At 38.9% G+C, this 72,089-nt stretch overlaps 1 protein-coding gene across 1 annotated transcript; it reads left to right on the top strand.

The window, feature by feature from the left end:
• The first annotated feature begins 17,903 nt into the window (after positions 1-17,903).
• Positions 17,904-48,991, top strand: LOC126076941 (alcohol dehydrogenase S chain). The gene is made up of 9 exons (XM_049885659.1): positions 17,904-17,981; positions 29,241-29,342; positions 30,865-31,003; positions 32,958-33,045; positions 33,138-33,357; positions 43,842-44,102; positions 46,202-46,337; positions 47,388-47,526; positions 48,712-48,991. Exons 1-9 carry the CDS (start codon positions 17,955-17,957, stop codon positions 48,734-48,736), a joined length of 1,137 nt encoding a protein of 378 aa, XP_049741616.1. The 5' UTR covers positions 17,904-17,954; the 3' UTR covers positions 48,737-48,991.
• Positions 48,992-72,089: the final 23,098 nt, after the last annotated feature.

Raw genomic sequence — 72,089 nt, forward strand, 5'->3', positions numbered from 1 at the left:
GGCATGAATCAGTAAAGCAGGAAATAGGGGGGCAGTGTCAAGATGGCAGAGTAGTCAGACACTTCCAGAATGGACTCTGTGGCACCTACGAACAACAAATTTTGAATATTAAGCAGCGATTAAATGTGAATTTCTTCTATCAGGTTCATAAATAGAATTGTATTTCAATGTAACTGGTTTCTTTTGTAATCATTTTCATTTTCATTTTGTTTTTAATGACAGTATTCTGAGAAGGGGTCGAGGGGCTTTCTCGAGACAGCTATTGCTCATGAAAACTTAACAAGCCTGATCTGGAGACAGAAATATAAGTATTAATAAGCATATGTAAGAAAAGTATATTACATTGCATGTAGTAGGCCCCATTTTTGTAAAACACAAAACAAATACAAAAACTTTTGAATGTGTATATAAAAAATTTGCATGAGCAGGAAAGAATATCTAGGAAGATACAAAACAGGCTGTTAACCTTTACTACTTCCAGCGGTGGCATTGGAGAGAGTTTGATGCTATCAACTCCTTTTAACTACGACTATTTTGTTTTGTTTTTCATTTGTTCAATGGTCATTGTCATCAAAATAATATTATAAAGAAAAATTATTTAAGTTCCTAACATTCTCATGTAATTATAATATAACTTAGAGATATTATCATTCTCACTTTCGTAAAAAAAGAAAGTCTCTGGGGAAATGATTGTCAAATTAAGATAAATTAATCTCAGCTGTCTCTAAAGCCTTGAGAAGTTTCTCAATGACTATGCGTAAGATGCACATTAGACATAGAAATGTAAAAATGCTACTTTCTTAGTGGATCATTTAAGATCTTAAGAGTATGAAACCTAGGATTATCTAAAGCAAAGAGTGTGACAAAAACAGCTGAATATTTTCACAAACTTTTTTTGAAAACTGTGACAGAGGGTAGGGTCAAGATGGCTGACTAGGTAGAACCTTCCACCAATCCCTCTTGCAACAAAGACTCGAAAAAACAAGTGAATTGGTTACATAAATGATAATCTACAAACCCTGACAATCAAACACAGAACTAAGGAGTTGACCTGAGTGACAGGAGAGAGAAAAGCCTCACACTGAAGCAGCAACCGCTTCCGGAGCCAGTATGCTGCGCCACAGCCTTAAGCTCTCGTGGTTCCCTGGAGCCAGAGCAGTGGGGCTGATCATGGCTTACTGAGATGGGGCAAGCACGGGATGCAGCCCTAACCCCCTGGAGTAACTTCGGCGGGGACCCAGCCAGCATATGCAGGCTGCACAACGACGCAGCTGACAGGAGAAAGAGAAACCACGGGGAAGCAGCGACTGGTTTTGGAGCCTGGAGCACAGCATCCCAGCCAGAAAACCTTGGTGCCGGGCTTTGGTCTAAGTGCAGAGGAGCTGATCATGGCTTCCTGAGATGCCGCAAACACAGGACACAGCCCTAACCTTCAGAGGCAATCTCGACTCAATCAGCACACACAGGCTACATGCCCCTCTGGAATCTCAGATAAAACAGTCCTCACCTAACAAGATAAGTAACTTTGTCTATCTTGCCTCGATACTCTCTCCTATTTATCTGATTTCTCCCCTCCCTGCCCCAGCCAGTTTCATTAACATTGGAATCACCTGGGCCAGGAAGTGAAGTGCTCTGCAGGGGTTGTTTGTTTTTCTAACCCATTCTCCTGGCCTGAGAGAAGCAGCAATTAAAAATCAGGGGTAAAAATCCTTCCCTAAACTGTAATAATAATACAGAACCAAATCCAGCCAAGCATAAGAGATCTACAGTCTTTGGTTTTCATCTCTACAGGGAGCCAGGTGGCTATTTTAATGCAAAGGCAATTCTGATAGAGATCTGACTACAATTGTTTTAGCTGAGCAGTGGAAAGGCAAGTTTTGGAGGTCTGATACCTCTGTACTTATTAAACAGAGCCCTCACTGATCCACAGCAGGGAACTGAGGGCTAAAGGTCCACCCACACCACCTAGCCACCTGCTAAAGAAGTCTGAGGATACTGACACCTACCAATCTTTAGAGATACGAGCATTGAGTGCCTAAGGTACAGCTGCAGAGACCACCCACCAGAGTGCTCTAGAGAATAGAGACACTCTACCTGACTTGCACGTGGGGGAAGGCTTTCAGCATCCTGCCCTCCTCAGAGTGTGACCTCCTGCCGCAACTAGAATCTGGTGCATACAACCATCATCACTACTCCTCAAAGTTAATAGGTGACAGCCTACACCATACGCTAGGTGAACCACTATCAGGCACCTAAGCTGATTCTATTCAAGAATAATAATGGACTCATAGGCTTATATATCTGGTAACAGCTCAAACCAGATGGTAACAGGACATAAGTGATTGAAAGGATACAACAATCAAGATAGCACAATCTAGTAGCCCATCTGGATGTATTGAAACAAAACAAAACAAGAAGATAAGACACAGTGAGCAAATATAAAATAAATCATTACAATATCTTACAGATAGCTCGGTGACAGCAGTCGATATCAAATCACATAAAGCAGCAGACTATGATTGCCTCTACAAACTCCCAAATGAAAGAATCAAAATCTTTCCCAAATGAAGATACATTCCTGGAATTGCCAGATGTAGAATATAAAAAAACTAATATACAGAATGCTTCAAGACATCAGGGATGACCTTAGAAATGAAATAAGGCAATCTACAGAAAAAGCCAAGGAATACATCAATAAAACAGTTGAAGAAATCAAAAAGACTATTCAAGAACATAGTGAAAAACTTAATAAGCTGCAAGAATCCATAGAGAGACAGCATTCAGAAATCCAAAAAATTAACAATAAAATCACAGAATTAGACAACTCAATAGGAAGTCAGAGGAGCAGAATCGAGCAATTGGAATGCAGGGTGGGAGAGATGGAGAATATAGCAATTAACACCAATGTAGTTGAAGAAAAATCAGATAAAAGAATTTTAAAAAAATGAAGAAACCCTAAGAATCATGTGGGACTCTATCAAGAAGAATAACTTGAGTGTGATTGGAGATCCAGAACAGAGACGGATAACAGAAAATACAGAGAGAATAGTTGAAGATCTGCTGGCAGAAAACTTCCCTGGCATCGTGAAAGATGCAAGGATATCTATCCAAGATGCTCATCAAACCCCATACAAGATAGATCCCAAAAGAAAATCACCAAGACATATTATCATCAAACTTGCCAAAACCAAAGATAAAGAGAAAATTTTAAAAGCAGCTAGGGATAAACAAAAAGTCATCTACAAAGGAGAATCAATAAGTACAGACTACTCAGCAGAAACCATGGAGCAAGAAGGCAATGGGATGACATATATAGAGCAGGAGAAAAACTGCCAGCCAAGAATCATATATCCAGCAAAACTCTCTCTCAAACATGAAGGTGAAATTAAGACATTTAAAGACAAGCACAAGCTTAGAGAATTTGCAAAAACCAAACCAAAGCTACAAGAATTACCAAAGGAAATTCTTTGGTCAGAAAAATCAATAATATCAGATACCAACACAACACAAGGTCACAGAACAGAACATTCTGATATCAACTCAGATAGGAAAATCACAAAAACCAAAATGAGATTACTTTTAAAAAAAAACTTCTCAAAACAGGGAATCATTGATGTCATTATGTAAAAGATTAAAATAATCAAAAAAGAAAGACTAAACAGGAGGCATAGATCTTCCATATGGAGAAGAAACCAAGGCGATATAGGATGATACAAGTTAGGTTTTTACTTAGAAGAATAAGGGTGAATATTAAGGTAACCACAAAGAGGTCTAACAATTCCATACATCAAAATAAAAACCAAGATAAACACAATGACTCAGTAAAAATAAATTCAACTACTATGAAAATGAGGAACACACAATTTAGAAAGAATAACTTCTCAGCACAAAAAAGTAAGTGAGAAAAATGAAATTTTCAACAACACACGCAAAAAGGCATCAAAATGACAGCACTAAACTCATACTTATCTATAATTACGCTGAATGTAAATGGACTAAATGCACCAATAAAGAGACAGAGAGTGGCAAAATGAATACAAAAACACTATCCATCTATATACTGCCTACAGGAGACACACCTTAGAATTAGAGACACAAATAAAATAAAACTCAAAGGATGGAAAAAATACATCAAGCAAAAACAATCAAAAAAGAGCAGGAGTGGCAATATTAATTTCTGAAAAAATAGGCTTTAAAGTTAAATCCACCAAAAAAGATAAAGAAGGACACTACATAATGATTAAAGAGACAATTTACCAGGAAGATATAACCATATTAAATATTTATGCACCCAATGAGAGGGCTGCAATATTCATAAAACAAACTTTAAAAGAATTGAAAAGTAAGATAGACACCTCCACAATTATAGTAGGAGACTTCAATGCACCACTTTTGGTGAAGGATAGGACTTCCAGTAAGAAGCTCAATAGAGACACGGAAGATCTAATTGCTACAATCAACCAACTTGACCTCATAGACTTACACAGAACACTCCATCCAACAGCTGCAAAGTACTTTTTTTCTAGTGCACATGGAACATTCCCTAGAATAAATCACATATTAGGTCATAAAACAAACCTTTGCAGAATCAAAAACATCAAAACATTACAAAGCATCTTCTCAGACCATAAGGCCATAAAAGTAGAAATCGATAACAGAAAAACCAGGGAAAAGAAATCAAATACTTGGAAACTGAACAATACCCTGCTCAAAAAAGACTGGGTTATAAAAGACATTAAGGATGGAATAAAGAAATTCACAGAATGTAATGAGGCTTAAAACACTTTCTATCAAAACCTTTGGGACACAGCAAAAGCAGTGCTCAGAGGTCAATTTATAACAATAAATGCACCCATACATGAAGAAGAAAGAGCCAAAATTAGAGAACTGTTCCTACAACTTGAATAAACAGAAAGAGAGCAACAAAAGAATCCATTTCAGGCACCAGAAGAAAACAAATAATAAAAATTAGAGCAGAATTAAATGAATTACAGAACAGAAAACCAATTGAAAGAATTAACAAAGCCAAAAGCTGGTTCTTTGAAAAAATTAACAAAATTGGTAAACCATTGGCCAGACTCACTAAAGAAATACAGGAAAGGAAACAAATAACCTGAATAAGAAATGAGATGGGCCATATCACAACAAACACAAATGAAATTAAAACAATCATATCAGATTACTATAAACAATTGTACTCTAACAAATTTGAAAACCTAGAAGAAATGGATGAATTCCTAGAAACACACTACCTAAACTAACAAGCAGAACAACTGAATAGACCCATAACAAAAAAAGAGATTGAAAAGGTAATAAAAAAAACTCCCAACAACAACAAAAAAGCCCTGACCCAGATGGCTTCACTGCAGAGGTCTACCAACCTTTCAGAGAAGAGTTAACACCACTATTACTAAAGGTATTTCAAAGCATAGAAAAGGATGGAATACTCCCTAACTCATTCTATGAAGTCAGCGTATCCCTGATACGAAAACCAGGTAAAGACACCACAAAAAAAAGAATTACAGACCTATATCCCTCATGAACATAGATGCAAAAATCCTCAACAAAATTCTAGCCAACAGAATTCAACAACATATCAAAAAAATAATCCACCATGACCAAGTAGAATTTATACCAGGTATGCAAGATTGGTTCAATATTAGAAAAACAATTAATGTAATCCACCACTTAAATAAAACAAAAGATGAAAACCACATGATCTTATCAATTGATGCAGAAAAGGCATTTGACAAAGTTCAACACTCATTCATGATAAAAACTCTCAGCAAAATAGGAATAGAAGGAAAATTCTTCAACGTAATAAAGGGCATTTATACAAAGCCAACAGCCAACATCATCCTAAACGGAGAGAGCCTGAAAGCATTTCCCTTGAGAATGGGAACCAGACAAGGATGCCCCTTATCACCACTCTTATTCAACATTGAGCTGGAAGTCCTAGTCAGAGCAATTAGGCTAGACAGAGAAATAAAGGGCATCCAGATTGGCAAGGAAGAAGTAAAGTTATCTCTATTTGCAGACAAAGTGATCTTAAACACAGAAAACCCTAAGGAATCCTCCAGAAAACTGCTAAAACTAACAGAAGAGTTCAGCAGAGTATCAGGTTACAAAATAAACATACAAAAATCAGTTGGATTCCTCTACACCAACAAAAAGAACATGAAAGAGGAAATCACCAAATCAATACCATTCACAGTAGTCCCCAAGAAGATAAAATACTTAGGAATAAATCTTACCAAAGATGTAAAAAACCTATTCAAAGAAAACTACAAGGTACTACTGCAAGAAACCAAAAAGGGGCTACACAAGTGGAAAAACATACCTTGCTCATGCACAGAAAGACTTAACATTGTAAAAATGACTATTCTACCAAAAGACATCTATAGATACAATGCAATTCCAATTCAAATTCCAATGACATTTTTTAATGAGATGGAGAAACAAATCACCAACTTCATATGGAAGGGAAAGAAGCCCCAGATAAGTAAAGCATTACTGAAAAAGAAGAAGAAAGTGGGAGGCCACACTCTACCTGATTTTAGAACCTATTATATAGCCACAGTAGTCAAAACAGCCTGGTACTGGGACAACAACAGACACATAGACCAATGGAACAGAATTGAGAATCCATATATAAATCCATCCACAAATGAGCAGCTGATATTTGACAAAGGCCCAGTGTCCGTTAATCGGGGAAAAGATAGTCTTTTTGACAAATGGTGCTGGCATAACAGGATATCTATCTGCAAAAAAATGAAACAAGACCCATACCTCACACCATGCACAAAAACTACTCCAAATGGATCAAAGACCTAAAAATATAAAAGTCTAAAATGATAAAGATCATGGAAGAAAAAATGGAGACTACATTAGGATACAAGGCATAAACAGAATACAAAACATTACTAAAAATGCAGAAAAGAAACCAGATAACTGGGAGCTCCTAAAAATCAAACAGCTATGCTCATCTAAAGACTCCACCAAAAAAGTAAAAAGACCACCTACAGACCAGGAAAAAAATTCAGCTACGACATCTCCAACCAGCGCCAGAGCTCTAAAACCTATATGATTTTGCTAAAACTCAACCATAAAAAGACAAGCCAATTAAAAAATGGGCAAAAGATATGAACAGGCACTTCACTAAAGAAGACATTCAGGCTGCTAACAGATACATGAGGAAATGCTCTTGATCATTAGCCATTAGAGAAATGCAAAATTAAAACTACAATGAGATTCCATCTCACTTCAACAAGGCTGGCATTAATCCAAAAAACACAAAATAATAAATGTTGGAGATGCTGTGGAGAGACTGAAACACGTATACACTGCTGGTGGGAATGTAAAATGGTACAGCCACTTTGGAAATCGATTTGGTGCTTCCTTCAAAAGCTAGAAATAGAACTACCATACGATCCAGCAACCCCATTCCTCGGAATGTATCCTAGAGAAATAAGAGGCTTTACATGAACAGATATATGCACACCCATGTTTATTGCAGCACTGTTTACAATGGCAAAAAGATGTAAGCAACCTTTTTGATTTTTTCCATTTCTCGGTTTCTCACCTCTCCACTCCAGCAGCAAGCTCCCTTAGCACTTTTTTTTTGGCTCCTGTTTCTCTCTCCTCTTTCTAATATCCATATTAGCTCAACTCATCACAACTTCCCCCCTCCCTCCTGCCTACCTGCAAGGTGCACTGAACATAACACCCCCAAGCAGCACAGGCATGGCCTATTGGAACCTGCCTAGCACTGATTCCAGGCCCACCCTGTTGGCCCTAGTATGTGCCACAAACAGCCCATCCCAGGCCCTCTCCTTCAGCTGGACCAGCCCTACTGCAAAATAGTTGAGCAACTGGCCCTGCCCATTGGAAAAGGAGGTGAAAAGTATTGTGAACACAGTTGAGCAAACAATAAAGAATGCACAGCCCTCCTGCTCAGATGTTACCAAATAAAACAAAAAAGCAGGATGAAACAATCAGATCTACAATCCATAAACACAGAAAATAACTATTGAATGTCCTGAAGACAGCAGACAATATCAAAACATATTTTAAAAAAAACAGGACAGGATGGTTCCAGTAGGTTTCCAAAATGAATCATGAGATGACTTTCCAGAAGAAGAAAAGGCACTAGAACTACCTGACAGGGAGTTCAATCTCTAATATTCAGAGGTATCCAAGAGTTGAAGCAAAAACCATACAAAAATGAAGAAAAAAATAGACAAATTTATGGAAAAGGCAGACAAATTCATGGAAAATATAGGCTAAAAAGATGGAATAATTCAGGAAAATAATACAGGAACAAAATGCTGAAATAAATTCACAACTAGAAATCATACAAAAACAATTAGAAATCCAAAAAGATAAACACCAAGATTTCAGTATTGGATAGTGTCTGGCTGAGGACCAGGTTTGAAATGATGGGAGACAGGATAGGCAAATTGAAGACAACACTTGTATACAACTGTTTGAGGAAAAACCAGAAAAAAGAACAGGAGAAAAATTTAAAAACCCTGAGAATTATGTGGGATACAATCAAAAGCAAAAAAAATGGTGAGTGATCAGAGTTTCAGAACAGGGGGAGAAAATGGAAAATGCAGAGAAGATCGCTGAATAATTGCTGACAGAAAACTCCCCTAATATGAAAGATGAAAGCTGACCACCCAAGAAGCTCCATGAACCCCATATATGACACACCCCCCCAAAAAATCAACAGGAATATCATAATCACACTCACTAAAACCAAAGACAAAGAAAAAAATCCTAAGAACAGCTCGAGAGAAACAAAAAGTCATATACAGGGGAGAAAAACTAAGACTAAGCTCTGATTATTCAGCTGAAACCATGCAGGCAAGAAGGCAATGGAAGGATATATGTAAAACCATAAAAGAAAAAAATTACCAACCAAGAATAATATATCCTGCAAAACACTCATTCAAATATGGTGGTGAAATTAGGATGTTTCCAGGTAAATAGAAATTAAGGGAATATGTAAAAACCAAACTTACAAGAATTATTAAAAGGAGTCCTTCAGTCTGAGAACAAACAACATCAGACCACAGCCTGAATCTAGGACACAAGATTTTACCAGCCAGGTACCAATCTAGGAAATGAACTCTCAAGGACTATCCAAAACCAAAAGAATTATAACAGGGAACCAGAGAAGTTAATCTGCAAGTGACAACAACAGCAGAAAAATAAGACAGGGAATAAACAGTGCAGGTATGGAACTTCCTAGTGGAGAGAAAGGCAAGGTGATACCAAGTAATAATAGACTGGTTCAAAACTAGGAAGATAAGGGTAAATTTCAAGGTAACCACAAAGAAAGTTAACAAACCTACTCATTGCAATAAAGAAGAAAATATAAAGTCTCAATAAAAGCAAAACATACAAAAACAAAAGAAATGAAGAAGAAATCAACAAACAAAAGGAATTCAGCACAGGAGAGTAACTGGAACAAAGAAAATGTCAGCACCACTAAACAAAAAACACTTTAAAATGACAGCAATAAGCTCACACTTAATCAATAATCTCACTGAATGTAAGTGGCCTAAATGCACCCGTAAACAGACAAAGAGTGACAGAATGGATTAAAAAAAAAAAACAGGATCCATCAATATGCTGTCTACAAGAGACACACCTTAGAAAGAAGTAAATTTATTAAAACTCAAAGGATGGAAAAAATATATCAAGCAAATAACTACCAAAAAAAGTGGGCGTGGCAATACTAATCTCAGATAAAATAGACTTTAAAACAAAATCCACTAAAAAAGACAAAGAAGAGCACTATATAATGATTAAATGGACTACCCATCATGAAGACTTGACTATAATAAACATCTATGCACCCAATGACTGGACACCAAAATACATAAAACAAACTCTAACAGCACGGAAAGGAGAAATTGACAATTCCACAATGGAAGGAGACTTCAACACACCACTCTCAGGAAAGGGCAGAACATCTAGAAAGAAACTCAACAAAGATACAGCCAGCTTGACCTCATAGACATTTAGAGAACACTCCACCCAACAGCTCCAAAGAAAACATTCTTTCCAATGCACATGGAATGATCACTAGAATAGACCACATCTTAGGACACAGAGCAACCCCCAACAAAATCCAAAACACTAAGACAATACAAAGTATCTTCTGTGACCACAACTCCATAAAAGTAGAAATTAACAAGGAGAATAAAGAAAAAAAAATCAAATACATGGAAACCAAATAACACCCTACTTAAGAATTACTGGGTAATAGGAGAAATCAGAGATGGAATCAAAAAATTCCTAGAATCAAATGAGAATGAAAACACATCATACCAAAACTTTTGGGACACAGCAAAGGCAGTGCTCAGAGGTTAATTTATAGAAATAGATGCACACATCAAAAAAGAAAGGCACAAAATCAAAACATTAGCTTGACAACTCAAACAAATAGAAATAGTAAAAGTAGCCCACAACCACCAGAAGAAAGGAAATAATAAAGATTAGAGCAGAAATAAATGAAATAGAGAATAGAAAAACAAAAGGAAAGATCAACAAAACCAAAAGTTGGTTCTTTGAAAGGATCAGCAAAATTGACACACCACTGGTCGAAGTGACAAAAGAAAAACAGGAGAGGATGCAAATAACCCAAATAGGATATGAAATGGGGGACATTATTACAGACCCAACCGAAATAAAAAGGATCATAACAGTATTATGAAAACTATACTCCAACAAATTTGAAAACCTAGAAGAAATGGACAAATTTCTACAAACACACTACCCACCCAAACTAACACAAAATGATGTTGAAAATCTGAACCCACTCATAACAAGAGAAAAGATTGAAAAGGTGATTAAAAAAACTCCCAACAAAAAAATCCCTGGCCTAGATGGCTTTACTGGAGAATTCTACCAAACATTCAGAGAAGAGCTTATGCTAGTACCACTCAAATTATTTCAGAACACAGAAAAGGAAGTGATACTTCCAAATTCATTCTATGAAGCCAGCATAATCCTGATACCAAAAGCAGCAAAGACACCACAAAAAAGAAAATTACAGACCAATATCTCTCATGAATATAGATGCAAAAATTCTCAACAAAATTCTACCAATAGAATTCATCATCATACCAAAAAAATAATACACAATGACCAAGCAGGATTCATACCAGGTATGCGAGGATGAGTCATCATTAGAAAATCAATCAGTGTAATCTATCACATAAATAAAAGGAAAGAAAAGAATCACATGATCATCTCAATACATGCAGAAAAGACATTCAACAAAGTCCAACACCTATTTCTGATAAAAACTCACAATAAAATAGGTATAGAAGGGAAATTTCTCAACATAGTAAAGGGCATCTATACAAAACCAACAACCAACATCATTCTCAATAGAGAGAGGCTGAAAACAGTCCCCTTGAGAACAGGAACAAGACAAAAAAATGCTGAAAACAGTCCCCTTGAGAACAGGAACAAGACAAGGATGCCCTTTATCACCACTCTCATTTAAGACTGTGCTGGGAGTTCTAGCTACAGCAATAAGGCAAGAAAAAGAAATAAAGACCATTCAAATTGGTAAGGAAGAAGTTAACCTATCCCTATTTGCAGGATGATGTGATACTATTCAGAGAATACCCAAAAGACTCCACAAGAAAACTACTGGAACTAATAGAAAGATTCACCAGAGTAGGAGGCTACAAGATAAACATACAATAATCAGTTGGATTCTTATATACCAATAAAGAGAAGGATGAAAAGGGGATCAGGAAAACAATACCTTTTATAATAACCCCACATAAAATAAAACACTTAGGAATAAAGCTAACCAGTTATGTAAAAGAAGTATACAAAGAAAACTACAAAACACTACTACAAGAAACCAAATGAGATCTACATAAATGGAAAAATATACCATGTTCATGGATAGGTAGACTCAACATTTTGAAAATGACAACTCTACCCAAAGCGATTTACAAATACAATGCAATCTCGATCCAAATACCAACAACATTCTTTAAAGCATGGAAAAACTTATCATTAACTTTATATAGAAATGGAAGAAGCTCCCGATAAGTAAAGCACTATTGAAGAAGAAGAATAAAGTAGGAGGGCTGGCACTGCCTGACCTCAGAACCTGTCTACAGCTACGGTAGTCAAAACAGCCTGGTACTGGTACAACAACAGGTACATTGACCAATGGAACAGAATTGAGAACCCAGATATAAATCCACCTACCTACAGTCCCCTGATCTTCAGCAAGGGCCCAAAGTCCATCAAATGAGGAAAAGACAGTCTTTTTAACAAATGGTGCTGGCAAAACTCAATATCTATCTCCAAAAAAAATGAAACAGGACCCATACCTCACACCATACACAAAAACTAATTCAAAATGGATAGAAGATCTAAATATAAAGCCAAAAACTATGAAGTTCAGAAAAGAAAAAATAGGATCAAAGCTAGAGGCCCTAATACATGGCATTAACAGGATACAAACCACAATCAACCACACACAAACTCCAGAAGATAAGCTAGATAACTGGGATCTTCTAAAAATTAAACACTTATGCTAATCAAAAAACTTCACCCAAAGAGTAAAAAGAGAACCTAAAAACTGGGAAAAATATTTTGGCTATTACAAATCAGACAAAGTTCTAATCTCTAAAATCTACAAGAAAATCCAACACCTCTACAACAAAAAGACAAATAATCCAATTAAAAAAATAGACAAAAGAAATGAATAGACACTTCACCAAAGAAGACATTCAAGCAGCCAACAGATTCATGAGGATATGCTCGTGATCACTAGCCATTAGAGAAATGCAAATCAAAACCACAATGATATACCATCTCATCCCAGCATTACTGACCAGAATCAAAAAAGCAGGAAATAATAAATGTTGGAGAGGCTGCAGGAGAACAGAACTTTTATGCACTGCTGGTGGGAATGCGAAATGATACTACCATTTTAGAAAATGCTATGGCACTTCCTTAAAAAGCTAGAAATAGAAAAAAATACCACATGATCCAGAAATCCCACTCCTGGGAATATATCCTAGAGAAATAAGAGTCCTCATAGGAATAGACATATGCACACCCATCTTCATTGCAGCATTGTTCACAATAGCAAAAAGATAGAAACAACCTATATGTCCATCAACAAGTGAATGGATAAACAAACTGTGATACCTACACACAGCAGAATATTACATGACAATAAAGAACAAGGATGAATCTGTGAAGCATCTTATAACGTGAATGAATCTGGAGAGCATTACACTGAGTGAAATAAGTCAATCACAAAAGGACAAATATCACATGAGACCACTACTGTAAAAACTCATGAAAAGGTTTACACAGAAAAAGAAACAATCTTTGATGGCTCCGAGGGATGAGAGTGGTTGGAATGAAAAAATACTAAATACCCACCAGAACCCAAATAGACAATAGGTAAGTGGTAACTTTGGTGCAGAGTAAAACAGTACACAATACTGGGGAAGACTGCACAACTTGTACAAGACAAGGTCATGGATGCTCCATAAACACACCCAAACTCCCTGAGGGACCAAATTTCTGGGCCGAGGGTGTGGGGACCATTGTCTTGGGGAACATCTAGCTCAATTGGCATCGCATAGTTTATAAAGGAAATGTTCTACATTCTACTTTGGTGAGTAGTGTCTGGGGTCTTAAAAGCCTGTTCACAGCCATCTAGAATATTCCACTGGTCTCACCACTTCAGGAACAAGGAAGAACAAAGGAAACTAAAAATACAAAGGAAAGATTAGCCCAAAAGACTAATGGACCACATCTACCATGGCCTCCACCAAAATGAGTCCAGTACAACTAGACGGTGCCTGGCTACCACCACTGACTGCTCTGACAGGGATCACAATAGAGATCCCACACAGAGCTAGAGAAAAATGGTGAACAAAAATTCTAACTCAAAAAGAAAGACCAGACATGCTGGCCTGACAGAAACTGGAGAAACCCTGAGAGTATGGCCGCTGGACACCCTTTGAGCTGAGTAAGGAAGTTACTCCTGAAGTTTACCCTTCAGCAAAAGAGTGGATAGGCACATAAAACAAAAAGAGACTAAAGGGGCACACCAGCCCTGTGGCAAGGACTAGGAGGTAGGAGAGGACAGGAAAGCTGGTAATAGGGAACCCAAGTTTGAGAAGGGTGAGCATTGACATGTCCTGGGTTGTTAACCAATGTCATAAAACAATATGTGTACTAACTATTTAATGGGAAACTAGCTTGTTCTTTAAACTTTCATCTAAAGGACAATAATGATAATAATCACATTAACAGGTCTTCCTTGTAGGCATATGGATATTATCCTATCAGTGATAGCGTTGTACTTCAGGATAGATTTTGAAATGTTCTTTTTGACAATGAACACGACACCATTCCTCTTCAATTTGTCATTCCTGGCTTAGTAAATCATATGATTGTTTGATTCAGAATGGCCAATACCAGTCTATTTTATTTCACTAATGCCTAGGATATCGATATTTATGGGTTCCATTTCATTTTTTATGATTTCCAATTTCCCTAGATTCATACTTCTCACATTTCACATTCCAATTATTAACAGATGTTTGCAGCTGTTTCTTCTCATTTTGAGCATATGAAGATCCTGAAAGCTTGCCTCTATCCATGTCATTAAGGTCAACTCTACTTTGAGGAGGCAGCTCTTCCTCAGTCATTGTTTGAGTGCCTTTCAACCTGAGGGGCTTATCTTCCACTTCAGGTTGAAACCACTGTATCAGAGAATGCTCTGCTGCTATTCATAAGGTTTCACTGGCCAGTTTTTTCAGAAGTATGCTGCCACATCCTTCTTGCTCTTAGTCTGGAAGCTTGACTGAAACCTGTCCACCAAAGGAAAGGCTTCCAGTATCACAGCAACACGCAAGCCACCACAATATGACAAACTGGCAGAGCAACTTAATTTTTTGCTGTTACTGGTTCCCTCCTTACCCTGCCTCGACCCCACAATTTTTGAAAGCTATTAGATTATTTGTGCCCACAAGTGAATGCTTACATCTTTTTCCCTTCCAAATATCTTTTACGGAAAAACCAAACCTAGTGCCATCGATTGCGACCGACTCTTTAGGTAAGTATTAATCATACTGCTTTGCCAAGTCTTTTGGCCAATAAAATGAGGAATTTGGACTGGGTGATTTCTGATCTCTTGCCAGTTACAGCATTCTTTCTTAGGTCCTATAAACTGTGGGGGCTGCCTTTATGGAGAAAAGAGACATTGAATGTCTTACTCAAACTCTGTTCTGCCCCTACCCCTTTCTACAGTAATGGAAAGAATATGAGCTTCCAAATCAGACAGACATGGCTGGGAATGCTGCCACTGCCACTTATTTAGCAGCTTCATGAGAACATTGGAAATGGTGTGGCTCCCTATACCTGGATAACCTCAACCCTCTGGCTTTAACTCATTGCTTCATGGCTGACCACCTGACCCAGTCTAATTAAATATTGACTTCTTCCCAGAAAATCTGAACTGAGTGACAGGGAGAGTCTAGTTAAAAGACAGAAGAATTGGGGCCAAGGCTTATTCAGAGAAAAAGAGAAAGTAAGAGACTGAGCATGTACATGAACACTAGAGAGACAGAGAAGCAGAGATATAATAACCAGTTAGTCCCTAGTGTTCCAGTTGTTGCTCAAGGCATGTCTGACCCTGCCACCATCTCCTTCTTGTCCTTTGATAGCTTATGTGTTTGTCTATTATATTCATACCATAAGTCTTATTAACACCGGCCTGAGTACATTTTTGTTATTGAAACCAATATTTCTAAGAAAAAATATTAAGGGATCTATGATCTCTGAGCTTCTCTTACCTCATCTATACGTGGTAATAATAATATTAGTATCTTCTTTTCAGAGTTGTTTTGAGGATTGCATGTGATGATATAAGAAAAACTCCTTGCAGAGTTCTGGAAACATGATAAGTGCTCAATAAATGGTAGCCATTTGATTCCTTCAAATTCATGCCTCATAAATAAACCACCAACTTATTAAGAATTCAAATTATTGCTGATAACCCATCATGCCCCATCACTCTATAAACACACCAATCTCATGAGTCTTTCACAGTGATTGGGACAAGTGAGCTTCCTTGATACCACCCAGGCCATCTGGAAAGTGGTCAAATTCCCTTCCTTTGTGCTGCTCTCCAGAAATAAGAGTGGGCAGACAAAGAGAGCAGAGGGGTGCCATTCTCTAGAAATGGTGCCTATTCCATGATGATTAGACCACAGTGAGAAAAATGAAGGCATTTCTAACCTCTCAATAGGGTAGATCTACTGCAGCCCTAGTGTGGCTCTCTAAAAAAAAAAAAAAAAGTTACCATTTAGTTAGCTCCAACTCATGGTGACCCCATGTGTGTCAGGATATAACTGTGCTCCATAGGGCTTTCAATGGTTGATTTTTCAGAAGTAGATCACTAGACCTTTATTCCAAGGTGCCTCTGGGTGGACTCGAATCAACATTTCAGTTAACAATCAAGAATGTTAACAATTTACACCATCCAGGGGACTCCTCAAGCACTATATTGGACAATATTTTGTTGTGATCCATGAAGTTTTCACTGACTAATTTTCAGAAGAAAATCACCAGGCCTTTCTTCCATAGTGTGGCTCTCTACACCCACATAATTGAACCTTGAGAACAGACAACAGTGTTGTTCCCTTGACATTTCTGGAGAAATATGCCGTTCATGCTGACATATCCATGTGGACAGGTGGTGCCTAATTACAAAATTGAATGCACTGTGGGTTAGAGGACCTCAAATGTGAGCAGAAGACTTGAGATTTATTTAAAAGTCGACCTCCTATTATCTGTCACATACTCATGTGAAGTTTTTTTTCTATTTGCCAAAATGATCACTATTCAGTCTTTAACTAAAAGTCTACTTTTTACAAAGCCTCCTCTGAGTCCTTCAGTTAGAACGCCCTCCCTCTGATACGGCACTACTCAGATGGGCTGACTAGATTGTGAGCTTCCTTTTATGAACAATAACTGTAGTTAATATTTATTGAGGGTTGTACTATCTGCCAGGCTCTATAATAAGTGGTTTACATGGATTATCTCCTTTATTCGTCAAACTGCCCTTTGAGGTAGTATTGTTATTCATTTCACTTTGCAAATAAGGAAACTAAGACAAAGCACAGTTAAATAATGTGTTCAAGTCCACACAGCTAATAATGAATAGACTGCCTGAGTGCAAAGACCATGACATAACCACTGCCCCGTCCTACGAGTGACCTTATCTTATTCATCATTGCCACCCCCGCTGTACTCAGCACAGTGCCTGGTACAGTGAGGTGCTCAGTCGATTGTGATTGGCATTAGGTGGAACAGAAAGGCCAGGGACAGTGAGCACCTTTGCTGTGACTGATTGGGTGTCTGACTTGTCTGCTCTGAAGAGAAGGAGAGTCTGGGTCAAACACCTTTCTCTGGCTCATAGCTCTCTCTACCCTACCTCATTTGTTCTGCTCCTTTCTTCCTCCTACCTAACTCCAGTAAATGGATTGGAAAGTTGGAGCTTAGTGCAGACTCCAGGAAAGCAGAACTCTGTATGGCCTGTGTGGGATTGAGGACAAACATGAAATCCAGGAGGAAAAGAGGGATTAAAATTTGTGTGTAGGGAAATATGTAACCTAATGAAATCAAGCCGTTATCTAAAATTGGCATATCGCAAACAATGTCAGGTTTTGAATACTAGTTCAGTACCTTTTGCTCTCTGATTGGACTTGGTCTAAGAATAAACTGATGGGTGTGGCTTTAGGATCCCAGATCACATGTGTAGAATAGGCAATTACTCGGCAAACAAAATATCTGCACACTGTACCTCCTTGTGCACTCTAGCAGGGAGAAGTCAGCAGGAATTCACTGGTTTCCTGAGCTGCACAGAAGACAGAAACAAAATGAGCACCAGCAGCACGGCAGGAAAAGTAAGCAGTAAAAAATTTACTTTTGGAAATATACTCTCATTAATGTAATAAATAAAAGGATATAGTATTTAATGAATAATTTTAAAAAATTTATATCTAAATTAGAAGCAATAGATACTGGCATACAATATTCTATATATGCTACATATAAAATGTATATTGAACTACAACAGAAATAGGCTATTCCTATACATCTGTAAAGAGAAGGCATAGTATCTGTATCTAGTGAAGTTTTTCTTTCCTATGTTAAATTTTTTTTTATGTTAAATAAATTCTCAGTAGTTAGTGAAATTTATTCCCAACTTATCATAACTGATTTGTAAATATAACATTACAAGTGTGTTTAATCAAGAAATTATATTTATATTCTAATTTAAATGTGTTATTCTTTGCAATCATGTTCTTTTTATGAACACAAGTAAGTTCAGTCTAACAACGGTTTTATGAAATGAATTTGATTCAGAGGACTTTGAAATGTCCTTTGAACCTTACTACAAAATCTCTTACAAAGTTATATTTATCTCAGAGGATTAGAATCATCAAGGTTAAGCAAACCAACATCGACCAACATGCCAAGTTCTGAGAATAAGGAGTCCGTTATTGCACAATTCAGGAAATTTGCATAGCACTTCTACAGAACAGTATCTTCTCCATACACAAGTCAACATGAATTCTATAGAAAATTACTACTTATATAATTTTAATCACTTCTTAGCACTAGGAAGAGAGATTTTTGGTTCCAATTCTTCCATAGATTCATGTTTATTTGCTCAATGTTTTCACAGCTGCAGAGAAATGCAAGTGGTCACTCAACATGATCTATTCATATTACAAAATTGCAAAAGCCTGTGTGCAACTGGTTCCAGTACATTCTTTGTGTTAGGAGTGGATCTCATAGTATAATATCTTCATGGGAAAACTCAATTTAAATATTCTGAGGTTTCTACAGAGACACTCTGACTCCACAGGCTTACATCAATAAGATTCTTGACAATCACGTGAGTGGCGATTGGTCAGTTTTCTTATTCCAGTGCTCTTTTTTCCTTCTTACCAATTAGCACTTACAATGGAATGTTACATTCTAAATGAAAAATAGTGAGAAAAAGGAAAAAATCAAACATGCCAAAACTCAGCTTAAAAGATGTAATAGAGTTCATAGAGCGAAAGAGTAAACGAATTGTATTAATGAAAATAATAAATGATGAAATAGGTGATCAATCCTTCTTCCTGAGATGCCCTGTCAATAACTTTTAGCTTTGTGAAGACATCTCAGATATGTTTAGCCTTTCTGCATTTTATTTTCTTCAAATATTAAATGGGTATTAGTAAAAATATCTACCTCATAAAGTGGTTGTGAAAATTTAATTAATTCTGTAAAGTACTTAGAATAAAAACACCAGTCATTGCTATTGTTATTGTTGTTGTTGTTGTTTACCTTTTGTTGAGCTATTTGGATACCAAAGGGTAGTGAAAAGATAATGCTTGATTGATCTTAATTCTCTACACAACCAACTTTGTGACTTTGCAAAAATTACTCAGTTAATTCAAGCCTCAATCTTTTCACCTGTAAAATAAGATCAGTAACCCAATAACACTACCCTGGTAGCATACTCGTAAGGTGTAAAGGTCACCCAAAGCAATATGCCTGACACATGATACCAGTTGTCATGGAGTTAATTTCAATTCATCGTGACCCCATGTGTGTTGGAGTAGAACTGCACTCCACAGGATCTTTAATGGCTGATTTTTTAGAAGTAAATTGCCAGGATGTTTTTCTCTAGGCACCTCCAGGTAGACTCAAACCACAAACCTTTCAGTTAGCAGCTGAGCATATTAACTATTTGTACCACTCAGGGAATCCCTGCCACATGACAGTTGTGATGCTTAAGGTTGTATGTCAACTTGGTTGGCTGGGCCATGATTCTCAGTGGTTTGGCAGTTATGTAATGATGTATTCTGGCAGTTACATAATGATATAGTTTGGCAGTTATGTAATGATGTACTTATCCTTCATTTTGTGATATAATGTAATCACCCCCATGATGTGATCAGCCAATTAGTTGTAAGGGGGTATGACCTGCATTGAATATATATGGATCTCCTGGCAAAGCTTGCTGGCTCTTGCTCGCTCTGGATCCTACATCTGGTTTGTCATCATGTGACCTCTGGTTCCTGGGACTTGAGCCGCCAGCCTGCCATATTGCCCTCCAATCTTGGGAATCTCTGGACTCCGCAGCCTGCCATCTTACCGGCTGATCTTGAATTCATCAGCCTCCATGGTCCGTAAGCCAATAGCCTACCATATGAGCTGCTGATCTTAGGTTCATCAGCCCCAGCAGCTACATGAGTCAGAAGAAGTCTCCAGCCTGGTGCCTGACTCACAGACTTGGAACTTCCCAGCCTCTACAACTGCATGAGACATTTTCTTGATATAAATCTGTCTCTCTCTCTTTCTATAAGTGTGTGTGTGTGTGTGTGTGTGTGTGTGTGTGTGTGTATTCTTCACTGGTTTTGCTTCACTAGAGAACCCTGCCTAATATTTGGTACCAACAGTGGTCCTACTAAAACAAAATTGTAAGGATGATTTTCCAAATTTGCCTTCAAGTCTGGTTAGTCTTAAAGATTTTCATAACTCTGCTTCCAGTAGGAAAGAGGGCACTGCTAATCCACGGCATGAGGTGGCAATAGAAATGCACAAAATATCGTCACCAATACATCAAATATTGATGAGAGGCAAAGCTCTGGGTGATCACATGTTTGATACTTTTATGCAATTTTGTCCAAATAAGAAGTACAAGTAAGCTTGTTGGCTGGTCCTACTTTCACTAGGCAAAGTGGTGAAAAAAAAAGATCAGCTCAGGGCTTCAGAGTCATAGCTCAGGCACCACGTAAACAACCTCAAAGTTGCCACTAGTTCCCAAAAAGAAAGCCTTATTTCTCGAAGTAACAGAGCTGACATTGCCAAAAATCAAACCCAGAGTTAAGACTAAGAGTGTGCTGAATTGCAATGCCAATTGAATTCCCAGCATTGAATGGTGTCTGAAGCTAAAGTGAGGGTATTGATTGGAAAGAAATGAGGTCCTGAAACTTGGGATGAGGATATATGGGAGATAATCAGGAAGCTGGGGACACTGAGCCCTTAAATTCCTTTGAATCTCTCTTGCCAACAGAACCTGTCCCCTCACTCCCATCTGAAGAGGTTACTATATATTTATCAGCTACACCATCCTCCTCAGTAAAACCATAAACCCCTCCACCCACATCTGATGAGGTTAACCCAGCTGTGTCTTAGGAGTCTTTATTTGAGATACGGCCTTTGGTCACATCCGAATCATTGCCTGGGGAGGCATCAGAGTCATTGCCTGAGGCATCGCCTGAGGGAAAATGCCTTATAATACATTGCTGAATGTTCTCATAACATATTCCAACCGTGCATTTTTCCTTCTAGACATATAACTAGACTTACGTCCCAGCAAGTCCCAAAAAGTGAAGCACAAATTGTAACCCAGGAGGAGGTACACTACACTCAAAAAGAACTGCTTGAGTTTTCTAACATGCACCAACAGAAACCAGGGGAATATGTGTGAGAATGGCTATTAACGGTGTGGGATAATGGTGCAAGGAACATAAAGCTGGATCAGTCTGAGATTATTGATATGGGCCCACTGAACAGATTCTTTATTCAATGTTTCAGCTTGAGAGGTTAGGAAAGGATCTAATAATTTATTTGGTTGATTCACTGAAGCATGGATTACATGGTGGTAATCAAGTTGAAGTACCAGACCTGCCTTGGTATACTATAGAAAAAGGTATTCAAAGCTTAGGGAAATTGGCCTGTTAGAGTGGATTCATCAGGTAAGACCCACAGACCCACATGTGGGGTGCCCAGAGGACACACTTTTTACCACAACAGTGAGGAACAAATTCATGAAGGAAGCCACAGCATCTTTGAAGACTGCTGTGATTGTTATTTTATGTAAGTCACATTTGACAGTGGGAACTGCCCTAACTGAATTATGACACCTAACTACAATGGGGCAGATTGGACCTGGTGATGGCAGGGGCCAAGTAGCAGCACTCAATTGACCAAGACAAGGTGGATGTGGTTACAGTAATGGACAGCAGAGTCAAAGCAGTAATTCTAATAGTCTGACTCTTGTGGACTTATGGCACTGGCTACTTAGTCATGGTGTCTCTAGGAGTGAAATAGATGGGAAATCTACTAAATATTTCCTTAATCTATACAAGTGGAAGAATTCTATGTCAAGTGAATGGCAGTCTAGCTTGAATCATGAGAATAGAGAGTCATGGCCCCTCAATGAATTCCCACACTTGAGCCGGTTTTCAGACGCAGTTGACTGAAGGGGAGGCCTGGTCCCCTTGAGGAAGGACTCCAATACACTGCCAAAAACTTATACTGTTAATCTTTCTCCTAGCCTTCCCCAAAGGAATCTAATGCATTTCATGAGAGTGACTGTATATAGGGGAAAAGGAAATAATCAGACCTTTCAGAGATTACTGGATACTGGCTCTGAACTGACACTAACTCCAGGAGACCCAAAACATCACTGTGGCCCACGAGTCAGAGTGAGGCATCTAGAGGTCAGGTTATCAATGGAGTCTTAGCTCAGGTTCATCTCACAGTAGGTTCAGTGGTTCCCGAACCCATCCTATAGTGACTTCCCCAATTCCAAAAGTGCATAATTGGAATAGCTATACTCATCGGCCAGCAGAACACTCACATTGGATCCATGACACATGGAATAAGTGTTATTGTGTTAGGAAAACCCAACCGGAAGCCATTAGAACTGCCCCTACCAAGGAAAATGGTAAACCAAAAGCAATACCACATTCCTGGAGGGATTGCAAAGATTACTGCCACCATCAAGGATTTGAAGGATGCAGGGGTGGGGATTCCCATACCTCTCTATTCAACTCGCCTATTTGGCATGTGAAAAAACAGATGGAACTTGGAGAATGACAGTGGATTATTAAAAACTTAACCAGGCGATGACTCCAATTGCAACTCCTGTTTCAGATGTGGTTTCATTGCCCGAACAAATTAATACATCTTTTGGTACCTGGTATGCAGTTACTGATCTGTCCAATGCCTTTTTCTCAATTTCGGTTTCAAAGGAACAACAGAAGCAGTTTGCCTTCAGCTGGCAAGGCCAGCAATACATCTTCACTATCCTACCTCAGTGATATATCAGCTCTCCAGCCCTGTGTCATAATTTAGTCCTCAGGGAGCTTGATGGCCTTTCCCTTCCACAAGATATCACACTGGTCCATTACACTGATGATATTATGCCGATTAGGCCCAGGAAGGAAAAAGTGTCAATGACTCTGGACTTATTGGTAAAAACATTTGCATGTTAAAAACCCATTGTCTTCAAGTCGATTCCAACTCATAGCAAGCATACAAGACAGAGTAGAACTGCCCCATAAGGATTCCAAGGAGTGGCTGGTAGAATCTAACTACTGATCTTTTGGATAGCAGCTGAGCTCTTAAGCACTATGCCAACAGGACTCCATTCACATGCTAGATGGTGGGAAACTAATCCCACAAAAATTCAGGTGTCTTCCATCTCAGTGAAATTTCTAGGCATCCAGTGATGTAGGGCATGTCAAGATATTCCTTCTAAAGTGAAGAGTAAGTTATTGCATCTGGCCCCTCCCACAACTAAAAAGGACACACAATGCCCGATGGGCCTTTTTGGATTTTGGATGCAACATATCCCTCATTTGGGTGTCCTACTCTGGCCTACTTATCAAATGACAGGCTCAAGCCGCTGTGTAAATGGCTCTGGCACTTGGGCCTTATGATCCAGCTGATCCAATGGTGCTTGAAGTGTCAGTGGCAGATTGAAGTGCTGCTTGGAGTCTTTGGCAGGCCCCATTGGTGAATCACAGTGCAGACCCTTAGGATTTTGGAGCAAAGCCCTGCCATCCTCTGAAGATAACTACTCTCTCCTGGGTCTGTCTATTCTTTTGGCTAAAGGGTAAACCTCAAGAATGACTTCAGAACTGAGTTAAAAGGCTGTCCAGGGACCATACTCTTGGGGTTTCTCCAGTCTCTGTCAGACCAGTAAGTCTGGTCTTTTTTTGTAAGTTAGAATTTTGTTCTACGTTTTTCTCCAGCTTTGTCTAGGACCCTCTATTGTGATTCCTGTCAGAGTAGTCACTGATGGTAGCCAGGCACCATTTAATTGTGCTGGGCTTAGTCTGGTGGAAACTGTTGTAGTTGCAGTCCATTAGTCTTTTGGATGAATCTTGCCCTTGTGTCTTTGGTTTTCTACATTCTCCCTTGCTCCACTCAGGATGGGTCCAGCAGAGTGTCTTAGACAGCTACTCATAAGTTTTCTTTAAAAAAAAAAATCTCCTCACCAAAGTAGTATGTAGAACATTTGAGATGCTACTCACCAAAGTAGAATGTACAACATTTGAGAAACAGCTTTTGTTTGAATGCTTAACCATGGGCCACCAAGTCACCATGCGGCCAGAGCTGCCCATCATGAACTGGATGTTGTCTGACCCACAGAGCCATAAAGTTTGACGTGCACAGCAACACTCCTTCGTTAAATAGAAGTGGTATATATGAGAATTGGACCCTAGCAGAACCTGAAGGCACAAGTAAGTTGCATGAGGAAGTGGCCCAAATATCCATGGTCTCCACTCCTGTCACCTTACTTAGCCTCTGCCAGTCTGCACCTATAGGCTCATGGGGTGTTTCTTATAATCAGTTGACTGAGGAAGATAAAACTCATGCCTGGTTGACTTCCCATGAGGCAATATGGTGACTTGGTGACCCACGGTTAACCATTCAGTCTCTACTAAGGCCCAGCAACAAGCCAAAAGCTGCTTCTCAAATGTTCTCCATCCTAGTTTGGTGAGTAGCATCTCAAATGTTGTGAATTATTACTGTGTCGACGGCAGTGGGTTCTGGGTTGTGATACACAGGCACTACTCAAAAGTGGACAGTGGCAGCACTGCTGCCCCCTTCGGGGACCTCCCTGAAGGACAGTGGTTAAAGGAAATCCTCCCAATAGGCAAAACTTCGAGCAGTACACCTGGTTGCTTACTTTGCTTAAAAGGAGACATGGTCAGATGTGTGATTGTATACTGATTCATGGGCTGTGGCCAATGGTTTGGCTGGTTGGTCAGGGACTTGGAAGGAACATGATAGGAACATTGGAGACAAGGAGGTATGGGGAAAAGGTGTGTGGACAGACCTTTCAATGGGCCAAAAAAGCAAAGATTATTGTGTCTCATGTGAATGCTTACCAAAGAATGACCTCAGCAGAGAAGTATTTTAACAATCAAGTAGATAGGATGGCATGTTCTGTATGATCCAGTCATCCTCTTTCTCCAGTCACTCCCGTCATAGCCTGCTGGGCTCATGAACAAAGTGGCCATGGTGGCAGGGTTGGGAGTTAATGCATGGTCTCAGCAACGTGTACATCCACTCACCACGGCCGGGTTGGCTAGAGCCACTGCTGAGTGCCCAATCTGATAGCAGCAGAGACCAAGACTGAGTCCCCAATATGGCACCATTCCTTGGGTTGATCAGCCGGAAACCTGGTGGCAGGGTGATTACATTGGACCTCTTTTATCATGGAAAGGGCAGTGTTTTGTTCTTACTGGAATAGACACTTACCGTGGATATGGATTTCCCTGCACACAGTGCTTCTGCCAAAACTACCATCCACAGACTTATAGATGCCTTTTCCACCATCATGGTGTCCTACACAGCCTTTCCTCAGATCAAAGGACTTGGTTCGCAGCAAATGAAGCATAGCAAGGGCCCATGATCATAGAATTCACTGGTTTTACCATGTCCCTCTTGCCTTCTCATCTTGCCCCTGGGCTGGTGTACCCATTTAGTCTAGTATTCGAGACTGCCAAAAGAATGAACAAATCTGTCTTGGAAGAAGTACAGCAAAAATGCTCCTTAGAAACAAGGATGGCGAGACTTCATCTTTGTACTTTGGACATGTTCTCAGGAGGGAGCAGTCCCTGGAGGACATTGTGCTTGGTCAAGTAGAGGGTCAGCGAAAAAGAGGAAGACCGTCAATGAGATGGAATGACACAGTGGCTCCATCAACGGGCTCAAGCATAACAACAGTTGTTGAGGATGTCACAGGACCAGGCAGTGTTTTTTTCTGATGTACATAGGGTTGCTATGAGTCAGAACTGACTCAACTGCACCTAAAAACACCATCAGTGTTCCCCATCATCCTGAAGCAGCTGCCTTGATAGAATGACAGAAAGGCCTTCTGAAGACACAATTACGGTGCCAGCTAGGTGGCAATACCTTGCAGGGGTTGGGTAATGTTCTCCAGGAGGAGGCTGTATATGCTTTAAGTCAATGTTCAATATATAGTGCTGTGTCTCTCATAGCCAGGACTCATGGTCCAGGAATCAAGGAGTGGAAATGAAAGTGGCACCACTCACTATTACCCCTAGTGACCCACTCGCAAGGTTTTTGCTTCCTATCCCCATGACCCTATGCTCTGTGGGTCTAGCGTTCTTAGCTTCTAAGGGAGGAGTTTTCCCACCAAGAGACACAACACTCCATTGAACTGGAAGTTAAACGATGCGATCTCTTGCCTCTGGATCAACAGGCAAAGAAGGGAATTACTGTATTGGCTAGTGTGACTGATTCTGATTACCAAGGGGAAATTGGATTTGTATTACATACTGAAGGTAAAGAAGAGTTTGTCTGGAATACAGGCTTTCCCTTGGAACATCTCTTAATACTACCACGCCTGTGATTAAAATCAACAGAAAACTACAGCAACTCATTTCTGACATGACTACAAACGGCCCAGACCCTTCAGGAATGAAGGTTTGGGTCACCTCACCAGACAAAGAACCACAGCCAGCTAAGGTGCTTGTTGAGAGCAAAGAGAATACAGAATGGGTGGTGGAAAGAGGGAGTTCTAAATACCGGTTACAGCCATGTGACCAGTTGCAGAAATGACAACTGTAATTGCTATGAGTATTCTTTCCTTGTATGTATGTATCAAATATTTTCGTTTTACTTACAAAGTATAAGAAGTAGATAGGGCTAGTGTGTTTTTTGTTGTATGCATGTTAGTTCTATCAGGCTAGGTGCAAGTATGACTTTCTAATTGTCTTTATTTAGAGATCGTGCATGGCTTAAGGAGATGTGTACAGGTGCCAGGCTGACAAGGAGTTGACTGTGATGGTTAAGCTTGTGTGTCAACTTGGCTGGGCCATGATTCTTAGTGGTTTGGCAGCTATTTAAGGATGCATTTATCCTCCATTTTGTGATATAATGTAATCACTTCCATGATGTGATCTGATTTGATCAGCCAATCAGTTGTAGGGGGAGTTTCCTCAGGAGTGTGGCCTGAATCCAATAAATGTTCTAGCAAAGCTGGGTCGGTGGCTTTTGATTGTTCTGGACCCTATTTTCGACTCATCATCTGACCTCCAGTTCTAAGGACTTGAGCCAGCCTGCCTTTTTGCCTACCTGTCTTGGAGTTCTTAGCCTCTGCAGCCTGTGAGATAGAAGTCTGCTGTCTGACCTGCTGATCTTGGGTTCCTGAGCACCTGCAGCTACATGAGTCAGGAAAAGCCTCCAGCCTGACACCTGACTCATGGACTTGGGGCTTCCTAGCCTCTACAACCACATAAGCCATTTACTTGAGATAAACCTCTCTCTCTCTTTCTCTCTCTCTACACACACACACACACACACACGCACACACACATATATGTACTTACATGCTTCACTGGTTTTGCTTCTCTAGAGAACGCAGCCTAAGACAATAGCACCCAATAATAAGGACCTACCTACCATTAGTGTACCCTTTTCAAGCACTCTCATACTTACTGTGGCATTGGCTGTAGCCGAAACCCTGAAAAGCAGGAGGATTTGACAAATCAATAATGAAAATCAATTTCAAAGGAATAAATATCAATTGTATTTTTTTTATTGTATTTGTAGGCATGTCAGCTCTCTCTATTAAAAAGAAAGTCTCTTAAGTGTCCAAGCTTTATAGCAAGGAAGACAGGTTTTAAAGTACATCCTCCAGAACTGAAAATATGCACTTAAATTTTAAGACTATCTGTGGTTAAAAAAAAAACAAAACTTACTGGCCTGACAGAGACTGGAGAAACCCCAAGAGTATGGCCTCTGGACACCCTTTCAGCTCAGTAATAATGTCACTCCTGAGGTTTGCCCTTTAGCCAAAGATTGGACAGGCCCATAAAACAAAATGGGACTAAAGGGACACACCAGCCCAGGGCAAGGACTAGAAGGCAGGAGGAGACAGGAAAGCTGCTAGTAGGGAACCCAAGGTTGAGAAGGGAAAGTGTTGACATGTCATGGGGTTGTTAACCAATGTCACAAAACAATATGTGTACTAATTATTTAATGAGAACCTGGTTTGTTCTGTAAACCTGCATCAAAAGTACAATAATAATAATAACAGAATATCTGTGGTTAATTGGTCCTTCCTAGAAATTCAAACACACAGTTCTCTTTTTAAATTATGTCTGTGTGTGTGTATGTGTGTGTGCCCTTTTCACTCTCGAGCTTTAAGCTCTGTACTTTTGGTTCAAATCTAATGTGGTAGGAGTTGCTACAAATAAAGTGGACAAGAAAACGAGGCTGCCAAAGCTAAACTCCAGATGTATGAGGCAAACAAGAAGCACACAAAATGTGGGAAGAGACACCCAAAGAAAGAAGAGAGAAGGCAAACAGAGAAAAGGAGAGAATCTGTCCTAGACAGGGAGGCAAGCAGGTACCTCTTATTATAAAGTCAGATTGTTTTGGCTTAAACAATTGAGCAAGAGGGCAAAAGATTTTAAGTGAACAGACCCAAGTTTTTTTCTGTCAGCAAAATAATGGTAACTTAGAACTTCATATACAAGCCAGCATTTGTGGGTAAACAACAAATTTCAGGACAGCATTAGGAAATGTCAGGAATAATCACCCTTAGAGAAAAAAAGGAATGTAAGAATGGCCTAAAAGAATATATTCAACTTTATCTCAATGTCTTGTTATGGTTAATTCTGTTTCTCTTCCCTTATGTTATTGTTTTACACATTTTAAAAGAAAAAAATACTTTTTTTTTGGTCTTTTCAGATCAGAGGTTTTCATTTCTATGGAGTAGTTGCTTGTACCAGACATGGGGCTAGATGTTGCACATACGAAGATGAAAAGACACAACCCCTGACTTCAAGAGTGGGGGGAAACTGTTATCATCTTTCTGTTCTATTTTCCAGGTAATAAAATGCAAAGCAGCTGTGCTCTGGGAGCTAAAAAAACCCTTTTCCATTGAGGAGGTGGAGGTTGCACCCCCCAAAGCCAATGAAGTTCGTCTTAAGGTGAAACATTTCTTTCCACTTCTATTAAATTTTAGGTTTAAAAATTTCAGAGAATAATGAACAACAAAAATATCCAAAAATCCATTTAGAGGAATTTTGTATACAAACAGTCATGCGTCGCTTAATGTCCACGATAAACCAATCCAAACCCTTAGCAGTGGAGGGGATTCGACTCACAGTGACCCAATATAAGTCAGAATAGAACTGCCCCGTGGCGTTTGCAAGGAGCAGCTGGCGAATTCCAACTGCCCACATTTCGGTAATGTCCATCATACACTCTGTGGAATAGGACGTTTTGCAATGTAAACATAATGCGAACACTATATAGGGGCAGTTCCCAGGTTATGTGCCCAGTCTGCCCACTGTTCCGCCTGCCTTCAGGACAAATCCTTAGAGCTATATCCACCTGGCCTTCCCGGGTGTGCGGCTGCTGACCAGGCACGGGCTGCCCCCACCGTCGACTTGGACTTTGCACGTGTCCGGCACGGGGGCGCGAAGAGGTGGCACATAGAGGTGGCCAAGGGCACCGGGCAGAGAGCGGTTGTGTAGGTGCGAGCAGCGTAGGTGGCGGTGGTGGCGGTGGGTGCCGCCGCCCTGTTGCTGCCACCGCTTCCTGATCATGTGCAGCCACCACTGCTGCTGCAGGAAGCCAAGAGCGGGGAGCCCTGGAACACCCCGGGCCCAGCCGGCACCCCACCAGTGCGGAGCAGCCAGGGCAGGCGCTGCCCTGCACTAGGAGGGAATGGCTGCAGGGCTGCTGGGCAGCGAATGAAGCCAGGAGAAGAGGAAGGAGGCCGCGGAAGAGAAGCTGCGGAGTTGGGGATGCTCCCTGGAGCCCAGCAGCTCACTCACTCTGGGGGTCTGGGGTCTTTAAAACCATTTAAAAAAAAAAAAAAAAACCCGCTGCCGTTAAAACCATTAGGGGGAAATAATAAAAAAAGAAAACTTTTGAGACCACGGACTTATATACAGTCGAATGTTGCCCAAAAGGACATTAAGCCACACATGACTATAACGGTAATCCAGACAATAAATTTACATTTGGTGTCAAGGAAATATATAAATGGCATATATTGTTAAATTTAAGAACTTACCAAAGAGTATATACCATATAATCCCAGTAAAATAAAAAAGAATGTATGTGATTGTACAGAAAAAAAAAAGTGAAAATATATATCAAGATTTCAAAATCAGCATTGATAGTAGAATTTAAGTGACTCTTTTCTTGGTTCTAATCTTCAATCTTTACTTCTATTGAAAGTATGCATTCTTGTATACTTAAATACACAAGACTTAAATATTTCAAGAACAATTATTTCACAGATTATGCCAGAACATTTAAGGCAAGAAAGGAAAGTAGAGGAGGGCTTTATACTGGCTAATCTTGGGAATAAACTGAATCTTCTGTACTTGGGAAACGTGGAGATTAGCAAGAAGCCCAGTTTCAGAGAATTCTGAACGTTAAGTCCATCTGAGGGCTGTAATCTTTCATGAATTTAATCATCCTCCCTTTACCCTGTAGATGGTGGCTGCAGGAGTCTGTCGCACAGATGACCATGTGGTTAGTGGACAGATGACCTCACCATTTCCTGTGATTGTAGGCCATGAGGCAGCCGGCATCGTGGAGAGCATTGGAGAAGGGGTGACTACAGTAAAACCAGGTACAGGATTCACACTCAGGGAATGTGTCTCACTTCAGGCCCTGCAAGAGCATCCATCATGGATGAGGAAAACCAAGACGATGAGAAATGAAAGACCTTGCATGAGGTCATAGCAGCAGCAAATCGCTAAGATGCGGCATGGACAGAGAACTTCTTTCCTCTCTCCCTGCCTGGGTTCCTTCATGAGTTCAGGAATATATGTCTTCAGGGACTCATGTGTGCTCTCCTCCAACAATTATTTATTAAGTACCAGTAGATGGCAGAAAACCCTGATGGTGTGGTGGTTAATTGCAACAGCTACTCGCCAAGAGGCAGGCAGTGCAAATCCACCAGGCGCTCTTTAGAAATCCTATGGGGCAGTTCTAATCTGTCCTATAGGGTTGCTATGACTTGGAATCAACTCGACGGCAATGGATTGGGTTACTGGATGTCAGGTACCAGGTTAGATCCTGGGGATTCATGAGGATCAAAAGAGATGCAGTGCCTAACACCATGGTTCATAGCCTTAGAACTTCCATTTTAGTATTCCTGAGCACTGCCTTTTGTCAGGACCCAAAACAGAACTACAAAAGAGACTAGGAAAAAAACATGTCTACGCCCAAAACTTCTGGATCAGTATATGGAAACTGTTCTTTGCTGAGTTTACAGGGTGGGAGCTGTGAAGGTATGGCTGATTCAACATGAGGTTTGTTCTACTCTACCCAGAGACACCTTGGAAGAATGGCCATGTGATCTACTTTCAAAAATCAGCCATTGAAAACTCTACATGGTGTCACCATGAGTCAGAATCAACTACATGGCAATTTTTTTTGGTTAACAGAAGGCATCTTGCAATAAATAAATTTTGTTTTATTACCTTTAACCATAGCTAACTATATCTCATTACAAATTGTTGCCTAATTTATTTGTAATATTTTTATACTAGTTTTATCATGTATTAATGTAGGTAAATATTTTTAGCAGTAAAAAGTGACTACCATAGAAAATGTCTATGCTATCATTTTCACATAAAGTTTATCAATTAGATATGATGACTTAACCATTTCTCCTGGTCTTGTGAATAGGTTGCAAAAGTGATTAAAAATACAAATTACTTTGGCCAGTAGATTCATCCACCCATCCCCCACCTACCAAATATTTAACTGACCTGTGAACAAAAAAAGCAAATTGTCTGGTTTGAGTTTCAGCTTTTAGTACTCCCTTTAGCTAGAAAAAAAATTAATAATAAAATGACACTCTTACTTTTCACGCTCACTCCCTCCACTATAAGAGGAAAAATAGATAATTCACAAAGTAAATAATTGGCTATAAACAGTTGAAAGTCAGTTCTTATTCTACAAGAAAGAACCTGCCTTATTGCTGAGGAACCAGGCTTTCCAAGGAATTTCTTGAATTCTTCTTTGTTCTTTTCCTGTTAGTTTTCCTTAAAAAAAGAACAAGAAATAAATAAAATAGGCATTCCTTTTAGAGTAACGATAAGAACAGTGACTCTGAAAAGTCAAGAAATTCTGTGGATGATGATTATCAAAATTCTTATTTTTATTGTAGTCCAAACTATTGCAAATGCCAGATCTACAAAAAGTCTAATGGAACTATGGCAGCCCACTTACAAATAAAACTTAGTTAATTAGTTAAGAATTAAATGACAGGATATGTGTAAAGCCCCCAGTAAACATCTGGATATACAATAAAAGATAACTATTAATACACTGGAAATGATTAAAAGTCCATGGTGTGTCCCACATTTGCATTTCTTCTTTGGGAATCTTCAAAAAAAAAAAATCAGGCACACATAAACTCAAGGGAAAGCAATGTTGACAATGACCACTGGCATCATGGTGATTGAACCCTCTTTCTTGGGAGACTTGGCAAAGATACATGCTTAGGCTTGAAGTACTTAATCTATTAATACTTGGATAAGAATTTAAGAAAAATTTGTTTTGTTCTCCTCTAGGTGATAAAGTCATCCCGCTCTTTCTTCCCCAGTGTGGAAAATGTGCTGTTTGTAAACACCCAGAAGCCAACTTCTGCGTGAAAAATGAGTAGGTTTCTGATACTGTCCTTGCACATCCAGTGAATTTGCACATCCCTTATGCTCCTGGCTCATGCCTTGTGTCTCTGTTGCACTGTGCAGTCTGAGTGTGCCTCGGGGGATCATGGAGGATGGCACCACCAGGTTCACCTGCAGAGGGAAGCCTGTCCACCACTTCCTTGGCACCAGCAGCTTCTCTGAGTACTCAGTGGTGGATGAGATCTCAGTGGTCAAGATAGATCCAGCTTCACCTCTGGAGAAAGCCTGCCTCATTGGCTGTGGGTTTTCTACTGGTTATGGGTCTGCTGTCAATGTTGCCAAGGTAGGAATAACAATGGGCAATAAAACTAATTAAACTCAGACTGTCAGGAACCAGAAGGGAAATATTTTCTCACAGGGATCAAGGATCATTCCTCACAGATTTTAGTAATACCTTTACCCTGTTACCATAACAGCACGAATATACTCCATAGAATTTGGGGTGTCAATTATGGGTGTAAAAATGGTCCCTGAAGAAATTGAGAGCATGTCCTAGAAAATTCACCTGCTTATCACAGTTGAAAAAACTGCTGATACTTAGTTAAGAAAAAGTAAAGTTTTCTTTTCAGTAATTATTTTTCTCTATTTGATCTTTATGGAATTATTAAGTTTTAGAGCTGTGAGCTCATTTAGTCTTTCATTCTACAAGAGCACCTACATGCATCAGGCCAATAGGTCCTGCTAGGTTCTAAGGTGGCAAAGGTAATTGAAATGAAGGGTTTGCCTTTGAGAAGCATCTAGCCCACGGATCCTATACTCCCAGAATTAGGATCAACAGTAAATTCCAAAGCCTTACCTAATACACCTCCAAAATGCTGCCACCAACACATGCACCCTGTGGACTCTCTGGAGGAACCTAATGAAGCTTCAGTGGAGAATTTATTCTACGCCATTCAGGGGTTTTACTACTACATATCCTCCCCCTGCGATGAAAACATAAACACACACACCACACCACACGTCACATCACCCATCTTCCCTAAAGATTTGATAACCACAATCTAGTACACCTAAAAAAACCTACTCCTCGCTTATCAGCTATCTCGTTATCCAACATCTCACATTTAAGGCAATAATAAAAAATCTACTGTTCAACTATTTTGCACATTAATGATGAATATTTGGCAGTAATGAATGCCGAAGTGCAAGGTGAGAGTAACACTGGCTATGATGGTTAAGGTTATGTATCAGCTTAGCTGGACCATGATTCTCAGTAGTTTGGCAGTTACGTAATAATGTAATTTGGTCGTTATGTAATGATGTAAACTGGTAGTTACATAATTATTTAATTTGGCAGTTATGTAATAATGTAGTCATCCTCCATTTTGTGATCTTATCTGGTCAGCCTCCATTTTTACCTAACATCAGTTTCGCATAACGACCTGGTCTTGAGAAACTAACAGTATCATTAAGTGAGCAGCAGGTGCATTAGCTTTTCATTTTCATAATTATGTAAAAATGGAACCCAGAGACATAAGGCTATTTGCCTTAAAACTCATAGGTGCTTAGTGCTTAGTACTGAGACTAGAATATATTTGTCAAAATTCCTCCAGAGCATTATATCATACTTCTTAATTACAAATACTTTTAAATAGCAGTCATACACCTTATATTTTTCTCATGAAAGTAGACAATGTTGTTCTACCCTCTGTAACATTTGATGAATAAACAAGTAAGTGGATAAAACTCCTCAAGGGAAACTTACAGTGAGATTGCTTGGAAAAGGAAGAACATTTTACCTACACTGAAGGATACCTAAAGAAAACAAGGTTTATAAAATAGTCCAGAGTCAATTTTAACACTATAAAGCACATCTTTTCCAAATTTCTGTGACTGTAACACTAAGGTCCCTTGTGAAACTGTATCATCTATTTGAGCAGGTGGTCTAAGTGAACACAGAGCAAAAGCTGAGATCAATCATAATAATGAATTTTATTCATTATTAAGATGTAGGCCACAATTTCATCAAATTATTGTTCATTGTTGTTGTTGTTGTTAGGTGCCAATAAGTTGGTTATGATGCATAGCTACTTGATGTACTACAGAACCAAACACTGCCCAGTCCTACACTATCCTCGCAAGAGGCATTATGGTTAAGCCCATTGTTCCAGCCACTGTGTCAGTCCATCTTGTTGAGGGTCTTCCTCTTTTTCAATAACACTCTACTTTACCAGGCATTATGTCCTTCTCCAGGACTGGTCCCTCCTGATATCATGTCCAAAGTATGTACAAAAAAGTCTCGCCATCCTTGCTTCTAGTGAGCCTTCTGGCTGTACTTCTTCCAAGACAGATTTGTTTGTTCTTCTAGCACCCCATGGTATATTCAATATTCTTTGCCAACACCATAATTCAAAGGCACCAATTCTTCTTTGGTTTTCCTTATTCATTGTCCAGCTTTCACATGCCTGTGAGGCAACTGAAAACATCATGGCTTGGATCAGACCCACCTTAGTCCTTAAAGTGACATCTTTGCTTTTTAACACTTTAAAGAGGTCTTCTGCAGCAGATTTGTCCAATGTAATGCATCATTTCATCTCTTGACTGATGCGTCCATGGGCCTTGATTGTTGGTCCAAGTAAAATGAAATACTTCGCAACTTCAATAATTTCTCTGTTTATCATGATGTTGCTTACTGGTCCACTTGCAAGGATTTTTGTGTACTTTATGTAAATATGTAATCCATAGTGAATGCTGCCATCTTTTATCTTCATCAGTAACTGCTTCAAGTCCTCTTCACTTCCAGCAACCAAGGTTCTGTCATCTCAATATCACAGGTTCTTAATGAGTCTTCCTCCAATCTGAATGTTATGATCTGCACAGTCAAATGCCTTTGCATAGTCAATAAAACACAGGTAAACATCTTCCTGGTATTCTCTGCTTTCAACCAGGATCCATATGGCATCAGCAATAATATCCCTTCTTCAACATCCTCTTCTGAATCTGGCTTCAATTTCTGGCAGTTTCCTGCAGATTGTTGTTGTTGTTGTTGTTAGGTGCCGTTAAGTCAGTTCCAACTCATAGCGACCCTACACACAACAGAATGAAACACTGCCTGGTCCTGCGCCATCCTTACAATTGTTGTTATGCTTGAGCCCACTGTTGCAGCCACTGTGTCAATCTACCTCATTGAAGGTCTTCCTCTTTTCTGCTGACCCTGTACTTTGCCAAGCTTGATATCCTTCTTCAGAGACTGATCCCTCCTGACAACATGTCTAAAGTATGTAAGACATAGTCTCGCCATCCGTGCTTCTAAGGAGCATTCTGGTTGTACTTCTTCCAAGACAGATTTATTTGTTCTTCTGGGAGTCCATGGTATATTCAATATTCTTCACCAACACCACAATTCAGAGGCATCAATTCTTCTTCAGTCTTCCTTATTCATTGCCCGGCTTTCACGTGCGTGTGAAAATACCATGGCTTGGGTCACCCTCACCTTAGACTTCAGGGTGATGTCTTTGCTCTTCAACACTTTAAAGAGGTCCTTTGCAGCAGATTTACCCAAAGCAATGCATCTTTTGATTTCTTGACTGCTGCTTCCATGGCTGTTGATTGTGGATCCAAGTAAAATGAAATCCTTGACAACTTCAATCTTTTCTCTGTTTATAATGATGTTGCTTATTGGTCCAGTTGTGAGGATTTTTGTTTTCTTTATGTTGAGGTGCAATCCATACTGAAGGCTGTGGTCTTTGATCTTCATTAGTAAGTGCTTCAAATCCTCTTCACATTCAGCAAGCAAGGTCATGTCATCTGCATAACACAGGTTGTTAATGAGTCTTCCACCAATCCTGATCCCCCATTCTTCTTCATATAGCCCAGCTTCTTGGATTATTTGCTCAGCATACAGATTGAATAGGTATGGTGAAAGAATACAACCATGAGGCACACCTTTCCTTACTTTAAACCAATCAGTATCCCCTTGTTCTGTACAAACAACTGCCTCTTGATCTATATAAAGGTTCCTCATGAGCACAATTAAGTGTTCAAGAATTCCCATTCTTCCCAGCGTTATCCTTGATTTGTTATGGTCCACACAGTTGAATGCCTTTGCATAGTCAATAAAACACAGGTAAACATCCTTCTGGTATTCTCTGCTTTCAGCCAGGATCCATCTGACAACAGCAATGATATCCCTGGTTCCACATCCTCTTCTGAAACTGGCCTGAATTTCTGGCAGTTCCCTGTCAATATACTGCTGCAGCCATTTTTGAATGATCTTCAGCAAACTTTTGCTTGTGTGTGATATTAATGACATTGTGCTATAATTTCCACATTCGGTTGGATCACCTTTCTTGGGAAGAGGCATAAATATGGATCTCTTCCAGTCAGTTGGCCAGGAAGCTGTCTTCCATATTTCTTGGCATAGACCAGTGAGCACCTCCAGTGCTGCATCCATTTGTTGAAACATTTCAATTGATATTCCATCAATTCCTGGAGCCTTGTTTTTCACCAATGCCTTCAGAGCAGCTTGGACCTCTTCCTTCAGTACCATTGGTTCCTGATCATATGCTACCTCTCTTGAAATGGTTGAACATCGACTAATTCTTTTTGGTATAATGACTCTGTGTATTCCTTCCATCTTCTTTTGATGCTTCCTGCATCATTTAATATTTTCCCCATAGAATCCTTCACTATTGCAACTCAAGGCTTGAATTTTTTTTTTCAGTTCTTTCAGCTTGAGAAACACCAAGAGTGTTCTTCATTTTTCGTTTTCCATTTCCAGCTCTTTGCACATGTCATTATACTTTACTTTGTCTTCTCGAGATGCCCTTTGAAATCTTCTGTTCAGTTCTTTTACTTCATCAATTCTTCCTTTTGCTTTAGCTGCTCGGTGTTCAAGAGCAAGTTTCAGAGTCTCCTCTGACATCCATCTTGGTCTTTTCTTTCTTTCCTGTCTTTTCAATGAACTCTTGCTTTCTTCGTGGATGATGTCTTTGCTGTCATTCCACAACTCTTCCAGTCTTCAGTCACCAGTGTTCAATGCATCAAGCCTATTCTTCACATGGTCTCTAAATTCAGGTAGGATATACTCAAGGTCAAATTTTGGCTCTCGTGGACTTGCTCTGATTTTCTTCAGCTTCAGCTTGAACTTGCATATAACCAATTGATGGCCTATTCCACAGTTGGCCCCTGGACTTGTTCTGACTGATGATATTGAGCTTTTCCATCATTTCTTTCCACAGATGTAGTCAATTTGATTTCTATGTGTTCCATCTAGCGAGGTCCATGTGTATAGTCACTGTTTATGTTGGTGAAAGAAGGTATTTGCAATGAAGAAGTCTTTGGTCTTGCAATATCCTATCATTCAATCTCTAGCATTGTTTCTATCACCAAGGTCATATTTTCCAACTACTGATCCTTCTTTGTTTCCAACTTTCCCGTTCCAATAGCCAGTAATTATCAATGCATCTTGATTGCATGTTTGATCAATTTCAGACTGCAGCAGCTGATAAAAATCTTCTATTTCTTCATCTTTGGTCCTAGTGGTTGGTGCATATATTTGAATAATAGTCGTATTAACTGGCCTTCCTTGTAGATGTATGGATATTATCCTATCATGGACAGCGTTATACTTTAGGATAGGTCTTGAAATGTTCTTTTTGACGATGAATGCAACACCATTCCTCTTCAAGTTGTCATTCCCAGCATAGTAGGCTATGTAATTGTCTGATTCAAAATATCCATACCAATCCATTTCAGCTCACTAATGCCTAGGATATCGACGTTTATGCATTCCATTTCATTTTTGACAATTTCTAATTTTCCTAGATTCATACTTCGTACATTCCAGGTTCCAATTATTAATGGATGTTTGCAGCTGCTTCTTGTCATTTTGAGTCACGCCACATCAGCAAATGAAGGTCCCGAAAGCTTTACTCCATCCACGTCATTAAGGTCAACTCTACTTTGAGGAGGCAGCTCTTTCACAGTCATCTTTCAAGTGCCTTCCAACCTGGGGGGCTTATTTTCCAGCACTATATCAGACAATGTTCCACTGCTATTCATCAGGTTTTCACTGGCTAATACTTTTCAGAAGTAGACTTCTGGGTCCTTCTTCCTAGTCTGTCCTAGTCTGGAAGTTCAGCTGAAACCTGTCCTCCATGGGTGACCCTGCTGGTATCTGAATACCGGTGGCATAGCTTCCAGCATCACAGCAACACTCAAGCCCCCACGGTATGACAAACTGACAGACACGTAGATAGACTGCTGCAACCACTTTTGAATGATCTTCAGCAAAATTTTACGTATGTGTGATATTACTGTTCGATAATTTCCACTTTATGTTGGATCGCCTGTCTTTGGAATGAGTACAAATATGGATCTCTTCCAATACATTGGCCAAGTAGCTGTCTTCCAAATTTCTTGGCTTAGATGAGTGAGCAACTCCAGTGCTGCATCCATTTGTTGAAACAGCTCAATTGACATTCCTTCAATTCCTGGAGCTTTGTTTAACACCAATGTCTTCCTTCAGTGTGGCTTGCACCTCTTCTTTCATTACCACCTGTTCTTGATCATATGCTACCTCCTGAAGTGCTTGAACATCGACCAATTCTTTTTGGCACAGTAACTCTGTATTCCTTCCATCTTCTTTTTTTTTTCTTCTCAAATGTTTATTTTGCCATCTTCTTACCTCTCTCTTTTTTTAATTGTACTTTAGATGAAAGTTCATAGGACAAATTAGTTTCTCAATAAACAGTACACATATTGTTTTATGACATTGTTTAACAACTCCACAACATGTCAACATTCTACCATCTCAATCCTTGGTTTCCCTATTACCAGCTATCCTGTCCCCTCCTGCCTTCTAGTCCTTGCCCCTGGGCTGGTGCACCCCTTTAGTCATGTTTTATTTTATGGGCCTGTCTAATCTTTGGCTGAAGGGTGAACCTCAGGAGCGAATTCATTACTGAGTTAAAAGGGTGTCTGGGGGCCACACTCTCGGTGTTTCTCCAGCATATATCAGGACACTAAGTCTGGTCTTTTTGTGTGAGTTAGAATTTTGTTTTATATTTTTCTCTAGCTCTGTCCAGACCCTGTTTGTGATCCCTGTCAGAGCAGTCAGTGGTGGTAGCCAGGCACCATCTAGTTGTACTAGACTCAGTCTGGTGGAGGTTGTAGTAGATGTGATGCATTAGTCCTTCGGACTAAACTTTCCCTTATATCTTTAGTTTTCTTCTTTCTCCCTTGCTCCCAAAGGGTGAGACCAGTGGAGTATTTTAGATGGCCTCTCACAGGCTTTTTACACACAGACACTACTCACCAAAGTAGAATGTAGAACATTTTCTTCATAAACTATGTTACGCCAATAGAGCTAGATGTTCCCCAAGACCAGGGACCGTCTATCTTCTTTTGATACTTCCTGTGTCATTATATTTTCCCCTTAGAATTCTTCAATATTGCAACTTGAGGCTTGAATTTTTTTCTTCAGTTCTTTGTGCTTAAGAAATGCTGAGCACATTCTTCCCTTTTGGTTTTCTATCTCCAGATCTTTGCACATTTCATTATAATACTTTACTTCATCTTCTCGAGCTGCCCCTGGGAATCTTCCGTTCAGCTCTTTTACTTCATCCTTTCTTCCTTTCACCTTAGCTACTCTAAGTTCAAGAGCAAGTTTCAGAGTCTCTTCTGACATCCATTTTGGTCTTTTCTTTCTTTTCTGTCTTTTAATGACCTCTTGTTTTCTTCAAGTATGATGTCCTTGATATATTCCACAACACGTCTCGTCTTCAGTCATTACTGTTCAATGTGCCAAACTCATTCTTTAGATGGTCTCTAAATTCAAGTGGAATATACTGAAGGTTATACTTTGGCTTTTGTGGACTTGTTCTGTTTTTCTTCAACTTCAGGTTGAACTTGGATATGAGCAATTGATGGTCTGTTCCATACTCGGCCCCAAGCCTTGTTCTGACTTATGATATTGTGCTCTTCCATCATCTCTTTACACAGATGTAGTTGATCTGATTCCTGTGTATTCCATCTGGGGAGGTCCGAGTGTATAGTTGCAGTTTATTAGCATTTTAAAAAGCAAATGAGAGGAGAACCTGCTAAGATTACATGAGTCTCAAGATCTATTACCTTGAAATCACCCATTGAATGTCTCCAGTTATTATGTTTTGATTTAAACTGAGGATAACTTTTCTATATTTCTCAGTTAATATCTGCTGTCATTACACTGGCTATTGCTATGGAAAATTAAATGAACCAAGGACTTAATTATTAAAGTTTGATTCCATTTTTCTTAAGTCTCTTGGAATAACTTTTTTGCTTATTTCATCTCCCCAAAAATTGCCTTTCTGTTTGTATATGAACTGAAGCTGGACATCAGTAGATTTGAGCCAACGAGATCCTCTTCAAGACTGGAGCAAATGACTTTAGATCTCAAAGATCATCTAGTCTACTGGTTCCCAAACTGGGCTGCCCATTGTAGTCACAACGGGATTTATAAAAAATACTGATGACCTGAATTTAGAGACCATCTCAAGAATAGATTTGACCCATTGAACAGTAATGATTGAAAACAAGAGGAGTTGTGGAATGACATCAGGGACATCATATATGAAGAAAGTAAGAGATCATTAAAAAGGCATGGAAAAAAAGAAAAGACCAAAATGGATTTCAGAAGAGACTCTGAAACTTGCTCTTGAACATCTCGTATCTAAAATGAAAAGAAGAAAGGATGAAGTAAAAGAGCTGAACAGAAGATTTCAAAGAGTAGCTCAAGAAGGCAAAATAAAGTATTATAATATGTGCAAAGACCTGGAATTAGAAAACCAAAAGGAAAGAACACACTCAGCATTTCTCAAGTTGAAGGAACTGAAGAAAAAATTCAAGCCTTGAGTTGCAATATTGGAGGGTTCTATGGGAAAACACTAAATGACACAGGAAGCATCAAAAGAAGATGAAAGGAATACAGAGTCACTATACCAAAAAGAACTGATCTACGTTCAGCCATTTTAGGAGGTAGCATAAAATCAGGAACTGGTGGTACTGAAGGAAGAAGCCCAAGGTGCACTGAAGGCATTGGTGAGAAAAAAAGGCTCCAAGAATTGGTAGAATACCAATAGAGATATTTCAACAAACAGATGCAGCACTAGAAGAGCTCGCTTATCTATGCCAAGAAATTTGGGAGACAGCTACCTGACGAGGCAACTGGAAAAGATCCATATTTATGTCTATTCCCAAGAAATGTTATCCAACTGAATGTGGAAATTATCAAACAATATCATTACTATCACACACAGGTAAAATTTTGGTGAAGATCATTCAAAAGCGGTTGCAGCAATATATCAACAAGAAGCTGCCAGAAATCAAGCCAGGTTCAGAAAAGGACATAGAACTAGCCATATCATTGTTGATGTCAAATGGATCCTGTCTGAAAGCAGAGAATACCAGAAAGATGTTTACCTGTGTTTTATTGACTATGCAAAGGCATTTGACTCTGTGGATCATAACAAAGTATGGATGACATTGCAAAGAATGGGAGTTTTGGAACACTTAATTGTGCTCATGAGGAACTTGCACATAGATCAAGAGGCAGTCATTCGAATAGAACAAAGGGACACTGCATTGTTCAAAGTCAGAAAAGGTGTGCATCAGGGTTGTGTCCTTTCACCATAACTATTCAATCTGTATGCTGAGCAAATAATTCGAGAAACTGGACTATATGAAAAAGACCGGGACATCAGGATTGGAGGAAGGCTCATTTACAACCTGCATTTTGCAGATGATACAACGTTGCTTGCTGAAAGTGAAGAGGACTTGAAGTACCTACTGAAGAAGATCAAGGACTACAGCCTTCAGTGTGTATTATGCCTCAACATAAAGAAACAAAAATTCTCACAAATGGACCAATAAGCAACATCATGATAAACAGGGAAAAGATTGAGGTTGTGAAGTATTTCATTTTACTTGGATCCACAATTAACACCCGTGGAAGCAGCAGTCAAGAAATCAAAAGATGCATTGCATTGGGCAAATCTGCTGCAAAAGACCTCTTTAAAGTGTTGAAAAGCAAAGATGTCACCTTGAAGACTAAGGTGCACCTGACCCAAGCCATAGAGCTTTTAGTCACCTCATATACATGCAAAAGCTGGATGATGAATAAAGAAGACTGAAGAAGAATTGACACCTTCAAATTGTGGTGTTGGTGAAGAATATTGAATATACCATGGGCTCCCAAAAGATGAACAAATCTGTCTTGGATGAAGCACAACCAGAATGCTCCTTGTAAGCAAGGATGGCAAGACTATGTCTCACGTACTTTGGACATATTATCAAGAGAAATCAGTTCCTGGAGAAGGCCATCATGCTTGCTAAAGTGGAGGGCCAGCGAAAAAGAGGAAGACCCTCAACAAGATGGATTGACACAGTGGCTGCAACAATGGGCTCAAACATAACAATGATTGTGAGGATGGCGCAGGAGTGGACACTGCTTCGTCTGTTGTGCATAGAGTCTCTGTGAGTCAGAACTGAATCAACGGCACCTAACAACAACTGATGACTAGGTTCCACCTGACATGACTTGTGGGCATTGTAATTTTTTAACATCCCCTAGGTAAGTCTAATGTGCAGCAAAGTTTGAGAACCACTGATATAGTTTAACCCCCTCAATTTAAACATGAAGCAAATGAATCAAAAAAAGGCTTGCCAGCAGGTTGGACATGAGAGTCTAAGTAGATCCTCATAATGGACAAAGTTTGGCACTTCATACAGCTTAGAATGCTCCAAACAATCATAATTAATCCATTCTTTCATTTTCTGAAAAAACAGGTCACCAAGGGTTCCACCTGTGCCGTGTTTGGCCTTGGAGGAGTTGGCCTGTGTGTAATCATGGGCTGTAAGGCAGCCGGAGCGGCCAGGATCATTGCAGTGGATCTCAACAAAGACAAATTTGCAAAGGCCAAAGAGGTGGGAGCCACTGAGTGCATCAATCCACAGGACTTCAAGAAACCCATCCATGAGGTGCTGAAGGAAATGACCGATGGAGGTGTGGACTTTTCATTTGAAGTCATTGGTCGGCATGACACTATGGTATGTACTATGACTTGTCTTGAGATGTGTGCTTCTGCAATCTGGAGCCTGTTTTTAGGTAGCAGAATGTAAACAATTATTTACAAATAATATTTTTTTAATTGTGAATGGCAATTTTTTATCTCCTGTTTGTTACCTAAACCTGTTGCCGTTGAGTAGACTCTGACTCATGACAACCCTATGTGCGTCAGAGTAGAAATGTGCTCTGTAGGGTTTCCACTGTGCTGTAGGGATTTTACTGTGTTACATAGGGTTTTTTTCAGAAGTAGATTGCCACCCTTTCTTCTAGGGTGCCTCTGGGTGGACTAAAATTTGAACATTTTTGTTACCAGCTGAGCACTTAACCTTTTGCACCACCCAGGGACTCTGTTTGATTGTTTTATTTATTATTATGAGGAGCTTTTCATTCCATCAGCTAAATAAACCTGTCTCAAGTAATATTTCCCCTTTAGAAGTTTTTTACTGAACTATTATGAATTTATTTTATTAATATTTAGTAAAAAAAAATCCTTCAAACTCAAGGAAATACAAATAAAATAAATTCTGTTCTCAAATTGGGAAAATTTTAATTTGCTCATATTTTTAACAAAAATGTTTTAATAATTTTCTGTATGTTTTAATGAATTCTGATTTTTTTCAATGTCATATTTTGGTCAAAAGTAATAATGAGCAATTTTATGCCTAGAGTTATTAACAGAAAATAGGTCATAAAGAAGGTGACTCCATTAATGTATCACTATATTTTCTTACAGCAGACAGCACAGCGCCTGGTACATAATAGGTACCCAAAATCTGTATGTCGAACTGAATCCTTTAAAAAGTCAGCAGATTTTACCACCAAAAGAAATTGAAGGCATATGTATTTCATAGCATTGTTTGTGGATTACATGAGAAAATGCACATAAAATACTTAGCACAAAGCCACCTAGCAAATTGTGGTAAACTCTCAATAAACTAGTATTTTTGTTATAAAATATTATTTACAATCTTGAAGTGCTACCATTGTCATTGAAATGTGCATGGTATTACTTTCAGATAACTACAAACATCATCAATAGCAATGAGGACCACCTCTCCAGTTATATTCCACCTAAACAGAATTCTCTAGAACCCAAATGATGAAGTCCTCAGGCCAACAAATCCCAATTATTCAAGTTCTCCAGCAAGTCCCAGCAGCATTAGTAACAGGGAACAGCATCTTGAGCATAATGCTCTTTGCAGTCTTCACCTGGGACAATATGCCGTAAACAACTGAAGTTCTAAGACAGCCCAACTTTTTCCAAGACTAAAGATTTTCTTAGTCCTATTTCTGTTGTTTTTTCCCCCCTTTTCTCATGTGGAACTGGATTGTTACTTTATTTGATGATATCAAATGTCTGATATTCCCATGTTCTAAGGATATCTTCATACTTCAAAAGCAAAGAACTAATTCTTACATATCCCTGGGGTATACCAAACCATTTTCTTACTACCAAATTGTTCAAAAACCTGGTTAAAGGAAAGAGCTGCTGGAATAACAGGTGTAGTTTAAAGTAAAACCAGTATATATTCTTGGGAGGTAAAAGCAACATTTAAACAAGCCCGTGTTAGAAAGGAACAATAGAATCAGGATCCATTAAAAAAGGAGAGCATCAACTGAAGAAGAGACAACTTATGACAATGTAGTAGACATTGTATCTTCTTCATCATCAAAATACCTGGTTCAAAGTACTGGATTCAAAGTATCTACTTAATATATAAATGAAAAATTAATTAAGCAGCTCATAGATTGCCTGACAGTCATGAGATGATAAAATATTACCATTATTTGAGGAACCAGACTTTATATATGTCTATAATGATATTTGTCCTTTGTTAATTTATAAGGAAGAATTTTGTACACACACATTCATTCATACATCCTCTCTTCAAAAAAAAACATTTTCTGGGTGTTCCCTAAAGTCACAGCACTAACACAGACACAACAAAGAATGAAGAAGCAAAAGATATTATCTCTTTCTTCTACACATTCACAATCAAACTGAGCTAATATTATATGAACTTTACTGTGAGTCATAAAAAAAAAAGAACCCACTTTAACAATGCTAATTATATTCCAGGTGGCTGCCCTGTCATGCTGTCATGAGGCATATGGTGTAAGTGTCATTATAGGGGTACCTCCTGGTTCCCAGGACCTTGGAATGAACCCTATGTTGCTATTGACTGGACGCACCTGGAAAGGAGCATTTTTTGGTGGTAAGTAATTAGGCTTGAGGATAAAATTCTTACAATTTGGGGATTTGTTCACTTTTACACATGACAAGGCCCGATTTTGAAAAGCAATGTGGTTAAAAATAAAAATTTTTGTTGTGCCGATAGACTCCAAATCAACTGTTGTCTTGGCTGTCAGGTGACATCAAGTCCATTTGGACTCATAGCAGCCCCATGTGACAGAGTAGAACTGCCCCCATAGGTTTTCTAAGCTGTAATCTTTATGGGAGCAGATTGCCAGGTCTTTCTTCACAGAGCCTCTGGTGGGTTCAAACTGCCAACCTTTCGGTTAGTAGCCAAGCACTTAACCATTGCACCACTAGGGTTCCTTTTCAAATCAACTATATGTGGAAATAATGCAGGCAGAATATTCCCAGAAAGTCTTCCTGGTGTCCCCATAAACTAACAAGGACCTTTCAGCACTACCTTCTTTTATACCCATGACTGCATGACTGTAAAACACCTACTACCAACCAAACCAGTTGCCCTTGAATCGATTCCAATTCATGGTGACCCCCTGTGTCAGAGTAGAACTGTGGTCCGTAAGGTTTTCAATGGCTGATTTTTCAGACATAGATCACTACGCCTTTCTTCTAAACACTTCTGAGTGGTCTCGAACCACCAACCTTTGGATAGCAGTCAAACATGTGAATGCTTTGCACCAATCAAGGACTCCAAAATACCCACTAGAACCCAGGAAATCCATAACAATTCTTCATGTCTACACTATGCCCACATTTATACAATTGCTATTTTTGATCATTGACTTTGGATATAATCATCTGTACTATAATTTCTCAATGAGAGAACTAATAGCTCAGGACCCTAGTTTATCTAGCGGGTCAGGGAGGAGGATTAAAAAAAAAATCAAACTACTACAAAAAGGTATTGAAGCATACTATCCAGTAATAGAAATAGCCGTCTGTGGAATGTAGCATTTTTTATACACATTCCTTTCAATTCTATCTAGAAAGTTTCCTTCATAATTCTATTTTCCCCTGGCTGAATCTAACAATGATGTTTTCTTCTTTCCAGGCTACAAAGGTAAAGATTCTATCCCCAAGCTTGTGGCTGATTTCATGGCTAAGAAGTTTCCATTGGAATCAGTAATAACCCATGTTTTACCTTTTGAAAAAATAAACGAAGGGTTTGACCTTCTTCGCTCTGGAAAGAGGTAAAGCTTTTTTTTCATGGCAGGGGAATGGCTACCAGAGAGAGGAAAAAAAAAAAAAAAAAGTTGCTCAGAGAAGATGGGAGGATGAGAAAAATATTAAATGCCTTGGTTTTCCATTACCAGTTCAACCTTTGCAGGTAGAACATTTAAGATCTTACTGTGAAAAGCTTGAACAGTGGCTTTGTATTTCCTGTTCTACTGAAATCAAACTTCATTGCTTACAGTGAAGCTGATGATCAGAGTCACTCAGCCTTCTCTACAGGAGAACACTCGCCCTTGCAAGGAAAAAGAATCAGAGTCACGTGGTTATAGTTGTAGCACAGAGTCTCCGCAGCCTCTGCCTGGCTGACCATTAATGGCTGTAAATTTAAATTATATTCAGGACTTCCCAAAGCTTTTATTATGGAATGAGGTGGAGCTGCATTGGTGTTATTTTCAGAACAATTGCTACTAGTTTTTTATTTCTTTTTGCAGTTTATAAAGTATTTTTCACAAATAAATTTATTGTAAAGGGGAAAGGTACAAAATGCTATTTTAAATGTTTGACTTCTCCATTTTCTCCAAAGCTGAGAAAACTCATCCAATCCCATTTTCTCTACCTCTATTTTACCTTTCACAACCACATAATAAGAGGAATTCTGTCATCTGCATGTACATATGTGACAAAACTAGTAATAGGCAGTTGTATTCAATTTCCACTTTCTAGCTCCAAAGTCCTTGCCTTTTTGCTTCCTCACACTGCTTCTCATGAGAATTTCAACTTAAAGTGGTATCTCTTAGGCACAAACACTTGCTTATTGAATAAGCAAAGATTAAAAATCTTAATGATCAGTATTGGCGTCTACAAAGTACATGGCAAATAGCAAGAACTTATTACATGTTATTATCCTTGTTGTTTTATTTTTATATTTATAATTATTCCAGGTACTCAGAGTTTCAAAAGTGATTTTGATGAGGATGCTAATATTGAATGAAGTCTAAATACCAGTTATATTTAGTCTCTGATAATTAAATTTAAGGTTTGAGAAAACACAGGAACAAGGAAAAGATGAACTGCCCTTGCACTTGGCTTTGCCTGAATGCATAGAGATGAGAATGCAGTCGCTGGGAGCTCCTTGGACTTTCACATGGAAGAGTGTGGAATAGCTAAGTGTTAAAACAGTGCCTTTTATTTTTCTATTTCAGTATCCGTACGATCCTGACATTTTGAGACAATGCAGATTCCTTCACTTGTAGCTGCCTCGGTCTCCTCCAATGCCTACATCATCTGAAGTACCAGCCAAATGACACCATTAAATCTGCTTTTCAGTGATGTGATTAATAAATTACACGTGGGAGCTTTCCAAAAGAAATAAAAATTGATCTGAAATCATTTTTCTAGCAAATGTTTAAAATGCAAGCGAGAGCTAGATGCAGTGTCAGGCATCAGCTGAGTGACTGAGTCCCGTATACTTTCCCTCTTCATCATTACAGTCATGTTGTCTTTCTCATTGAGGAAAGGCATTTCCTGTGACTTCCTGCACTTTTTGTATCTTTGCTACTCTTAGTCATTGAAGCCCACTGGAAGGAACCCTCATTATTTGTGTCACCAACCCACACATGATGGGCTATTATCCTTGAAGTCTACTTCCACTCTATTTCCACTTTGTGTATTTTCCTTTTTATGAAATGCACCAAAATCCTAGAGTAAAAACTGCAGCACAAGAAAAGATAGACTCAGATTTATAAGTGGAGAGAATCCTGAACTTTTAAATCCAGGAATTTCTTAGTCACTCAAGGAAAACGTCACGTATTTTCATAAAACAAAGGGAATTGTTTTTTATTCCTTTTATACTGTTTGTTTCCAGTGAATATATAATTTTCTTTTAAATAAAAGCAAGTTTCAGGCTACACATTGTAAATGATAGGTTCAGATACTCAATGTGAAAGCTGAACTATTCCTGGAACGTATTCAAAAATTCTGTAATTTTTAGTCATTTAAGTGTATTATAGGTTAAATAGTCTTAATGATTACAATGACTGAGATATGAGGTATAAGATAATTTTAAAAAAATAATATAATGATGTATAGGATGAGAATGAAACAGCTGTGAACTCAGCGTGGAAATTGAGTTTCTCAGAAATGGCACAAGCATCCAAAGCAATATGTAGTCTAGGTAGGTACGTACATATATACAGACGCACATTTTTACAAGAATTATTTTCAATATGGAACTTTTCTAGTAACTGAAAACAAAAATTCAAACCTGTTGCTGTCAAGTTGATTTTGACTCATGATGACCCCACGTGTGACAGAGTAGAACAGGGATTTCTTCGCTATAATCTTAATGAAAGCAGATAGCCAGGCCTGTCTTCATAACTCTTTTAAATAGGATAAATTTGTTTTTTCATTATACTTTTGGACTTAAAGCTCAAAATGCAAACCTTCTCCTGAGTGTGGGAAAACATTAACAAATGAGTGACATATCAGCATGCCTTAAATCAATTCCACAGCCCTGGAATTAGCTTAACATTTTGAATATGTAATAGTTGAATTTTTACTCATTTGTTAATGCTTTCCCACTCTCAGGGGAAGATTTGAATTTTGAGCTTTGTCTCTAAACGTGTAATGAAAAATTTTATCCTATTTAAGTTAGAACTGTCTTCAAATGTGTGGTTACCATGTCTAGTATCTATTTGATATTGTGAAGAGGAGTCTGGACTTAGAGGGAAATGATCTACCGCTTACTGTACAGTCTTCGGTAAGTCACTTAACCTCTCTGAGCCTGTTTCATCATTTATTTTTAAAAAATTGTTCTACCAACCCTTTACATCTTTATAAAGATTAAATAAGATAATGCTAGGGAAAGGGCTTTGTAAACTGTGACAGCGACCCTATAGGGCAGAGTAGAACTGCCTCCTAGGGTTTCCAAGGAGCAGCTGGTAGATTCAAATTGCCAACATTTTGGTTAGCAGCCGAGCTCTTAACCACCGAGCCACCAGAGCTCCATATATAGTAAACTGGGACATGCCATGTAAATGTAGTAGTTTGTTTTGTCAAAATTGCTGAAGGAGATATTTAGGGTCAAAGCTATTTTCAGAATGTCACTGAGATAACGTCATGGAGCTATTGCTGGGTTCTTCATGATTTTTCATATTGGTGCTGATTATGTCAGACCCAGAGAAAGGAGAAATTTTTATAAATGCCCACATCAGAATAATGGACATAAAATCCTGCTGGTTGCATGAGACCTACATCCAATATCAGCCTTCCTTCTTCCCAGATTACGGGAGTAAACGAAGTCTAGGACATAGGTGGGCACGGTCTAGCTTGCATTCACTGACACTTGGCAACAAAAAACTTAGTCGGACTTAAGAAAATGTTCCATTTGAACAGAAATAATTTCATCTTAATGGCTTAACTAATAGTTCTCAAGCAATCGTACAATAAAAAAAAAAATACAGGTAAACTCAGGATTTACCAATTTTCACTTTACAAATTACATATGGTGCTCTAGGATTAGAAAGTCGGTTTGATAGAACCATTAGAAAATTACTGAGAAATTGAAGAAAGCGTGAGGACAAGTTTGTGTTTGATAATTACATATCAAAACACCTGACTATTTGATTCATTAGCAAATGATCACTGCACACATAATCTCTATCAAGTGTTCCCTGAAGCTGTTAAAGTAACAGTTTTACTGAAGTCCATTAAATTTTATTTATTTTTATTTTATTTCCTCACTATATTGAGGAAGCAGGCCACTGTGTAAGAATAGAAACTAAAATTGGTGGGACAAGAATAAACCAGAATTAGACTGGGGGCTATAACTGGGCCAAACATTATTTTGATGAGATTAACAGTCACTCGGTTTGCTCATTTCATTCACTTTGAACTCAGAGTCCAAAAGACCGTCTGGATGGTGCTAGACAAACATCAAGTCCAGAGAGTTCTTATTAATTCACGAAGCTAACTCACAGTTAAGCTAACTAGAGAGACAAAGCTATCTGGCGTCCTTGTACAAGCTTACTCTCTGAGGTATTTGGCGTGTCAACAAATAGCTCTATAGATTTATTATGAATGGAAGCAGGTGAGAGATCACCGGATCATTCTTACATAAGTATTACCTTTAAGGCAACCACTCATGCTTAAACCAGTAATTCACAGTATTTTCAGAGGCATTCACTTGCCTTTAGGAAATATAATTATAGCTTCGAAACAAACAAGATTTAAGTTCATCCTAAATTAAAGTAATAAATAGAGTTGGAATCCACCCAATGGCTATGGGACAGGATATCATGTTGCAGAGCAGATGAGAGGGAGAGGTTGAGAAATAACTTTAGTACTATTTATTTTGAGCCTGAATTCAAGCCTCAGGAAATTGGAAGGGGAAGGAGGGAAGCTAGAGTGAAGCAAATTCCTTCATTACTGGAAGGAAATACTGAGGCATTTGGTTGTATCTTTTCAACATTGTGGAATTTGCTTTTATCTTTCCAACTATAATGAACAGCAGAAAGGGTGTCAACCAGTCCATAACCACTTTTTCTACATCTGTTACCTTCCTCTCATCCAAGAACGTTCCAAGACAGAGGTCATTCAAATACTGGTTGACTTCTGAGCTTGAGAAAGAGAAAGACTGGAGGCTCTCTGAGCTATCTGTATCTCCATCTCTCCACTAGTTCTGAGAAAAAAGAAGGGAATGAAGAAGGAAGAGAAAGGGATAACAATTACATCCAAAACTAATATCAAAGGGAGAAGTCAGAAATATTTTACCTGAAATTTGTGTTTTGTGCTTACATTGTTACCTACAGGTAGATATTTATGCCTAAAGTAAATGATGAGTGAAAGTCTGAAAGAAAACTGAGGGAGGGCATATCACACAGAGGGCTCAGGGTGAAAGAGCCAAGCATGTTTAGGAAATTAAAATTATTTAGTACTGCTGGCCCATAAACATCACAATGTCTGAGGTCCAGAAATAGTGATTCCTGAATTCCATGCAAGAACTTTAGATTTTATCCTCTGGGCAATAAGAATTCTATTTAAAAAAATTTTGCGAAGATTGGTGATACAATCAGATTGACAAGTTGGAAAACTCATTTCTTGCAGCACTAAGGAAGAGGGTGCATTACAGATGAGGAGAGAGAAAGAGAGAACACAGAGACTTTAGCTATGTCCAGGCAAGAGAAAATGAAACCTGCATTAGAGCAGAGTTGATGGGGAAGGGGAGCATCAGATAAATGAGACATTCTTAGGATGTACTTGGAGACCTGGTTGTGCAGTGGTTAAAAGCTCAGCTACTAACAAAAAGGTTGGAAGTTCAAATCCACCAGCCACTCCATGGAAACTGTATGGGGCAGTTCTGCTCTGTCCTGTAGGGTTGCTATGAGTTGGAATCAACTCAAAGGCAATGGGTTTTGTTTCTTTTTTTTTTTTTTTTTTTTCTGTTTGTAGGTGACTTGGCATCACAACTGAGTAAGTGGTGGGCACAAGAAGAGGGAGAAGCAATGAGGACTGATTCCAGAGTGTCTGGCCTGACAGCTGGGTATGAACAGTAGACCTGTTCCTCAACTTGGGATCCAAAAACAGCATCAGGTTTTTGTGGTGAAGATGGTTATAAGTTTGGCATCAAACTTGCCTAGGCTGAAACGCCTCTAGGATATTTGAATGAAGTTGTGTATACAAGAGTCAGTTCTCATTTTGATTGTTCCCTACAAGGCAAATCCTTCTTTCCTAGTATTGAATCCAAAAAAAAAAAAAAAACACAACAAGTACAGGTATAGAAGTGAAGTTTGCTTTAAGTTCTGCCAATCAAAACACTCATGAGAGACCGTATTCTAGAACTGCATTTTGCCAGAAAGAGACAGGATCTGAAGCAACCATTCTGCCCGTGCAGATCACAGTGAGAACAGCAAGGTTCTGAAGGCAGTAGTTATTTTTGTAGCTCCCTGATTTAGCGGTTCCCTGATCAATACAAAGGCAGAGCTCCCTTGGCAAACCAGGTCCTGACATCTATTCCTGGAAGCTCAGTGTAGAGCACGTTTTGTCAACCCTTCATTGATTCTGTGAGCTATATACACCTCAAAAAAGCCCTTATGTATAAACCAGCTTGAGTGAATTCTGTTGTCTATATTGATGAACTTTGACCAGTACAAGGTGGTCACTGAATCCACGGCATAGGTAATATTGCCCCAGGAGAGCATATAGGTTGTTAGGAGAAGAAATCAGAAGACAGATCCCTGAGGGACAGTAATGTTATGCTATTGTTGTTGTTGGTTTCGATTCATGGCACTCTATGTGTAACAGAGTAGAACCGCTCCATAGGGCTTTCTTGGCTATAATCGTAATGGAAGCAGATCATCAGGACTACCTTCTGAAGGACAGCTGGGTGAGTTTGAACCACGAACCTTTAGAATAGCTGATAAGCATAATTATAAGCCATCTTATAAATAAAAGAGACTGCAAAAGAGACAAAAAATAAAATAAAAATAATTTGAAAAGAAGATAATCAAGAGAGGTTATCATCATGGAAAATACCTTTCAAGTTGGAACCATATTCACCAGGGGCAAGCATTGCAAAGAAGGAAGATGAAGACAAAAGTATCAACTGAATTTGCCAACCAAGCAAGAACAATTTTCATCGAATTTTCTGGTTGGATTCTAAATGGAAGTAGATTGAAAGTATTATTTTTCTCCTACTGGATTGTACTTCTCTGTTGTATGGTGTGCAAATGATGTTAAGATTACCACTAGTCCACAAAATATGCTGAACTCAAACTACATCAGACACAGAGCCCATTTCCATTTGAAATAAGATTATTTGCTATTTTTCCACACAGCCTTATAACTTGTCATTGATTATTTGTTGAATGTCCATTATATGCAAAATGCGACTCTCATCTCTGAGGAGTGAACAGATTTATGAAAGATACCTACCTTCAAGGAGCTTACAATCTATTGTAGAAACACCTAACCAAGGGCTGAATCAGTGGAAAGAAGAGGAAAGTTAGAGGTGTACAGGGAGGGAGACTCACTGTGTGGTCTGAAGTGACTAGATGGAGTAGGAAAAGCTTGATTTGGGCTTTGAAGAAATGGTAGAATGTAGAGAAGGAGAAACAGACAGCATTTCAGTCAGAGAGAAGGTATCATCTAAGGGCCACAGGCAGAAGTGTTCAAACTGGTATCTGAAGAACCACGAGTAAATCAATTGGTTGAGAAATAGGAGATATTACTGAAAAGTGAGAGAGACACCAAACTGTGGAAACCGCTAAATGTTCGTTTCTGGTTTCTTTCCTGCAAACAACAGCCACTGAAGGTTTAGCAAATGTGCCCATCTGGAAAATTAATACAGCAGTAATGGGTAGAATAGATTGAGGCCGGATAAGGAAACCAGCTAGGAGAGAATTAGAATGGGACATTAGTGAAATAGAAGAGAGAGGTGAGATCACAAGAGATAGATGCAATAAATACCATCAAAGAAAGATCATCAGGATTGGTATCTGCAGTGAGAGAAGAGTCAAAGGCGACCACAGGTCTTGAAGTCAGGGGAGAGGGGAAGAGCAATAATTCCATTGACACATATAGAGTATCAAAAGAATATTGTTTTAAAAAAGAAAACAAATAAACATGTCTCAGAAACACGGATTTTTGAGGTGACAGGAGGCATTCAAAAGATGCCCAGCGAACAGACATGAGACTTGAGGTCTGAGATGACAGGGGAGATGTAGTGGTCATTCCAGACAGAGGCAATAGTAGAAAGTATGAAAATAAAAATGATTTGTGAGAACAGAGGACTGGGACATGTCCACTTCTTTGCACTGAAAGAAAGAAGGAAAGTTTTCTGTTCTATTCCCTTGAGTACATTCCTGATTAAAACACTGTCTAACTTTAGTCTTCCTAATGAAACCAAGGAGTCCCTGGGAGACACAAATGGTTAAGTGCTTGACTACTAGCCAAAAGGTTGGTGCTTCAAACCCACCCATAGATGCCTCAGAAGACAGGCCTGGTGATCTGTTTCCAAAAGGTCACAGCCTTGAAAACCCTGTGGAGCAGCTCCACTCTGTACACATGGGGTCACCAGGAATTGTAATCAACTCAATGGCAACTAACGACAACCAAAACCAAAAACCAAACCTACTGCCACCTAGTCAATTCCAACTCACAGCAACCCTAGAGGACAGAGTAGAACTGCCCCATGGGGCTTTCTAGGCTGCAAATCTTTATGGAAGCAGGCTGCCACATCTTTCTCCCGCAGAGCAGGTGGTGAGTTCAAACCACCAGCCTTTCGGTTAGCAGCTGAGCACTTAATTGCTGCACCACCAGGGCTTCTACAACAGCAACAATAAAAAGAAAAAAAAGTTGTCATCGACTCAGCTCCAACTCATGGGAACCCCCGTGTTGCAGAATAGAACTGTTCTCCATAGGGTTTTCAAGTCTGAGACCTTTTAGAAGCAGATCATCTGATCTGTCTTCTAAGGTGCCCCTTGGTGGGTTCGAACCAGCAAGCTTTCAGTAGCCAAGCACTAACCTTTTGCGCCACCCAGAGACTAGAAATCTGAACATGACTGCCACTACCTATTCTAGTTCTCCCTGTTATAAGTTCTTCAAACATAAAGTGCCAACCAATATCCCTGCCACAGCACACTGCCTGCTTATGTTAAAAAAATGTTAGCTGTTATTACTATCAGTATCCTTTGATGAGAGAGAGTGAAAAAACAAAATGATCTATTAAAGTATTTCTGTAAGAGACACTAAAGCTCCTTAATAGTGACAATGGCTGGCCAACAATGAGAACATAGACATCACATGACAGAGAAGAACAGGGAGATTTCTCCTTCCTCTGAGCCTTCAAACAGAATTTTCCAGTTTATATGTCAAGTATTTATGTGTTGTTTTACACATCACCTCTAATGTCGTCTTAAACTGTTACTTAAATCTTTCATTACTAGATAGCTTTTCAAGGGCTATGTCTTAAAAAAAAGAAAAAATTCTTTTTTTTTTTTTAAGTTTAACCATGGCAAAAACCTTGTTTTGTGTATATCTAATTCTCCCAGTTTTTTTTTTTAATTCTCCCAGTACCTAATATAGTGCAATACAAATAGTAAATATTGATTTGTAAGTCAATCATTTGCAAATTTAGACATTTGCAATTGGCAACTATTCACATGTTAGTCTGGAACGATCAAATGTCTTTATGTTCAGTACACTGAGGCTAAAGCTTTGCTAGAGTAACTAGGGCATCAAATATAGTAAGTACACTTATCAACTAGGCTATAGTTGATAAAAGAGGTGTTCTCAGTCAGAACAATATTGTTGACTAATGCAAAAAACTAGAACTAGAGGTGGCCCAGCAAGGCAGAAGTCAAGTCAAAATAATTTCCTCAATACCTATCAAAGAGATAAAAGTTAAAAATGAGGCTCCATTTTACTTATTAAATCATCAAAAATTAGATATGTAAATATAATATCCAAGAGTGGAGACATTGTAAGAAACTGTTCCAGAGCCTCAGCATTAGCAGATTTAGTTCTCCAGGTTTTGATGATCAAAAAAAGGCTTGGAGATCCATGACTTGTGGGATTTTAAATGGTGCTGAGAGAAGAAAGTGAATTACAACCCACAAGAGCCTATGTGCAAGAACAAGTTATTTAGCCCGCGAACAAGCCTTGTTGCCTGCCCAGGTCTAGGTTTCCATTCAGCCCTGTTGTTCTCTATACATCATTAAAGATACGATCAATCTTGTGAAGTAACCAAAAATTTGTATTCCCTACTAAACATTCCCCAAAAGGATAATCACTTTTCTTTTTCATTTAGTTGGCGAAGAAAACGTGAAGAGCTTGAATTAAAATAATAGTTCATACATGAAAATCAGTTTTACATAAAGAAAGGAGTGATAACATTAAAAGTGATTTGATTCCATACTACGAACTAGTCCACCATATGAGCAATTGGGAAAAAAGAAAAATGATCCATTAAATAATGTTCTAGCCAGTGCCCAAATTAAATATTAAATAAGAAGTAAATCCTTAAGAGTCTCAAAGAAGTCACATAATATTTTCAGTTATTTCCCTGCATTGTGTATATTCATAATACTTGGGGACCTAGCTTTCAGGAATATACTATGTGCATTGCTTGCAGAGTATAAAGTTGTGCAACTTTCTAGGAGAAAAGCGTGTCTTGGCGATGCCCCACACTCTGGAAAAGAAAGGAGAGGTGAGAAGAGCTGCAACACTACCTACTGTGAGAAAAACTCATGAGTCCAACAATTTCCCCTTTCCCAAGTACTGGATACTTTTCTCAAGTATCAGACTTGGGGAATGGGAGTGGCAGTTGTTATAGTGCCAATCCTTATTAACCATTTGCACAGGGACCTCTGGCCCTAATTGATAAAGGAGGTTTTAGAGTTTCTTTGTTACATTTTCAAAATTGTATAAATTGTTGGTTAAATCATTTACCTAAAATTTCTTATTATAAATATCATAAGTAGAAATAAAAAAGTTTAGCAGTTAGCCAGTATATAGAATTTTCTAATTGCTCCACCTTGTTTCTATTATTTTCCTTGTCTCATAATATATTCTATTTTAAACTTTTTTTTTTTAAACAGTTTTTAGCAATTAATGTTCTGTTGTCAGTTTCTTTTATACCTCTTACAGGTTGAAATCTTACCCAAAGTGAAATTTTCATCTCTTCTCAGCAGTCTCCTTCACATAATTCAGAAAGTTCCAAAAATCTGTCTCCTCCCTCAAGCCTTTCCTTATTGATAGAAAGTGATTCCTTTCTAAACAATATCTCCCTTGATTATAAGTAAAAGTTTGTTCTAAATTTGTGAAAATGTACTTTAAAAATAAACACAGTTTTAGGTGACTAATAATTGCATGAATCATTTCTCCACATGTATGTTAATTTGCTACAAAAAAAAAAAAAACATCGTCATCAAGTCAATTCTGACTCATAGCAACCTATTAGGACAGACTAGAACTGCCCCCATAGAGTTTCCAAGGAGCACCTGGTGGATTTGAACTGCCAACCTTTTGGTTAGCAGCCATAGCACTTAAACACTATACCACCAGCTGCATAATAAGTTGCCACAAAATTAGCAGCTTAGAACAGCACTCGTTCATTATCTTACAGTTTCTGTAGGTTCAAAGTCCAGGCATGTCTGAACTATTTCTCTGCTCAGTGTCTCATAAGGCCAAAATCAAGGTGTCAGCTGGGCTATGATCCTTTCTGGAGCATGGGGTTCTCTTCCAAATACATGTGGTTGTTGGCCAAATTCAGTTCCCTGCCGTTATAGAACTGATGCCCCTTTCCTCTGGTGACTGTGGTCCAGTGGCCAGTCTCAGCTCCTAGAAACGGACTGAAATTCCTTGCCATGTGGACCCCTAGGCATGATCACTCAGGCTTTGAGTATCTGACTTCCTAGCCCCCTTCAGTCAGCTAAGACAGAGTCATATATAATGGAACAGAATCACAGGAGTGACTATGCATCACCATTTGCCATATAATGTAATCTAACCAAGGGAGTCACTATCTCCTCATTTTAATAGGTTCTATCTACATCTGGGTTTTTTTTTTTTAATCCATATTTAGGAAAACCCTGGTGGTGTAGTGGTTAAGTGCTAGGGCTGCTAACCAAAGGGTCGGCAGTTCAAATCCACTAGGCGTTCCTTGGAAACCATATGGGGCAGTTCTACTCTGTCCTATAGGGTCGCTAAGAGTTGGAATTGACTCAACAGCAATGGACTTCTTTTTTGTTTTTGTTTTTTTTCCATTCATATTTGAGTAGCCCCTGGGTGGTGCAAATGGTCAAGTGCTTGGCTACTAACCAAAAGGATGATGGTTTGAATCCACCTAGAGGCACCTGGTAAGAGAGGACTGGTGATCTGCTTGCACTGCCAGTAGAAACAGGGATTGTTACAGGCTTTTGGAAAGCAATTGAAAACATATAAGATTTTAAACTATGCATGTTCTTTTCCCCCAGCAATACTACACTTGGGGATGAAATCCCTTGAAATAAAAGCACCTGTGTGTAAGAGAGGGTTATTTACTGCAGCCTTGTTAGTAGAAAAAATAAAATTAAAGCTTTAACCAGACTGATGGATAAAATAAGGAATGATACATCCTTATATTGGAATGTTTAGTGGATATTTCAAAGAAGGAATTACGTCTTTAAAATCTGGAGGGATGAGCATGATGTATCTCTAATATAAAAAGCAAGGTACAGAGTCATGTGCATTGTGTGATCCAATTGTATACAACACATAGCAAAGCAAATAAAAATCCCCCTTTATTAGTATACAGGTTTGTAAGAGAATGAGGACAAAAAAAATGAGCCCTTTACCTTCAATTCAGACTCATGGCGACCGCACGTGTTATAGAGTAGAATGATTCCATAGGGTTTTTTTGGCTCTGATTTTAAGGAATTAGATCAAAAATTCTTTCTTCCGAGACTATGCTGGGTAGTTTTGAACCCCTAACCTTTAGGTTAGTCATCAACCACAAATCATTTGTGCCACCCAAAGATCTTTTATGAGCATGAGAAAGGTGTGGAAATATACAAACAGGCTGTTTACCTCACGCACCTGGGACTGAAGGGATTTGGAGAACTCAAGTTAACTTTTTAACTGTAACGGCTCGTTCCACTTGTTGTTGGTGGTGCCATCGAGTCAGTTCTGACTCTTAGTGACCCTATGCACAACAGAACAAAACACTGCCCAGTCCTGTGCCATCCTCACAATTGTTGCTATGCTTGAGCTCATTGTTGCAGCCACTGTGTCAACCCATCTCGTTGAGTGCGTTCCTCTTTTTCACTGACCCTCTACTCTGCCAAGCATGATGTCCTACTCCAGGTACTGATCCCTCCTGACAATACACCCAATGTATGTGAGATGTGGTCTTGCCAACATTGCTTCCAAGGAGCATTCTGGTTGTATTTCTCCTAAGACAGATTTATACGTTCTTTTGGCAGTCCATGGTATGTTCAATATTTTTTGGTAAAACCACAGTTCAAAGGCATCAAATCTTCTTTGCTCTTCCTTACTCATTGTCCATCTTTCACAAGCATATGAGGAGATTTGAAAACACCACAGCTTGGGTCAGGCACACCTTAGTCCTCAAGGTGACATCTTTGCTTTTCAACTCTTTAAAGAGATCTCATGTAGCAGATTGGCCCAAAGCAATGCATCTTTTGATTACTTGACTGCTGCTTCCATGGGTGTTGATTGTGGATCTAAGTAAAATTAAATCCTTGGCAACTTCAATTTTTTCTCCGTTTATCATGATGTTGCTTATTGGTCCAGTTGTGAAGATTTTCATTTTCTTTATGTTGAGGTATAGTCCACTCCGAAGGCTATGGTCTTTGATCTTCATCAGTAAGTGTTTCAAGTCCTCTTCACTTTCAGCAAGCAAGGTTGTGTCATCTGCATAATGCAGGTTGTTAATGAGTCTTTCTCCAATCCTGATGCCCCATTCTTCTTCATATAGTCCAGCTTCAGATTATTTGCTCAGCATGCAGGCTGAGTAGGCATGATGAAAAGATACAACCCTGATGCACACCTTTCCTGACTGTAAACCATGCAGCATCCCCTTGTTCTGTTCGAACGACTGCCTCTTGATCCATGTACAGATTCCTCATGAGCACAATTAAGTGTTCTGTAATTACCATTCTCCTAAATGTTATCCATAATTTGTTATGATCCACACAATCGAAAGTCTTAGCATAGTCAATAAAACAAAGGTAAACATCTTTCTGGTATTCTCCACTTTCAGGCAGTATCCACTTGACATCAGCAATGATATCCCTGGTTCCACATCCTATTCTAAATCTGGCTTGAATTTCTGGCAGACTCCTATCAATACACTGCTGCAGCTGCTGTTGAATGATCTTCAGCAAAATTTTGCTTGCGTACGATATTCTTGATATTGTTCGATAGTTTCCACACTCGGTTGGATCATCTTTCTTGGAAATAAGCATAAATATGGGTCTCTTCCAGTCGGTTGGCCAGGTAGATGTCTTCTAAATTTCTCGGCATAAATGAGAGAGCACTTCAGTGCTGCATTCATTTGTTGAAACATCTCAATTGATACTCTGTCAATTCCAGGAGCCTTCTTTTTTGCCAATGCCTTCCGTGCAGCTTGGACTTCTTCCTTCAGTACCATGGTCATATATTACCTCCTGAAATAGTTGAATGTCAATGAATTCTTTTTGGAATAGTGACTCTATGCATTTCTTCCACATTCTTTTGATGCTTTCTTCGTCATTTAATATTTTCCCCATAGAATTCTTCACTATTGCAATTCGGAGCTTGAATTTTTCTTCAATTCTTTCAGTTTGAGAAATGCTGAGCATGTTCTTCCATTTTGGTTTTCTATTTCCAGGTCTTTGTACTTGTCATCATAATACTTTACTTTGTCTTCTCTAGCCACCCTTTGAAATCTTCTGTTCAGCTCTTTTACTTCATCAATTTTTCCTTTTGCTTTAGCTACTCGATATTCAATAGCAAGTTTCAGAGTCTCTTCTGACATCCATTTTTTAGCCACCCTTTGAAATCTTCTGTTCAGCTCTTTTACTTCATCAATTTTTCCTTTTGCTTTAGCTACTCGATATTCAATAGCAAGTTTCAGAGTCTCTTCTGACATCCATTTAGGTCTTTTCTTTCTCTCCTGTCTTTTTAATGATCTCTTGCTTTCTTCATGTATGATGCCCTTAATGTCATTCCACAATTCGTCTGGTCTTCAGTCATTACTGTTCAACACATTAAATCTGTTCTTAAGATGGTCTCTAAATTCAGGTGGGATGTACTCAAGGTCGTACTTTGGCTTTCATGGACTTATTCTAGTTTTCTTCAGTTTCAACTTGAACTTGGATATGATTAATTAATGGTTTGATCCACAGTTGGCCCCTGGCCTTGAGCTTTTCCATCATCTGTTTTCACAGATGTAGTCGATTTGATTCCTGTGTATTCCATCTGGTGATGTCCACACATTTATGCTGGTGAAAAAAGGTATCTGCAATGAAGCAGTCTTTGGTCTTGCAAAATTCCGTCATGCGACCTCTGGCATCATTTCTATCATCAAGGCTATATTTTCCAACTACCAATCCTTCTTTGTTTCCAACATTCACATTCCCAAAACCAAAAACGCATTGCCATCAAATCAATTCAAACTCATAGCAACCGTATAGGACAGAGTAGAACTGCCCCATACAGTTCCCAAAGAGCAACTGGTGGATTTGAACTGCCAACCTTTTGGTTAGCAGCAGTAGCACTTAACCACTACGCCACCTGGGTTTTCACATTCCAATCACCAGTAATTATCAATGCATGCTGATGGCAAGTTCGATCACTTTCAGTCTGCAGAAGTTGATAAAAATCTTTAATTTCTTCATCTTTGGCTTTAGTAGTTGGTACATAAGTTTGAATAATAGTCCTATTAACTTGTTATTAAAAGCTGTATGGATATTATTCTATCACTGACAGCATTGTACTTCAGGATAGATCTTGAAAGGTTCTTTTTGATGATGAATCCAATGACATTCCTCTTCAAGTTGTCATTCTCAGCATAGTAGATCTTATGATTGTCTGATTGACAATGACCAATACGAGTCCATTTCAGCTCCCTAATGCCTACGATATCAATGTTTATGTGTTCCATTTCACTTTTGACGATTTCCAATTTTCCTAGATTCATACTGTATACATTCCTCCTTCCAATTATTAATGGATGTTTACAGCTGTTTCTTTGAGTTGTGCCACATCAGCAAATGAAGGTCCCAAAAGCTTGACTCCATCCACGTCATTAAAGACAACTCTACTTTGAGGAGACAGCTCTTGCCCAGTTGCATTTTGAGTGCCTTCCAACCTGAGAAGCTCACCTTCTGGCACTATATCAGACAATGTTCCGCTGCTATTCATAAGGTTTTCACTGGCTAATTCTTCTCAGAATTAGACCGCCAAGTCTTTCTTCCTAGTCTGTCTTAGTCTAGAAGCTCAGCTGAAACCTCTCCACCACAGGTGACCCTGCTGGTATTTGAATACCAGTGTCATAGCTTCCAGCATCACAGCAACACACAAGCCCCCACAGTATGACAAACTGACAGATGACTGAGGGTCCACTTGTTGGTATGAGCTTTATTACCTTATTACCTAATAAAAAAAGTAAAGAAATGAAATATTTAAGCTGCCAATATCCATGTAGTATGTGAAATAACTAAAAGGTACTGTATTTTCATTACTTAAAACATACATAAACAAGAGGGTGGGGCCAACGTGGCATTATAGACATAAGCACCACACTGTCCTTCCACAGCAAAGACCCCAAAAAATAAGTAAAACAGAGACAAACATCAATCCTGGAACCCTAAGCATCAAATTAAGAGAAAAAGAACCCAACCAAGCACCGAATGGCATAAGAAACTCACAGAGAACAGAGAGTGAGGAGAGATACAAGCAGAGGTCCCCTATCAGCTAACACAGCATGGGTTTGCCATCTTGGACTCCTGTCAGAGACTGATGGGCAGGGAGTACAGGAAAGTATCTTCACAGAGCACCCAGCAGGAGACAGAGCACCTGATAACAAGTTATATAAGCTTTCCCACCCTCCACCCTTCTTCTCCCTGCTCAGCCTCTACCATCTCCCAGTGGGCCAAGTGACTGTGGTCCAGGAGGTGCCAATTCCATGCCACTAGGTTTCACCTGGCCCACACCTGCCAGCTCATTCATTGTCATTTTGTTGCTTCTGGTGTTGCTTTTTACAGCTCCTTTTAGTTTCTTCCCTGCCTCTCACCCCCTCCCCCTCCTTCTCTTGACACCTGGCTCCCTGTGCCATCTTTGCCTCTACTTGACAAGCTGTGAAGTACCATGTGGCTGGGGAACTGCTACCCGGGTCCAAACCACCACACTGATGGGATTCCTGGATCCTTTTTTTGTTTCTTTGTTTTGTGTTGTCTGTTTGTTTTCTTTTCCTTTTTCTGGCTTTGGAGCTCCTTCAGGAAGGGCTGTACTACAAGACTTGGGAGACATTTCCCCGGTCTGTGCAGCCTGGGGTCCCTTGGGTCATTTCTTTACCCCTCCTTCTTGACTTTCTTCATTTCTCAGTTTCTTGTCTCTCTTTACTTACCTTGTTTTCCTGTCTCTTGAATACCTGGCACTGTATGCCATCTCTGTGCCTTATATCTGGGCTGTACTGCAAGGCTTATGAGCCACTCCATGGTCTGCGCACCAACACCAGAGGATGCCTAACCCTAACTCTAACCCTATTTTTCTTTTTTTTATTTTTAATATATTTACTTTTTCTTTTCTCTTTTTCTATTCCCCTTTTTGTTTTTCTTCATTTCTCAGTTTTCCATCTCTCTCTACTTTCCTTTTTTTCCTCTCTCCTGAATACCTGGTGCTGTGTGCCATCGCCACCCCTTGTAGATAAGCTGTGCCCTGAGGCCTGTGAGCGACTTCCCTGGTCACCAGTGGGGTCCCTGGGGGCATTTCTTTTTTTTTTTTAATTTTTTTCTCTTTTTGTTTTTTCCTTTCTGTTTTCCTTCATTTCTTGGTTTCTTGTCTCTCCACTCCAACAGAAAGCTCCCTTAGCACTTTTTTGTTTGTTTCTTTGTTTGCTTCCTGGTTCTTTCTCCTCTCTCTTCTTTCCCATACCCATCTTAGCTCCACAAATCCCAGCCTTCCCCTCCCCCTGCCTATCTGTACCTTGTGCTGAACATCACACCTCTGAGCAGCACAGGCAAGGCCAACTGAAACCTGCCCTGCCTGAACCCCAGCCTGCACTGTCGGCCCCAGTACATGCCACAACCCATTCCAGCCTCTCCTCTTCAGCTGGACCTGCCCTGCTGCACCATACCTGAACAACTGGCCCTGCCAATTGCAAAAGGAGGTGAAAAGTATCGTGCCCACAGGTGAGCAAACAACAAAGAATGCACAACCCGCCAGCTCAGACATAACCAAAGAAAACAAAAAAGCAGGGTGAAACAAACAAATCTACAATCAATAAATGAAGAAAATAACTACCGAATGTCCCAAAGACAGCAGACTATATCAAAACATATTTTAAAAAAGAAGAAAAAGACAGGATGATTCCAGCAGGGATCCAAAATAAAACACCAGATGACTTTCTAGTAGAAGAAAAGGCACTAGAACTACCTGATAGGGAATTCAAATCTCTAATATTCAGAGCTATCCAAGAGTTGAAGCAAAAAGCAGACAAAAACAAGGGAAAAAAAGGCAAATTCATGGAAAGGGCAGACAAATTCATGGAAAATATGGACCAAAAAATGGAAGAATTCAGGAAAATAATACAGGAACAAAATACTTCAAAATAAATTTGCAACTAGAAATCATACAAAAACAACAATTAGAAATCCAAAAGACAAACACAAAATTTCAGAAATGGACAATGTAAGAGAAGTGCTGAAGAGTAGGTTTGAAACAATGGAAGACAGGATCAGCGAAACTTAAGACAAATACTTAGATACAACTTTGAGGAAAAATCAGAAAAAAGAATGAAGAAAGCCTGAGAATTATGTAGGATACAATCAAAAGCAAAAACTTGCGAGTGATATAGAGTTCCAGAACAGGGGGAGAAAATGGGAAACACAGAGAGGATCATAGAAGAATTGTTGACAGAAAACTTCCCTAATATCATGAAAGAGGAAAAGTTGACCATCCGAGAAGCTCAATGAACCCCATATGGGACAGACTGTAAAAGAAAATCACCAAGGCATATCATAGTCACACTCACTAAAACCAAAGACAAATAAAGAATACCGAGAGCAACTTGACAAAAAATGAAAACTCACATACAGAGGGGAAACAATAAGACTAAGCTCTGTTTATCTGGCAGAAACCATACAGGCAAGAAGGCAATGGGATGACATATAAAATGTTGAAAGAAAAAAATTGTCAACCAAGAATAATATATCCTGCAAAACTCTCATTAAAATATGATGATGAAATTAGGACATTTCCAGATAAACAGAAATTAAAGGAATATGTAAAACCCAAACCAAACTTACAAGAATTATCAAAAGTAGTCATTCAGTTTGAGAACAAACAACATCAGATAACACCCTGAATCTAGGATGCAACATCACACCAGCCAGCTACTATCCTAGGAAGTGAACTCTCAAGGACTATTCAAAACCAAAAGATTTACAACAGAGAACCAGAGAGGTTAATCTGCAAAGGACATCAACATCAGAACGAACAAACAGGAAATAAACAGTGTAGGTATAGAACTTTCTAATGGAGAGGAAGACAAGGTGATACAAAGTAACAATAGACTGGCTCAAACCTAGGAAGATAAGGATAAATTTCAAAGTAATCACAAAGAAAGTTAACAAACCTACTCATCAAAATAAAGAAGAAAAACATAAAGTCTCAGTAAAAACAAAATCGACAAAAATGAAAAAAATACACAAACAAAATGAACTCAGCACAGGCAAGTAAGAGGAACAAAGAAAACGTCAGCACTACAAAAAAAAAAAAGCACTACAAAATGACAGCAATAAACTCACTCTTATCAATAATTACACTGAACATAAAAGGCCTAAATGCAACCATGAAGAGAGAGAGAGGGACAGAATGGATTAAAAAAAAAAACAGCATCCATCAATATGCTGTCTACAAGAGAGTCATCTTAGAAACAAAGACATAATTTATGAAAAATCAAAGAATGGAAAAAACATATCAAGCAAACAGCTACCAGGAAAGAGCAGGAGTACCAATACTAATCTAAAATAAAATAGACTTTAAACCAAAACCCACCATAAAACGCAAAGAAGGGCGCTAAATAATAATTACAGGGATGATCTATCCTGAAGACATAACTGTAATAAATATCTATGCACCCAGTGACAGGGCTCCAAAGTACATAAAACAAACTCTAACAGCACTGAAAAGAGAAATTGACGGTTCTACAATAACAATAGGAGACTTCAACACAACCCTCTCAGTAAAGGACAGAATATTTAGAAAGAAACTCAACAAAGATGCTGTCATGGATTGAACTGTGTCCCCCCCATCCCCCAAAAATATCTGTCACCTTGGCTAGGTCATGATTCCCTTGTATGATTGTATGATTTTCTACCATTTTATCTTCTGATGTGATTTCCCTATGTGTTGTAAATTGTATCACTATTATGTAATAAGATGGATTAGCAACAGTTATATTGATGAGGTCTACAAGATTAGGTAGTGTCTTAAGCCAATCTCTTTTGAGATATAAAAGATAGAAGCAAGCTGAGGGACAGGGGGACCTCGTAACACCAAGAAAGCAGCACTGGAAAGACCATGTCCTTTGGACCTAAGGTTCCTGCACTGAGATGCTTCCAGAAGACTGATGGCGAGGACCTTCTTCCAGAGCCAACAGAGAGAGAAAGCCTTCCCCTGGAGCCAGCGCCCCTGAATTCAGATTTCTAGCCTACTGGACTGTGAGAGAATAAACTTCCCTTGTTAAAACCATCCACTTGTGGTATTTCTGTTATAGCAGCACTACATGACTAAGACAGATGCAGAAGATCTAAAGGACACAGTCAGCCAACTTGACCTCATAGACATATATAGAACACTTCACCCAGTAGCTGCAAAGTACATATTCTTTTCCAATGCTCATGGAATGTTCCCCAGAATGGACCACATCTTAGGCTACAGAGCAACCCTCAACAAAATCTAAAACACTAAAATAATACAAAGTATCTTGTCTGACCACAAAGCCATCAAAGTGTAAATTAAGAACAGGAAGAGCAAGGGAAAAAAAACACAATTCCATGGAAATCGAATAGCACCCTGCTTAAAAACCACTGGGAAATGGAAGAAATCAGAGATGGAATCGAAAAATTCCTAGAATCAAATGAGAATGAAAACACATCATAACAAAACCTTTGGGACACATCAAAGGCAGTACTTGGAGGTCAATTTATAGCAATAGAAGCACACATCAAAAAAGAAGAAAGGGGCAAAATCAAAACATTAGCTACACAACTGGAACAAATAGGAAGAGAACAGCAAAAGAAACTCACAGCCACCAGAAGAAAGGAAATAATAAAGATCAGAGTAGAAATAAATGAAATACAGAACAGAAAAGCAATAAAAAGAATGGACAAAACCAAAAGTTGGTTCTTTGAAAGGATCAACAAAATCAACAAACCACTGGCCAAATTGACAAAAGAAAAACAGGAAAGGATGCAAATAACCCAAATAAGAAATGAAACGGGGGACATTATTACAGACCCAACTGAAATAAAAAGAATTATAACAAAGTATTATGAAAAACAATACTCCAACAAATTTGAAAACCTAGAGAAAATGGACAAATTTCTACAAACATGCTACCTACCCAGACTAACACAAAATGATGTTGAAAATCTATACAAACCCGTAACAAGACATTGAAAATGTAACAAAGAAAACTCTCAACAAAAAAAAGCCCTGGCCCAGATGGATTTGCTGGAGAACTATACCAAAAATTCAGAGAAGAGCTTACACCAGTACAACTGAAACTATTTCAGAACATAGAAAAGAAAGCAATACTTCCAAATTCATCCTATGAAGCCAGCATAACCCTGATACCAAAACCAGGCAAATATAGCACACAAAAAAGAAAAATACAGACCAATATCTCTCATGCATATAGATGCAAAAATTCTCAACAAAATTCTACCCAATAGAATTCAGCATCATATCAAAAAATAATATACCACGACCAAGTAAGATTCATATCAAGTATACAAGGATGGTTCAACGTTAGAAAATCTACGTAATCCACCGCATAAATAAAAGGAGAGAAAAGAATCACATAATCACCAGAATCGACACAGAAAAGGCATTCACCAAAGTCCAACACACATTCCTTATAAAAACTCACTTAAAATAGGCACAGAAAGTAAATTTCTCATTGTAATAAAGGGCATCTATGTAAAACCAATAGCCAGCATAATTCTTCATGGAGAGGGGCTGAAAACATTCCCCTCAGGAACAAGAACAAGACAAGGATGCCCTTTATCACCATTCCTATTTAACATTGTGCTGGAAGTCCTAGCTAGAGCAATAAGACAAGAAAAAGAAATAAATGGCATTCAAATTGGTAATGAAGAAGTTAAACTGTCCCTCTTTTGCAGATGATATGATACTATACATAGAAAACCCAAAAGACTCCACAAGAAAACTACTGGAACTAATAGAAAGGCTCAGCAGAGTGGCAGAATACAAGAGAAACATACAAAACCAGTCAGATTCCTATACACCAGTAAAGAGGATGACAAAAAGAAATCAGAAAAACGATATTTAAAATAGCCCATAAAAAAATTAAATACTTGGGAATAAATCTAACCAGAGACGTAAAAGACCTATACAAAAAAAAAAAAAAAACTACAGAATACTACTGCAAGTAACCAAAAGAGATCTACATAAATGGAAAAACATGCCATGTTCAAGGATAGGTAGACTCAACATTTTGAAAATGTCAATTCTACCCAAAGCGATTTACAAATACAATGCAATCCCGATCCAAATACAAACAACATTCTTTAAAGAGTTGGAAAAACATATCATTAACTTTATACGTAAAAGGAAGAAGCCCTGGGTAAGTAAAGCACTACTGAAAAAGAAGAATAAAGTAGGAGGACTCACACTACCTGACCTCAGAACCTACAATACAGCTAGTAAAAAACAGCCTGGTACAAGTAGAATGACAGATACATTGACCAATAAAGCAGAATTGAGAACCCAGATGTAAATCCACCCACCTGTGGTAACCCAATCTTCGACAAGGATCCAAAGTCCATCAAATGAGGAAAAAACAGTCTTTTTAACAAATGGTGCTGGCAAAACTGGAAGTCCATCTGCAAAAAAAAAAAAAAAAAAAATTGAACAGGACCCATATCTCACATCATATACAAAAACTAATTCAAAATGGATCAAAGACCTAAATATAAAGCCAAAAACTATGAAGTTCATAGAAGAAAAATAGGATCAAAGCTAGAGGCCCTAATACATGGCACTAACAGGATACAAACCACAATCAACAACTCACAAACTCCAGAATAGAAGCTACATAACTGGAATTTTTTGAAAATTAAACACTTATGCTCATCAAAAGTCTTTACCAAAAGAGTAAAAAGAGAACCTACAGACTAGGAACAAAAATTGGCTATTACAAATCAGACAAAGATCTAATCTCCAAAATCTACAAGAAAAACCAACACCTCTACAACAAAAAGACGAATAATTGAACTAAAAATGGGCAAAGGAAATGAACAGGCAATTCACCAAAGAAGACATTCGAGCAGCCAACAGACACATGAGGAAATGCTTGCAATCACTAGAGAACTGCAAATCAAAACCACAGTGAGATACCATCTCACACCAGCGCTACTGGCACTAATCAAAAAAACAGGAAATAATAAATGTTGGAGAGGCTGCAGAGAGATCAAAACTCTTATGCACTACTGGTGGGAATGAAAAATGATGCAACAATTCTGGAAAATGATATGGAGCTTCCTTAGAAAGCTAGAAATGGAAATACCATATGATCCAGCAATCCCACTCCTGGGACTGTATCCTAGAGATATGAGAGTCATCACACAGACATATACACACCCATCTTCGTTGCAGCATTGTTCACAATAGCAAAAAGATGGAAACAACCTAGATGCCTCTCAACAGATGAGTGGATAACAAAACTGTGGTACAAACATACAATGGAGTATTCTGCAATGATAAAGAACAATGAATCTCTGAAGCATCTCATAACATGGATGAATCTGGAGGACATTATGCTGAGTGAAACAAGTCAATGACAAAAGGACAAATATTGTACGAGACCACTGCTGTACTGAAAAGGTTTACACACAAAAAGAAACAATCTTTGATGGTGATGAGGGACAGTGGGGTGGGGATGGAAAAACACTAAATAGACAATAGATAAATGATAACTTTGGTGAAGGGTAAGACAGTACACAATACTGGGGAAGCCAGAACAACCTGTACAAGGCAAGGTCATTGAAGCTCCATAGACACATTGAAACTCCCTGAGGGACCAAATTGCTGGGCCGAGGGCTGTGGGGACCATGGTCTTGGAGAACATCTAGCTCAATTGATGTAACATAGTTTATAAAGAAAATGTTCTACTTTCTACTTTGGTGACTAGCATCTGGGGTCTTAAAGCCTGTCAGCAGCCATCTAAGGTTCTCCACTGATCTCACCCCTTCAGGAGAAGGGGAGAATGAAGAAAACTAAAGATACAAGGGAAAGATTAGTCCAGAGGACTAATGGACCACAACTACCATGGTCTCCACCAGACTAAGTCCAGGACAAGTAGATGGTGCCCAGCTACCACCACTGACTGCTCTGACATGGATCACAATAGACGGCCCCAGAGAGAGCTGGAGAAGAATACAGAACAAAATTCTAACTCACAAAAAAAGACCAGACTTACTGGTCTCACAGAGACTGTAGAAACCCTGAGAGTATCGCCCCCAGACACCTTTTTAGCTTAGTAATGAAGTCACTCCTGAGGTTTACCTTTCAGCCGAAGATTAGACAGGGCCATAAAACAAAACAAGACTAAAGGGGCACACCAGCCCAGGGG

This window comes from Elephas maximus, chromosome 5 (genome assembly GCF_024166365.1).
Source record: "Elephas maximus indicus isolate mEleMax1 chromosome 5, mEleMax1 primary haplotype, whole genome shotgun sequence".
NCBI classification, from domain to species: Eukaryota; Metazoa; Chordata; class Mammalia; order Proboscidea; family Elephantidae; genus Elephas; species Elephas maximus.

What these genes read in the sequence shown, in the direction of transcription:
- LOC126076941 (XM_049885659.1), top strand. Translation starts at nt 17,955, where the DNA reads ATGAGCACCAGCAGCACGGCAGGAAAA. An exon ending in AACTTCTGCGTGAAAAATGA is followed by an intron (nt 33,046 to 33,137) that starts GTAGGTTTCTGA and finishes TGCACTGTGCAG; the next exon opens with TCTGAGTGTGCCTCGGGGGA. An exon ending in CTGCTGTCAATGTTGCCAAG is followed by an intron (nt 33,358 to 43,841) that starts GTAGGAATAACA and finishes CTGAAAAAACAG; the next exon opens with GTCACCAAGGGTTCCACCTG.